Raw genomic sequence first — 72,089 nt, 5'->3', positions numbered from 1 at the left:
TGTATGATCAACTCCCATGAATCCCCTATGAACCCATGACACCCTAGTGCTTTTAATCAATTGTTTACATTTTATTTTAATCACCTTACTTGTTTTTATTACCTTGCTTTTATATTGTTGATTAGTTTAGTTGATCACCTATCTCAACCCAAATTGTGACACCCTAAGACACAACCATTTGCAATTGAAAATCCTACATCAATACCCGTCCCTTGGGATCCGACCTTTACTTGCCTCTTTGCTAAGAGTAGTTTGTGAAGTTATAAATATTGTTTTGGTTAGGTAGCTTTTAACGACGAGTTATAACCGATACCAAAGAGAGAAGAGAGGAATAGGTCAGTTAAGGGCCCGAGAGGTGTGTGAACTGTTAATGTTTGATGAAATGGAGAGATAATTTGAGTTTATTTGTGTTTGTTTCTTTTGAAGAATTAGTGTTTGTTTTTTAAACAAACATTATTAGTGTTTGTTAATGGGTAGGGTTTTTAATTGTGTGATGTTATGGGTCGGGTGTTAAATTTTTTCGAATCATGAAATTTATGTAAGCTCAGCCCATATATTGAGTATTCATGAAAATTTGATGATATAACCCAATTCATATTATTATGAGATATATTTTGAAAATCTAATCCCATATTTTCTTATAATATCGTCTAATATATAAATTTATTACTAAAATTTCACGTCCCTTGACCCTAACACTTTAATGTGTGTATCATAGCTTGAAGACTTGAAGTATATGCTTAACATTATTAATAAAACAACTATATTGTATATAATATGGTATCGATATATAGCTTTTAATTGTACAAATAATAACTATTAATTTGAACGTGAATCTAATACGTACAATACAAGATTCAACATATAACAATTGTCCTCCATTACCCGATCTTACTAACGTTACACTTTCTTACATAATTATGTCGGATGATAGTGACTACTAACTTAAATTATATGTATATCAATTTTTTAATTGTAGACTATATTGGCACGCCATTGAACATGTAATAACGCTCATTGATATGCACCTATATCCATAATATTGCCTGTTATTACACCCCGTGCATTTTTTGCACTGGTTTAAAACTAGTTGTACGTTAAATCAGTGGCATAATCTCTTGCTATACAAACTAAAATTTTTAGGAGGTTGTGATTGGTTCCTTAAATTTAGGAAGTTAAAAGAGTTTTCTTATCACTAGTCGCTGCGCCGCGCCCTCCCGGGCGCGGAGCTTCAATTTGACGAACATCTGACATTATTTTATCGGTAATTGGTTTTAGTTCAAGTGTGCTTAGCTTTAGATTGGCAGGTGAATTAGTTAACGTGGTCAGCCTCCACCATTTCACGGATAGAACGGTTGCGGTACAATATAATCTGATGCGTGTGTTTTATATAAGGTTTTTACCTCATTTTTACACGCATTTCTGTACTATTTTACGTAGCTTCTAGCTACAAATACCCCCGAATAGTCTACTTTGGTTTGTCTTGTGCAAATTGCAGGAACAGACCGAAAAGAAGATAAATCGAGCCCAAACTCGTCCCATTTGCATATATTTATGGAGAACAAGGAATCGGAGCATGGAATCTATCTCTTTGAAGACGAGTGAGCTGATTTCGGAAGGTGTCATAGTGCCTAACGTGCCAAAATAGCTCGATCGACCATCATTCTAGTCAATCGAATGCTTTATATCATGAAGATCACATGATCGAGTATAAATATTACTCGATTGAGAAGGCATTATAAGGAGTTACTCGATCGAGTGGTTTATTTCCACTCGATCGAAGGGTTTTCTGCATAGTTACTCGATCGAGCGGTTTTATTCCACTCAATCGAGTGGTTTGTCCCTATAATTATGATTTTCCGCCTATTTTCGTATGGGCTTTTGTAATTAGGTTTGGATTAGGTTTAGGAAGAGAATTTCGTGTGATATATCACACAGTAGATTGCGTAACTTTTCCTCACCTCTTCTTTACCGACTTCATCTTAGTCACTGCTTCCCTTTTTTCCATTACTCTTTCCCATTTCTATTGCTCGAATGCGGATTTGTAATCGGTACTATTCTTCCTTTTAATTGTTTATCATAATCTTCATTTATCCTATCGCTATTATTTTCTCTCTTCTCTTATTTTGCAATTGCCCTACTCGGATTTCTCTTGTTTATTAATACCATGTTTAATTCGTATTATCTATGCATTGTTGTTGTTGATTCAATGATGGTACGTAGCTAATTTCCCTTTCTAAGACTAGGGAATCCATGATTATGAAGGGATAGTAATTGAATTATTAGGTTAATGCTTGTGTAGTCTTCGATGTTAATCGCTTATATTAATTGTATCTGTCTAATTGAGTCGACGCAATTAGGCATTTATTCGTAGTAAACCTCGACCTGGACCGGAAGGTTGGAAAGGGCGAGACTCATAGCGAACATTAGGGCACTGTAGTGAGGGCGGAAGCTAAGCTATTTGTGCTTTAGGGCGAATTGAGACCGGAAGGAGATATTCGCTGCCCCTTAGACCATACTTGCATTGACCTGAGACCTAGATTGCTTCACTGAATGATCATGGTGAACCGACTGTCTTAGCTGCTTTCAAATTTTTGCTTAATCTTTATTCTCTTGCTTTCCTTCTCTTTCTTAGTCTCTTTAGTTTAAAATAATCAAATTAAACCCCAAATTGGTTACCGTGACGAACTTAGACAAAGCCGACATTTTCCTATCTCCCTGTGGAGATCGACCCGACTTCCTTAGCTATATTAGTTAGAGCCAGTTGGTTATATTTGATAGGTATACGACTGCCCTATCAAATTTTGGCGCCGTTGCCGGGGAGGTATCGCAATTTTGTCACTTTATTTAAGTTTGTCTCTCGTCTCAAGGAATTTATTCCTTGAGACTGATCTCATATTTGCAAAGTTCTTGATTAGTTTTGCAGGTTATCTGTTCTATAAGAGAACATTGTCGCACCTGCTCTGCTTTGTAAAACTCTTTTTGCCAGGATGCCTAATATAGCCAGCCATTCAGAGCCTAACGTGGATTCCCTTTCAAAAGGTTTCTTACTACCCACTACTGAATCGAGAACCTTTGGAATCCACCCATCTTACATACAGCTGGTCGAGAGAAATCTCTTCAGGGGGTACCTGAAGAAGATCCGTGTAGGCATATAGAGCTGTTTACAGAGTACTGCTCTACCATTCCTCTTGCTTGTGGGGTGACACAAGACAGAGTGAAGGGAGTTCTCTTTCCCTTCTCTTTAGCTGATGATGCCCGGGAATGGTTGAGGGATTTAGACAGGGAAGCGTAGGTGTGTAACCGATCGGAATTCCCTTGCCTTGGCCTTTTACATGCGATATTTTCCACCACAACGCACTAATGCGTTGAGAGCTCGGGACATCGCATTTGAGCAACGCCATCAAGACTTAAATGGGGCTCGGACTAGGTTCAAGAAGCTCGTCCGTTCTATGCCTCATCACGGTTTCAAGCGTTGGTTTCTATGCACCCAATTCTACAACGGGTTATATCTAGACCAGAGAGCTATCCTTGATAATGTAGCTAAGGGGAGATTCACGAAGAATGTAGAAGATGATCAAGGGTGGCGTCTTATTGAGGATATGACCATCCATGTTACCGAATATGGAAATCCCCGAGGAAGTAGGCAGGTTACCGAGTTGGTAGTAGCTGAGGTGGAGGGTCCTAGCAAAAGTCTAGGAAATGCAGAGATTACGGAGACTATGGGTGAGCACGCACAAGTTTGTGCTATTACTGAGCATGTGGAGATATGCGGTAGATGCGGCATGGAGGGGCATGATCCCATTAATTGTATGGCGAGAATAGAGCGAGTCCTTGCTTATCATAAATACAAGCAAGGAGTCCCTTTTTCTCAATTATATGAAGAGATGATGAATGTTTCTATTCTCTCTAGGCAAGTGCCGCAGCCAGACCCCCCTTCTACAAATGGGAAAATTGCCGAACTGAAATCCTTGGTTTTGAACTTAACACAAGAGTTTGGGGAGAAATGCAACAAGGATGATACCGCCATTGTGGAGTTAAGAGAACAAGTCGCGCAGTTAACGCTCGCGAAAAACCAAGCTAACCATCCACCGTCGTGCGACCCAATCAATGCAACAAATCTCCGAAGTGGCCTTGCTTATGAGGGGCCAAAAATACCAGAAGACGGGGTTGTGACAACTGATAATACCCCGGAAGATGATTTGGACGAGTTTCTGGACGATATCCTTGCTGCATGTTGTCCAGACACTCGATCGAGTGAAATTTCTACTCGATCGAGTGAAATAATCCATCCAGGTACTTGATCGAGTGATAATCTTACTCGATCGAGAGGTGTGCAATTAGAAATACTTGATCGACCAACATATTCCACTCGATCGAGCGTTTTAGTAGAAGAAATCACTCGATAGAGTGAAAACTGTACTCGATCGAGTGAACCAGAATTAGAAGAGCTCGATCGAACTGTTCATATACCTCGATCGAGTAAATATCAAGAGAAAACCACTCGATCGAGTGAGGAAAGTACTCGATCGAGTGCCAGAACCAGCAGAGACCCTATTTTGACATCTAATTCCGCTACCGTGTCATCTTCCCCTGCTGTGAAGATGTCACGCACTGATAAAGGTAAAGAGAAAGTCGCGGGTCTACTCATTGCTACTAGGGTACCCTTTCCGGGTCGTCTGAAGGACGCAAAGGTTGAGCGACAGTACGGTAAATTTGTGAATGTTGTCAAGAACCTCCAGGTAACTGTCCCTTTTACCGAAATTATTACCCAGGTACCTAATTACGCTAAATCTATGAAAGATATTGTGACGCGTAAGAGAGAGCTAAGTGAATTTGAGACCGTTTCATTTTTGGAAGAGTCTAGTAATTTACTTTTAAATAAGACTCCACCTAAAATGAAGGACCCGGGTAGCTTCTCTATTACCTGTATTATAGGCAATGAGGTAATTGATAAGGCTCTTTGTGATTTAGGAGCGAGCGTCAGTGTCATGCCCCTATCTATCTGCAAGAAATTGAATATGGGTCATCTTAAATTGACTAACATTACCCCACAGATGGCTGATAGATCTGTTAGGCGACCCCTATGTGTCTTAGAGGACGTGCCTGTGAAAATAGGCAAGCTCTTTATACCAGTCGATTTTATTGTCCTAGACATAGCTGAGGACACCCGGACCCCAATTATATTAGGAAGACCGTTCCTTTATATAGCTGGGGCCATTATTGATGTCAAACAAGGGCGTTTGACTCTTGTAGTAGGGGATGACGCGATCATTTTCAGTCTGCCTAGTACTTTGAATCGGCCAATGATAGAGGACACATGTTATTCTGTTGATATTATTGATGAGTCTATTTACGATTTCTGGTCGGGTTCTTTTATGAAGGACCCACTAGAGGCTCTTATGCTTTTCGATGAGTGTGAAGATAACCCAGATGACGATGACGCTGTGTTGGATTTGCTTAAAGCTGATTTAGATGAGCGTGAACTCACCGACGCTGAGGGAGAGCAAGTGGAACAAATGATCAGTACCCTTTGCTCCATTGAGGTAAAGGTACCTGAGCGTAAGCCTCTTCCCTCTCATCTAAAATATGTTTTCTTAGATGATACTGAGCAATATCCAGTCGTTGTTAGCGCTAAGCTTGATAATGATCAGCTGACTTCCTTGTTAGTTGTGCTTAAGAAAAACAGGAAAGCTTTGGGTTATTCCTTGGACGATATCAAGGGGATTAGTCCCGATATTTGTATACACATGATAGAGCTGGAGGAAGATCACAAACCTTGCAGACAGGGTGGCGCCGGCTGAACCAGAAGATGCAAGATGTTGTGATGGCTGAGGTAATGAAGCTGCTTGATGCAGGTAATCTATTCTGTTGGTCTATCTAAGTGGGCGAGTCCAGTGCAGGTGGTCCCTAAGAAAGGAGGGACTACTGTGGTTAGGAATGACAAAAATGAGTTAATACCTGCTAGAGTAGTGACTGGTTGGCGGATGTGTATAGATTACAGACAGCTAAATACCGCCACCAAGAAAGATCACTTTACCCTTTCTTTTATTGATCAGATGGTAGAAAGGTTAGCTTTTCATAAGCTTTTCTGCTATTTAGACGGGTATTCAGGGTTCTTTCAGATCCCTATTCACCCAGACGATCAAGCTAAGACTACTTTTACTTGTCCTTAGGGCGTGTTTGCTTATCGCAGGATGCCTTTTGGTTTATGTAATGGCCCTGCCACCTTCCAAAGGTGCATGATGGGGATATTTTCAGAGTATATTGAGTCTATCATGGAAGTTTTTATGGACGATTTCAGTGTTTATGGAAGTGATTTTTCTAACTATCTGTCTAACCTTGATAAAGTGTTGCAGCGCTGCATTGAGGTTAATCTCGTGCTTAACTGGGAGAAGTGCCATTTCATGGTCAACGAGGGAGTTGTCTTAGGGCAATTAGTTTCTGATAGGGGAATAGAAGTTGATAAAGCAAAAGTGGAAGTGATTCATCAATTACCTCCTCCTGTTAATGTTAAAGGAGTGAGAAGCTTCCTTGGTCACGCCGGCTTTTATCGCCGGTTTATCAAGGATTTTTCAAAAATTGCTAAACCACTTACACAACTGCTACTTAAGGATGCTCCTTTTGTTTTTACTGACGAGTGTCTTTCTGCTTTTAACAGGTTAAAGCAGGCCTTGGTATCTTCGCCGATCATACAGCCTCCCAACTGGGATTTGCCGTTCGAGATAATGTGTGATACCAGTGACTATGCATTAGGAGTGGTGTTAGGCCAAAGAAAAGAAAAAACTTTAAATGCAATCTACTATGCGAGCCGAACTCTGGATGAGGCTCAAGTGAAGTACACCACCACTGAAACAGAGCTGCTAGCTGTAGTTTATGCCTTAGAGAAATTTCGTTCTTATTTGATTGGGTCAGAAGTTACTGTTTTTACTGACCATGAAGCTCTGAGGCATCTCCTTGCTAAGAAGGAAGATAAACCAGGGCTATTGAGATGGATACTCCTTCTTCAGGAGTTTGATTTGCAGATAAAAGATAAGAAAGGAGCCGAGAACGTTGTAGCTGATCATCTGTCGCGACTGTCACGGTAAGAGGGAGAATATTCTTTACCTATTGATGAGTCTTTTCCTGATGATTCTTTATTTGCCATATTGTCTTCTATTGTTAACTAAGAACCTTGGTATGCAGATATAGCTAATTACGTTGTCAGTGGCAAGCTGTCGCCTGACCTTTCTCATCAGCAGAGGAAGCGTTTTCTGTATAACGCTAAGCAATATTTCTTGGATGATCCTTATTTGTTTAAGGAATATGCAGACGTCTCTATAGACGGTGTATTCCGCAGTGGGAGACCAAAGTAGTCCTGGAAGACTGTCACTCCTCTCCCTATGGTGGTCACCACGGTCCTTCGCGCACCGTGGCTAAGGTACTTCAGTCTGGTTTTTACTGGCCTTCTTTGTTTGCTGATGCTAAGTCTTTTGTTTCAGCTTGTGATGCCTACCAACGATCAGGGAATATTTCAAAGAGACATGAGATGCCACAAAATGGTATCTTAGAGGTCGAGGTTTTCGATGTCTGAGGCATTGATTTCCAAGGGCCGTTCCTGTCTAGTAAAGGTAACAAGTATATTCTAGTAGCTGTCGATTATGTGTCGAAGTGGGTTGAGGCAATTGCCTCACCCCATTGCGATGCCAAGACCGTGATTAAGATGTTCAAAAAGGTTATATTTCCCCGATTTGGTGTCCCTAGGGTCGTCATTAGCGATAGGGGAATGCACTTTAAAGAAAAGAAACTAACTTCCATTCTGTCTAAGGTTGGTGTTCAACACCGGCGTGGTTTGGGGTATCATCCCCAAACCAGTGGTCAGATTGAGGTCTCTAATCGCGAGATTAAAGAGATCTTGTCTAAGGTAGTTTCTAAATCACGGAAAGACTGGATTCTTAAATTGGAAGACACATTATGGGCCTACAAAACTGCCTTTAAGACACCGATTGGTGCATCACCTTATCGGTTAGTTTATGGGAAATCATGTCATTTACCTGTTGAATTGGAATGTAAAGCTTAGTGGGCAATCCGTGAGCTTAACTTTGATCCTAAGTTGTGTGGTCAGAATCGTCTTTTGCAGCTAGATGAATTGGAAGAATTCAGGCTTAATGCCTATGATAGCTCGCGCATTTACAAGGAAAAGACGAAGAGATGGTATGACAAAAGAATTCTACCTCAGGAATTTCATGTCGGGCAGAAGGTGCTGCTGTTTAATGCCCGACTACGATTATTTCCTGGCAAGCTGAAGTCCAGGTGGAGTGGTCCGTACACGGTGACAGCTGTTACTAAATTTGGATCTGTCGAGCTAGAAAGTTCCGAAGGAAATCGGTTCAAGGTGAATGGGCAATATGTATGTGAAGCATTATCACGAAGCAAATGAAGCAGACAATCGTGTTGAAGTCTTGTACTTCGACGAGCTTGACGCGCCAGTTAATTGATGCCAGAAAGGTCGTGCGGGACCTCATAAACCTGCGATTTCCGGGAGGCAACCCGAACTGTTTTATTGTATTTTTGTTGAATTATTTCTTTGCTTTTAGCTTTTTGTTGAACTTTAAACGCTAAACTATGCGTCTTTTGTTTTTCCTTTGCTCCTTACTCGTGTTTTGCAGGTGCAGCAGCTCGATCGAGTAGTTTTTCTACTCGATCGAATACATTCCCTTTGATAATCATTCGATCGAGTAACATTTCTACTCGATCGACAAGCTGCAGATTCACAATCACTCGATCGAGTGATACATTTGCTCGATCGATCACTTTTGACACCAAACCATTCGATCGAGTTGTTCTATTTTACTCGATCGAACTGTTTCGTCTTCCAGCTGATAGTTTTCGTCTGTTGAGCTGCTGTGTGACTACCTATGACCTCCCATGTTCATGGTCAGTTTAGGGTGGTCCCTCTTCATGACGTGTTGTAAGTATTCCGACTCCAGTTATCCTTTTCTCCTTAGTTTGCATTTCTTTCCCTATTTTTGGTACAATGAGGGCATTGTACGGTTTGGTTTGGGGAGGTATGCATCCATATCTATGTCTGCATGTTTTCTTGCATTTCTGTTTTCACGTTTAATCATTTTCGCATGCATTGTTGTTCTTAAATTCAAAAAAAAAACCTCATAAAATTCAAATATTTTCACGTTTAATTTGAGTCGGAACGTTTGAACTTTGACGCTACATTGAATCCTTACCTTTGCCTTGCATATTCTTGACAATTAGTTGGCATGATAATGTGCATAATCTACGAGTTTTTGTTTCTCTCTTATCTGAACGAATAGACTTGACTCATATATCGGCAAGCTACTATACATTATGAGGTTAGAGCTTTATAAACTGGTGACATTCCTGACCAGTTTCATTTAGGATGTGAGTAGTACTCTCTGTAAGGCATGTAATATCAATTTGCATAAGCATGAGTCTAGTCTTCTTAATACCTGTATGCATTCGGTCTGTGGATGGTGACACATGTTAGGAGAGGCAGTTCCTTTTATTTCATTCTACCCATGAGCTTCACATAGCCAAATTGCCTTCTTGTCCTATTAGCTAGATCGTATAATTTTGCCTACCCTAGCCGAGCTAGTGATGAGTAGCTGTTTGGAATGCTTTACTGCAGTTTGGTTATATATATCTGATTTCAGAAGTTGGTGGAAGAATCGAAGGGAATGAAAAGAAAGAAAATATTGTAAAAAAGAAAGAAAATGAATGAGAAAAAAAAAAAGAATTGAAGAAGAAAAATGAATGGAAAGAAAGAAAAATCGTATGCGAAAAATTGTATGGATGATTTTCGCTCCCATGTCTTATTTATATTTTAGGGGATTTGACAAGTTTATGGTGTTTTGTGAGTTGAGTGCATCGAGTTTACACCGTTCTGTATTGCTATTTTGAGTACGAAGTTGGGATGCAGTTTCATAATTTGGATCCGTGTTGCTAGTTTGGCTATTAACTCCACATTTCCCAATTCATCTTAGCCCCTTCCTACTCATTACCTCACTTACCCAAATGTAAGTCCTCGGCATGTGTCTTGGTCATTAGTTTGGTTGGAATGCATATGTACGGTTGTAGAGACTTTATTCATGTTAACTGCATGCATGTTCTTATAGGTCGAGTTAGGTGAGTGTCTTTACTTCTTTCTATCCTTCACTTATATACTCACCCTGTGCCTAAGTTTGAGTGATGAGCGACCCGTGAGAGTCCGATATCTTTGAGTCTTGCAAGGTCGACGGTTCAGTAAAGTTTGAGACATTGATTTAATTCGTTTGCACTTATCATTTATGTACTATTTTATGTAGCTTCTAGCTACAAATACCCCCGAATAGTCTACTTTGGTTTGTCTTGTGCAAATTGCAGGAACGGACCGAAAAGAAGATAAATCGAGCCCAAACTCGTCCCATTTGCATACATTTATGGAGAACAAGGAATCGGAGCTTGGAATCTATCACTTTGAAGACGCGTGAGCTGATTTCGGAAGGTGTCTTAGTGCCTAACGTGCCAAAATAGCTCGATCGACCATCATTCTAGTCGATCGAATGCTTTATATCATGAAGATCACACGATCGAGTGTAAATATTACTCGATCGAGAAGGCATTATAAGGAGTTACTCGATCAAGTGGTTTATTTCCACTCGATCGAAGGGTTTTCTGCATAGTTACTCGATCGAGCGGTTTTATTCCACTCGATCGAGTGGTTTGTCCCTGTAATTATGATTTTCCGCCTATTTTCGTATGGGCTTTTTTAATTAGGTTTGGATTAGGTTTAGGAAGAGAATTTTGTGTGATATATCACACAGTAGACTGCGTAACTCTTCCTCACCTCTTCTTTACTGACTTCATCTTACTCACTGCTTCCCTTTTTTCCATTACTCTTTTCCATTTCTATTGCTCGAATGCGGATTTGTAATATGTACTATTCTTCGTTTTAATTGTTTATCATAATCTTCATTTATCTTATTGCTATTATTTTCTCTCTTCTCTTATTTTGCAATTGCCCTACCCGGATTTCTATTGTTTATTAATACCATGTTTAATTCGTATTATCTATGCATTGTTGCTGTTGATTCAATGATGGTACGTAGCTAATTTCCCTTGCTAAGACTAGGGAATCCATGATTATGAAGGGATAGTAATTGAATTATTAGGTTAATGCTTGTGTAGTCTTTGATGTTAATCGCTTCTATTAATTGTATCTATCTAATTGAGTCGACGCAATTAGGCATTTATTCGTAGTAAACCTCGACCTGGACCGGAAGGTTGGAAAAGGTGAGACTCATAGCGAACATTAGGGCACCGTAGTGAGGGTGGAAGCTAAGCTATTTGTGCTTTAGGGCGAATTGAGACTGGAAGCACTACTACAGATACAGGCTATAACAACGGTAAAAAACCGTTGTTATATAAAAAAGCGGACGTTGTTAAAGCGTCCGTTGTAGAAGGTTTTAACAACGGTTGGTTTACTTAAGGAAACCGTTGTTAAAACTATTAACCACGGTTTTATGTATAAAAACCCGTTGTGGAAAGTGTGACTCAATTTTGGGGGGAAAGTTATAACAACGGGTTGTAATATACAAAACCGTTGTTATAACTAAAGACAACGGGTTGTTTTAAAATAACCGTTGTTGTTTGTTCTTAAAAAATAAAAAATAAATAAATTAAATATTACTAGATGCATGCATAATTACGGCCTGTTAGAATTCCAATGCATGCATTATTACTGACATTCACTGTACATATGAACGGATAATATGGAATGAGAAGGGTTAGTAATAGGATTTGAAGCAGCATTATTGAGAGAGATGATGATGATTATGGCACAACTTCCTAACATATATATTAATTAAAAAGCAATTAACTCAACCCACACATTGCTTAGTATAAATACATTGCATATCTCAACTAACATTTCCATTATCTCATATATTCATCTCCAAACTCTAACTGTTAAAACAAACTCTACTTAATCTTTCAAATCAAACTCAAAAAACTCTAAGAAAATGAATGATTTCATCCTAAAGACTCTTACCATGATCGAGACCAACAACAACTTCATCCGCCGGTTCCTCCATATTGAGGAAAGTTTCAGGAGCTACCTTGCGGAAGCTCGATCCGCACCGAAGCACGCCAAAGAAGATGGCTTGACGGAGCAAAGAAAGCGTGCGATTGCGGCTATATGACGATATAGCAATCTGCCGAACGGAACCTCCAAATAGCCAAGGAGGAGAGGATGGATACGATAGAGCACAATAAGATCCTCCATGAAAATATAAGAATTGCATTTTTACATATGTAATTTTTTTTTTAAATTTATGTATTTATAAATATATATATATATATATATATATATATATATATATATTAATTATGTTTATCTTACTTCTTCATCTTGCTTCTTCATTGTTTTAGTAACTAATTATGCGAACAATACTTAAACAAATAACATAATGGTCGATAAAAACACATATATGCAAAAGAAATAAATAGAAAAAGAAAATAATGACGATGACAGTGACGGCGAGATTTACCTGATAAATACAGAACGTAATAGACGATGAAATCACAATGACGACGAGAAGATAAAGCGACGATGAGAAAGAGAGAAATAGAGAAAGAGAGAAAGAGAGTGTGTATGTGTTTTGTGTTTGTTTGTCTGCTGTTTTTGTGTTTGTGTTTGTGTATTAAGGGTTGTGTTTTGTGGCTGCAGCAGACTTACTTTGTATGGTTTATAGTATGGAAGGTATTGACAACGGTTATTAAACAACAACCGTTGTGAAATATGTTTTAACAACGGTTGTAAAAAACACCCGTTGTCAAATATGTTTTAACAACGGGTTTCAAAAGTAACCGTTGTGATTACTTTTCACTAACTTTGCGCCAATTTTGCGCCAAATTATTAACAACGGTTCTGCATGTGTGACCCGTTGTTAAAAATAATAACAACGGTTTTTATAACCATACCCGTTGTAATTGATTTTAGTAAAATTCGCGCCATACATTCTACAACGTCTATTGTGATTTTCGTGAATAATCGTTGTTAAAGGGGCGTTGTAGTTGCCTAAATTTGTAGTAGTGAAGGAGATATTCGTTGCCCCTTATACCGTACTTGCATTGACCGGAGACCTAGATTGCTTCACTGAATGATCATGGTGAACCGACTGTCTTAGCTGCTTTCTCATTTTTGCTTAATCTTTATTCTCTTGCTTTCCTTCTCTTTCTTAGTCTCTTTAGTTTAAAAAAAATCAAATTAAACCCCAAATTGGTTACCGTAACGAACTTAGACAAAGCTGACATTTTCCCATCTCCCTGTGGAGATCGACCCGACTTCCCCAGCTATATTAGTTAGAGCCAGTTGGTTATATTTGATAGGTATACGACTGACCTATCATAATCCTGGCAAAGTAAATGCTATAGTATAGCGTTGGTGGTATTATGTACAAGCACTAAAAAGGTAGGATAAAACGATCTTGGTGGCATTTAGCTAGGACAAGGGCAAGAATATATACAATTAGTACAACATAGGTTTGCTGAAAAAGCTATATGCTTAGAGCATCCGCAAAGGTGGAAATCGAGCTCCCCATATACACTCTCTTTCCTCATATGGGGCTCCTCATTGTTGCACCAACCTCTCCAACATTTGGGGCTCCACTGTTTTTAGGGAAGCTCACCAAAAGAAAAGTAAGGCAATTTGTGTTACTTTTAGGGAGGTTCCCAAATTTTTGTGTGTGAATTGGAGAACCTTATTGTTGCATAGATGTAGTTATGAAATGGGGAGGGTAAATGGAAAAGTTAGTGGAAAATGAGGTAGACAAATAAGAAAAGGAAAGAGAAAATATGGGGAGCCTCACCTTTGCGGATGCTCTAATACACCAAAAAAAAGTAGGGTTTTCTAGTAGTTACATGTTATCTGATCAGTTTGTCCTTCCCGTTTCTGCAGATATTCGTGGAACTATTTCAAGGGTACCTAACCCGAAACTTTTCCTGCTTATACTTTGTAGTGTACACTGGCAACAGATCTGCTTCAAAATTCTTCAAAATCAATCTGATATATTTGTTGCCAGTGATTTTGTGTTATTACCGGCCACGCGCACCGCATAACGGCTAACTACTGCATCATACAACCCAAGATAATTAAGTTCCATCCCAGGAGAAGAATTACACACCGCTTCTGCGCATGTTTGTGGAGTTAAACGCGAAAATAATGAAATCGACATTAGGGGATTGAATAAACGACGAAAACAAAATTCATAATCAGCATTCGAAGCAACTAATTTACCAGGCGTAACAACAAAATGAATAAACAATGAAATCAAACTGGAAAATATCAGTATAATACCCAAACAATAACGATATCAAATTGAATAAACAAGAACAATGGAAATCAGAATCGCTTTTAATAAAAAAAGAGAACTGAATTTTGTGTCAACGCGCAACTTCCTAAAGCATGTCCCCGAATGCCGCAACCTCTTACCATGCGATAATACCTGCGCAACACTGAATGAGCCAACCATATGAACTAAACTTTGAGATTTTCGTAAAACAGGCTAAGGAGAACACCAGAACAATGAAAGGTGAGGACTAACTAACCATGTATGAGTAACCATGACTGATAGCATTCGATGCAGGCTCTTTCAGCAAGTGCGTAGCGCGGCGCGCCGGTCTTAACCTCCTATACCTGAGCACCACAGAACCTATTGTCAGTGTTATCATTTCCCTTTATTTTTTCGGTGCAATATCTAAACCCAAAAAGCTTCGGGAAAGGACGATTTGTCTAAAATAAGGAGACACTCCTTTCATCCCAATCATTTGTTTAGCTTTGATTAAAAAACCTCTCACAAATAATTTTAATAAAAGGTATACAAATGATTGAGAAGGGAGTAACATTAGTTTTAACCACAAGGCTCAGTACACCAAGTTGCCTGCCATATTACTCAAAAAGGTAGTAAGGGGCCTACAACTTAACCACATTCAGATTTAATGTGATATCAAATAGCTATACTCATGAAGTGGAGATGCAAACTAACGAAACATGGTTCTCTTCTGCCAAAGAACGAGCTACCAGCCATATGTATTTAAAACACTTGCTTTAGTGAAATAAAGAGCACTAAATGTCTGGCAAATCTAATTACCAAATCGCTAAAACAAATTGAGGACGAATTACAAAGTCCTCACCTTTGAAGATGCCGCATAATAGCCCAAGACAAAGGTGAGTACTCATTAACAATGCACCAGACTACATGCCTCGTTCACCCAACCTAAAGACCTGATAAATAACAGCTGTCTAAAACCCAATAACACCAAAATAAAAGGTAATTGAAGTATAAGTTTGTTGAAAATAATTAATCCAATAACAAGCAAACATCAAATTAATAATAAATCTAATCACCCGAGTGTAACTAACATTGAGCGCAACGTATTTCACAATAACTAAGACGTCACTACCTATACACACTACAAGATAAACCTGTGCTAAGGTGAGCCATCACCGAAAATTTGCTTTTAAATTTAAATTGCTTTATTTCCCCTGTGCAATTTTCCACGATCTGCTCTCATTCTATATTGACATTTAATGTATATAAGGTAGTTTCTTCCTTATTGTTTAATTTCATTTCGAACAACGAATAAAAACAAAATTACTGAATATAACACCAATTTGATGGTATTTTTCCAAAAGACAATGAACTATCCATAATAGATGATGCGTGTCTAAAATATGATGTTTCACACTTTATTCTACATGCATTTCAGAGCTCAAATCTGCAATATATGCCATTATTTCCCTATTTTCCTCTACTTTTGTGTTTTTGTCTATTGTTGCAGAAATATGAAGAATTGAGCGGAAATCGAGCTGAATCTGTCCCTAAGTAATTAACATTGCATTTGACATGAAGTATTGACTCGAGGAATGAGCTTGGTGCGCGTTTCAATGCCTAAAGATAGCAAAAGCATGGGTGCGTACGAGTTTAACAAGCGAAGAAGTGCTTCTCGACATTGCAGCCTGCTTCAGATGGCTATATCTCGAGTTCTAGACCTGATAATCGAGTGATTCCAGTTGGAGGTGAAAGCTTATCCTCTTAGCTTTCCAACGCCGCGTAGAACGCCTGATTTGACCAAGTAACGAAGAAATGGCAGCTGTTTTAAGATCAGTGCGCGCTGCAGAATCGTCGAAATGCAATGCAATGTACAGTCTGTTGGTCGATCGACTGGTCCAAGTGGTCGATCGACCACCCCACGGGTTCCAGTAGCTACTGTTCGCTGCTACTCAGTCGATCGATTGGGTCTTGTGGTCGATCGACCACCCCTCGACTCTGACGCAAATTAAGAACGAGAATTAGAAGCCCAATTGTAATTAGGTTTTAGGTTTTTGCGTGACATCTCTATAAATAAGACCTCGAACATCAGTTTGAGGGGGCATTCAGTAGGGGTTAATCCCATCTATTGATTTGACTTTACTGCTTAGAATCCAATTATAATTAGTTTAATTTTCAATAAAGTTCTCCTTTTGCAATCTGATTCTTCCTGCCTTTCTTTTATTCGGTATTTCTGCTCTTTATTTCAGTATTATTTCAATTCATTCAGTAGTTAGGTTGTTAGTATAGATCCCAAACCTTTAATTCAATTGTTGCAATTTATAATTCAAGTAGTTTAGTTATGCCTTTGCTATTCGTTTTTATCGCTTTATTGGTTGTAGTTAGAATTGATATGCGTAGCTAGAAACCCCGTGCTAAGATGTGAGGGGAGCTGCGGCGAAGACGATGTAGATTAGTAGACCTGATGTCGGCCTTTGGTCGATCGACTGGATTAGTCAGTCGATCGACTGGACCTGTCGGTCGATCGATTGGATTAGTCAGTCGATCGACTGACGCGCGATAGATTAGCACCGTTTCAATGTTTTAATTGCAATATTTGACAACGAGACCGAGAGGAGACTTGTTAGATGCTTAGTATTTGACCGACCCACAAGATCGAGAGATAGGGGAGGGAAAATAGATTAATAAATTGAGACGACTAAATTGCTAGATCGAAAGATAATGTAATTTAGGCATTAGGAATCACTTTTCAGGGCGAGAGCTAGTATTAGTGAGACCTAGGGACCAAAGAGCATAGGCCGAGAGGCGCTACTAGTTAAGAATGGACCGAGAGGACTTCTTATTTGCCCACCTATCGTGATTTATCAGACTTACTTAGATACCATCGTCGTAGTCATGAGTGAACCGACCGTCTTAGCATTCTTTCTATTATTGTTACATTTCTCTTTATTACTTGCCTTTTATTTATGCATTTAGATATCATCCACTCCAAAACCCCCATAACTGTTACCCTTAGACTAGAATTAATAACAACTATTATCTCCCTACCTCCCTGCGGATCGACCCTTACTACCGCTTGCTAGTTGTAGTTTGGAAATTATAAATTTTATTTTTGATACTCACAACGACGGGTATCAAATTTTGGCGCCGTTGCCGGGGAGGCAGCGCTAGTTTTAGTTGTTTTTAGTTTTAGTCTTTCTTTCTTTAGTCTCAGGGAACTTCGGTTCCTTGAGACCGTTCTCATGTCGTTCCTTCTGAGTTTTCCGCAGGAAGAGAACGAAATCTTTGGTGTTTATTTAGCCGGACTTTAGGAGTTTATTGAGCCCAGGCAGATGCCTTTTCCGATCTCCAAATATGCTGCACCATTTTCCGGCAAATGAATGACCCTACGCGAGCATACCTCGAGTCTATAGGTAAGTGGGATTTCGAAGGGATCCCCGTAATTGAGGTATTAGAATTCTTTAATTGGTTTGCTACTGAATCTCTTAAACCTACTTTTTCTCTTCATGTTGACTCAGATGAGGGGGTGGGTGAGACCTTAGAAACCAATCTAGGAAATCTTGTGAGACATAGAGGAGACCATTAGCGTGGTTGACAATCTTTTTTATGAGGATAGTTTTGAACCCCTTTATGATTCTTGCACTGATAGTGAGGACGATTTGGAGGCTCTCTTTGAGAACCTCCATCTTGACGAGTCTAGCGATGAGGAGAGTGATAGTCTAGAGGTTAAATGGGATACTTATGATGATGAGTCTATTTTCGGAGACCCCATTGACCTATTTGACTTTACCATCCCATGCATTTGGGACGATTATCCACCTTCTCCCTTAGTTGACCAGACTCCTCCACCTCACATGTCATACCCGTCAGAGTATTTTAATTCTACTCGCGTTATTATTGAATCGAATGCACCTAAGTTCGTTAATTCTCCACCTGTGGTTAACTTGAGCTTTTATATTCCGCCCTTAGCTGGAGGGAAGAATTATTTTGTGGATGATTTTAAGAGCTGCCATAGGAAATTTGTTAGGCTTAAATGTTTTTACATTTTGATTTCCTATGCTATTTCTATCTTATGGTGCTACTTACAGTTTTGTGTAGCACATGCGGAGATGTATGATAGGTTCTTTGAGAGCCTTGAGTTGTTTTGATTGGGCTCCATTAGAGTAAGCTGCTGAAGAAAAAAAGGTCGAGCGGGACCTGTCTGAAACCAGCGCTAGCCGGGAGGCAACCCGGATGTGATTTATTTAGTTTTGCGAATAAACTTCATAGTTGTTTAGAAATAAAAACTCTTAGTGTGTGCTTAGTTTAATTTTCGTCTTTAGACTGTTACAATTGGGTTTTGCGCAATTTTGGGCGCGTTATTTTGTGCATTTACAGGTTCATAGACCTCATTAGTTCAATTCATTGAGCTAATTCGAAGAAAACAGAACTTACAAGGCAGTATTTGATCGATCGATCGGCCCTTGTGGTCGATCGACTGAGCTGCGACTTCCAGGAGTTTCTGTTCCTGTTCACCTTGGTCGATCGACTGGGTGATGTGGTCGATCGACCATGTTCGCTGTTGTACCTGTTTTTCGATCATTCCCCTGCTGTGTTTGATCAATTTGCGGAGTTGAGGGAGTCTTTTCTCCACTTTATTTTTCGTTTCATTTCTGTTTTCTTCTGTTTTTCTTAACTTTGCACATAATTGTCGCTTCATTATTGTTTTCTCGGTTTTATGCGTGGTATTTGTTTATCTTTTCAGGTATTTATTGGTAGCATCACTTGCCACTCTTGAAACCTCCTAGCTCACGCTGGTTTGGGGAGGTTTCCTTTTGCTGCGCTTAAAGTCTTGTGAGTTCCCGAGTCCTTTTCATGTCTTATTTGTTTATTTTATCGCAAAATCCCATTTCCTTTGCTATTTTCATTACATGATTTTGCACAATGAGGACATTGTGTGATTTGGTTTGGGGAAGGGTTTTGCGTTGCATTTCATTTGCTTGCATTCACGTTTACATTTCAGTTTGCATTTGTTTATTTCATTTCCCTTATATATATACAAAAATTCAAACAAAAAAAAAAAAAAAAAAAAAAAAAAGCCAAAAAAATTTCAAAAATTTCAAAAAAATGCACGTTTACTTTAGCATATAGGTCGAGTCGGAACGGTAGTATTTCAATGATGACATTGCATTTTCAGCTGTTTATGCCTAAGCCGTGCTTAATTGACATGTTATTAGTAGAATCGCATATGCATATCTACGAGTTTTTGTTAAAATATTTGCTGGACTTGAAATTTGACTTTGAATTTTGGCAAACTACATCATTTTCTGAGGTTTAGAGCTTATAACTGGTGACATTCATGACCAGTTTATCTAGGATGTGAGTAGTTACTCCTTATGAGACATGTTACATCAATATGCATAAATATGAACTTAATCTGCTTAATACCTGTATGCGTTCGGTCTGTGGTTTGTTGACACATGTGGTAGAGGTCCCCTTTTTCTCATTTTACCCATGAGCCTCTCATAGCCAAATTTAGCCTTTTTGTCCCTTAACTACATCCTATATTTAGCCTGCCTTTGTCAAGCTAGTAGTCTTTGTTTTTGGGAAAGTGTTTATTGTGGTTTGGTTATATGCTCATTTTGAGATGATGTTGGGAAGATGAAAAAAGAAAAGAAAGAAAAAAATAGAATTGAAAAAGAAAAAAAAAAGAGAAGAAAAATGATTCGAAAAGAAAGAAAAGAAAAAAAGATCTGTACTGTTTAAGCCGGTCGATCGACTGGCCATTTTGGTCGATCGACTGCAGCCCGAGAAAAGAGAAAACAAAATCACATGGTTGAAGTTTTGATTAGTTGGTGATTTTATTCCCATACTTTATTACTATCATTTGGGGAATTATAATTTTATGGAGATTGCGAGATTTGTGCTAATTATTTGCACCGGTTTTATTGTTGATTATGAGCAAGAAGAAGGATGTTGTCATATAGTTCCGTTTTGGTACTAGCTTGATCACCTGTACCCCCACGTTTCCATAAATGTTTTGCCTCTTTCTGCCCATTACCTCACAAATCCCATATTTACCTCGGCGTGTGTCATGGTCATCTGTTCGGTTGGAATGCATATGTACGGTTGTAGAGATCATTTTCATATTAGACTGCAGGCATGTTCTTATAGGTCGTAGTTAGGTGAGTGTCATTACAAAATTTACTTCTTTCTATCTTTTACATATACTCACCCATATTCATTGCGTGATATGAGCGACCCGTGAGAGTCCATAATGATAAGTCTCTATAGTTGACGGTTCAGCAGTTTTTAACGACTTCATAACTCGTTTGCATGATTCATTTGCTAATTGATTGTTGGTTCTTGCATTAAACTGGTTTAGGCTTTACATGTTGCATTTCGCTCTGAGATTGAACTCGTTCCATTAGGTCATTAGATCGAGTCTAGTTCTTGCTTGGGGACAAGCAAGGTTTGGTTTGGAGAGATTTGATGCGTGTCTAAAATATGATGTTTCACACTTTATTCTACATGCATTTCAGAGCTCAAATCTGCAATATATGCCATTATTTCCCTATTTTCCTCTACTTTTGTGTTTTTGTCTATTATTGCAGAAATATGAAGAATTGAGCGGAAATCGAGCTGAATCTGTCCCTAAGTAATTAACATTGCATTTGACATGAAGTATTGACTCGAGGAATGAGCTTGGTGCGCGTTTCAATGCCTAAAGATAGCAAAAGCATGGGTGCGTACGAGTTTAACAAGCGAAGAAGTGCTTCTCGACATTGCAGCCTGCTTCAGATGGCTATATCTCGAGTTCTAGACCTGATAATCGAGTGATTCCAGTTGGAGGTGAAAGCTTATCCTCTTAGCTTTCCAACGCCGCGTAGAACGCCTGATTTGACCAAGTAACGAAGAAATGGCAGCTGTTTTAAGATCAGTGCGCGCTGCAGGAATCGTCGAATGCAATGCATGCGGCCGTTGGTCGATCGACGGGTCCAAGTGGTCGATCGACCACCCCACGGGTTCCAGTAGCTACTGTTCGCTGCTACTCAGTCGATCGATTGGGTCTTGTGGTCGATCGACCACCCCTCGACTCGACGCAAATTAAATTAACGAGAATTAGAAGCCCAATTGTAATTAGGTTTTAGGTTTTTGCGTGACATCTCTATAAATAAGACCTCGAACATCGGTTTGAGGGGGCATTCATAGGGGTTAATCCCATCTATTGATTTGACTTTCTTGCTTAGAATCCAATTATAATTAGTTTAGTTTTCAATAAAGTTCTCCTTTTGCAATCTGATTCTTCCTGCCTTTCTTTTATTCGGTATTTCCGCTCTTTATTTCAGTATTATTTCAATTCATTCAGTAGTTAGGTTGTTAGTATAGATCCCAAACCTTTAATTCAATTGTTGCAATTTATAATTCAAGTAGTTTAGTTATGCCTTTGCTATTCGTTTTTATCGCTTTATTGGTTGTAGTTAGAATTGATATGCGTAGCTAGAAACCTCGTGCTAAGATGTGAGGGGACTGCGGCGAAGACGATGTAGATTAGTAGACCGATGTCGGCCTTTGGTCGATCGATGATTAGTCGATCGATCGACCGGACTGTCGGTCGATCGATTGGATTAGTCGATCGATCGATCGACGCTGTGCGATAGATTAGCACCGTTTCAATGTTTTAATTGCAATATTTGACAACGAGACCGAGAGGAGACTTGTTAGATGCTTAGTATTTGACCGACCCACAAGATCGAGAGATAGGGGAGGGAAAATAGATTAATAAATTGAGACGACTAAATTGCTAGATCGAAAGATAATGTAATTTAGGCATTAGGAATCACTTTTCAGGGCGAGAGCTAGTATTAGTGAGACCTAGGGACCAAATGCATAGGTGAGAGGCGCTACTAGTTAAGAATGGACCGAGAGGACTTCTTATTTGCCCACCTATCGTGATTTATCAGACTTACTTAGATACCATCGTCGTAGCTGCAGTGAACCGACCGTCTTAGCATTCTTTCTATTATTGTTACATTTCTCTTTATTACTTGCCTTTTATTTATGCATTTAGATATCATCCACTCCAAAACCCCCATAACTGTTACCCTTAGACTAGAATTAATAACAACTATTATCTCCCTACCTCCCTGCGGATCGACCCTTACTACCGCTTGCTAGTTGTAGTTTGGAAATTATAAATTTTATTTTTGATACTCACAACGACGGGTATCAAATTTTGGCGCCGTTGCCGGGGAGGCAGCGCTAGTTTTAGTTGTTTTTAGTTTTAGTCTTTCTTTCTTTAGTCTCAGGGAACTTCGGTTCCTTGAGACCGTTCTCATGTCGTTCCTTCTGAGTTTTCCGCAGGAAGAGAACGAAATCTTTGGTGTTTATTTAGCCAGACTTTAGGAGTTTATTGAGCCCAGACGAGATGCCTTTTCTGATCTCCAAATATGCTGCACCATTTTCCGGCAAATGAATGACCCTACGCGAGCATACCTCGAGTCTATAGGTAAGTGGGATTTCGAAGGGATCCCCGTAATTGAGGTATTAGAATTCTTTAATTGGTTTGCTACTGAATCTCTTAAACCTACTTTTTCTCTTCATGTTGACTCAGATGAGGGGGTGGGTGAGACCTTAGAAACCAATCTAGGAAATGCTGACGGAGACATAGAGGAGACCATTAGCGTGGTTGACAATCTTTTTTATGAGGATAGTTTTGAACCCCTTTATGATTCTTGCACTGATAGTGAGGACGATTTGGAGGCTCTCTTTGAGAACCTCCATCTTGACGAGTCTAGCGATGAGGAGAGTGATAGTCTAGAGGTTAAATGGGATACTTATGATGATGAGTCTATTTTCGGAGACCCCATTGACCTATTTGACTTTACCATCCCATGCATTTGGGACGATTATCCACCTTCTCCCTTAGTTGACCAGACTCCTCCACCTCACATGTCATACCCGTCAGAGTATTTTAATTCTACTCGCGTTATTATTGAATCGAATGCACCTAAGTTCGTTAATTCTCCACCTGTGGTTAACTTGAGCTTTTATATTCCGCCCTTAGCTGGAGGGAAGAATTATTTTGTGGATGATTTTAAGAGCTGCCATAGGAAATTTGTTAGGCTTAAATGTTTTTACATTTTGATTTCCTATGCTATTTCTATCTTATGGTGCTACTTACAGTTTTGTGTAGCACATGCGCAGATGTATGATAGGTTGCTGAGAGCCTTGAGTTGTTTTGATTGGGCTCCATTAGAGTAAGCTGCTCAAGAAAAAAGGTCGAGCGGGACTGTCGAAACCAGCGCTAGCCGGGAGGCAACCCGGATGTGATTTATTTAGTTTTGCGAATAAACTTCATAGTTGTTTAGAAATAAAAACTCTTAGTGTGTGCTTAGTTTAATTTTCGTCTTTAGATCACGTTACAATTGGGTTTTGCGCAATTTTGGGCGCGTTATTTTGTGCATTTACAGGTTCATAGACCTCATTAGTTCAATTCATTGAGCTAATTCAAGAAAAACAGAACTTACGAAAGGGTATTTCGATCGATCGATCGCCCTTGTGGTCGATCGACCGAGTGCGACTTCCGGGAGTTTCTTCTGTTCACCTTGGTCGATCGACGGGTGATGTGGTCGATCGACCATGTTCGCTTGTTGTACTGTTTTTCGATCATTCCCCTGCTGTGTTTGATCAATTTGCGGAGTTGAGGGAGTCTTTTCTCCACTTTATTTTTCGTTTCATTTACTGTTTTCTTCTTTTTCTTAACTTTGCACATAATTGTCGCTTCATTATTGTTTTCTCGGTTTTATGCGTGGTATTTGTTTATCTTTTCAGGTATTTATTGGTAGCATCTGCGCTCTTTGAAACCTCCTAGCTCACGCTGGTTTGGGAGAGGTTTCCTTTTCTTTTTAAAGTCTTGTGAGTTCCCGAGTCCTTTTCATGTCTTATTTGTTTATTTTATCGCAAAATCCCATTTCCTTTGCTATTTTCATTACATGATTTTGCACAATGAGGACATTGTGTGATTTGGTTTGGGGAAGGGTTTTGCGTGGCATTTCATTTGCTTGCATTCACGTTTACATTTCAGTTTGCATTTGTTTATTTCATTTCCCTTATATATATACAAAAATTCAAACAAAAAAAAAAAAAAAGCCAAAAAAATTTCAAAAATTTCAAAAAAATGCACGTTTACTTTAGCATATAGGTCGAGTCGGAACGGTAGTATTTCAATGATGACATTGCATTTTCAGCTGTTTATGCCTAAGCCGTGCTTAATTGACATGTTATTAGTAGAATCGCATATGCATATCTACGAGTTTTTGTTAAAATATTTGCTGGACTTGAAATTTGACTTTGAATTTTGGCAAACTACATCATTTTCTGAGGTTTAGAGCTTATAACTGGTGACATTCATGACCAGTTTATCTAGGATGTGAGTAGTTACTCCTTATGAGACATGTTACATCAATATGCATAAATATGAACTTAATCTGCTTAATACCTGTATGCGTTCGGTCTGTGGTTTGTTGACACATGTGGTAGAGGTCCCCTTTTTCTCATTTTACCCATGAGCCTCTCATAGCCAAATTTAGCCTTTTTGTCCCTTAACTACATCCTATATTTAGCCTGCCTTTGTCAAGCTAGTAGTCTTTGTTTTTGGGAAAGTGTTTATTGTGGTTTGGTTATATGCTCATTTTGAGATGATGTTGGGAAGATGAAAAAAGAAAAGAAAGAAAAAAATAGAATTGAAAAAGAAAAAAAAAGAGAAGAAAAATGATTCGAAAAGAAAGAAAAGAAAAAAGATCATCTTTGTTTAAGTTCTGGTCGATCGATGCCATTTTGGTCGATCGATTGCAGAAAGCCCGAAAAGAGAAAACAAAATCACATGGTTGAAGTTTTGATTAGTTGGTGATTTTATTCCCATACTTTATTACTATCATTTGGGGAATTATAATTTTATGGAGATTGCGAGATTTGTGCTAATTATTTGCACCGGTTTTATTGTTGATTATGAGCAAGAAGAAGGATGTTGTCATATAGTTCCGTTTTGGTACTAGCTTGATCACCTGTACCCCCACGTTTCCATAAATGTTTTGCCTCTTTCTGCCCATTACCTCACAAATCCCATATTTACCTCGGCGTGTGTCATGGTCATCTGTTCGGTTGGAATGCATATGTACGGTTGTAGAGATCATTTTCATATTAGACTGCAGGCATGTTCTTATAGGTCGTAGTTAGGTGAGTGTCATTACAAAATTTACTTCTTTCTATCTTTTACATATACTCACCCATATTCATTGCGTGATATGAGCGACCCGTGAGAGTCCATAATGATAAGTCTCTATAGTTGACGGTTCGTGATTTTTAACGACTTCATAACTCGTTTGCATGATTCATTTGCTAATTGATTGTTGGTTCTTGCATTAAACTGGTTTAGGCTTTACATGTTGCATTTCGCTCTGAGATTGAACTCGTTCCATTAGGTCATTAGATCGAGTCTAGTTCTTGCTTGGGGACAAGCAAGGTTTGGTTTGGGGAGATTTGATGCGTGTCTAAAATATGATGTTTCACACTTTATTCTACATGCATTTCGAGCTCAAATCGCAATATATGCCATTATTTCCCTATTTTCCTCTACTTTTGTGTTTTTGTCTATTGTTGCAGAAATATGAAGAATTGAGCGGAAATCGAGCTGAATCTGTCCCTAAGTAATTAACATTGCATTTGACATGAAGTATTGACTCGAGGAATAAGCTTGGTGCGCGTTTCAATGCCTAAAGATAGCAAAAGCATGGGTGCGTACGAGTTTAACAAGCGAAGAAGTGCTTCTCGACATTGCAGCCTGCTTCAGATGGCTATATCTCGAGTTCTAGACCTGATAATCGAGTGATTCTAGTTGGAGGTGAAAGCTTATCCTCTTAGCTTTCCAACGCCGCGTAGAACGCCTGATTTGACCAAGTAACGAAGAAATGGCAGCTGTTTTAAGATCAGTGCGCGCTGCAGGAATCGTCAGAATGCAATGCAATGCATGCACTGTTGGTCGATCGACGGTCAAGTGGTCGATCGACCACCCCACGGGTTCCAGTAGCTACTGTTCGCTGCTACTCAGTCGATCGATTGGGTCTTGTGGTCGATCGACCACCCCTCGACTCTGACGCAAATTAAGAACGAGAATTAGAAGCCCAATTGTAATTAGGTTTTAGGTTTTTGCGTGACATCTCTATAAATAAGACCTCGAACATCAGTTTGAGGGGGCATTCAGTAGGGGTTAATCCCATCTATTGATTTGACTTTACTGCTTAGAATCCAATTATAATTAGTTTAATTTTCAATAAAGTTCTCCTTTTGCAATCTGATTCTTCCTGCCTTTCTTTTATTCGGTATTTCTGCTCTTTATTTCAGTATTATTTCAATTCATTCAGTAGTTAGGTTGTTAGTATAGATCCCAAACCTTTAATTCAATTGTTGCAATTTATAATTCAAGTAGTTTAGTTATGCCTTTGCTATTCGTTTTTATCGCTTTATTGGTTGTAGTTAGAATTGATATGCGTAGCTAGAAACCTCGTGCTAAGATGTGAGGGGACCTGCGGCGAAGACGATGTAGATTAGTAGACCTGATGTCGGCCTTTGGTCGATCGACTGGATTAGTCAGTCGATCGACTGGACCTGTCGGTCGATCGATTGGATTAGTCAGTCGATCGACTGACGCGCGATAGATTAGCACCGTTTCAATGTTTTAATTGCAATATTTGACAACGAGACCGAGAGGAGACTTGTTAGATGCTTAGTATTTGACCGACCCACAAGATCGAGAGATAGGGGAGGGAAAATAGATTAATAAATTGAGACGACTAAATTGCTAGATCGAAAGATAATGTAATTTAGGCATTAGGAATCACTTTTTCGGGCGAGAGCTAGTATTAGTGAGACCTAGGGACCCGATAGCATAGGTGAGAGGCGCTACTAGTTAAGAATGGACCGAGAGGACTTCTTATTTGCCCACCTATCGTGATTTATCAGACTTACTTAGATACCATCGTCGTAGCTGCAGTGAACCGACCGTCTTAGCATTCTTTCTATTATTGTTACATTTCTCTTTATTACTTGCCTTTTATTTATGCATTTAGATATCATCCACTCCAAAACCCCCATAACGGTTACCCTTAGACTAGAATTAATAACAACTATTATCTCCCTACCTCCCTGCGGATCGACCCTTACTACCGCTTGCTAGTTGTAGTTTGGAAATTATAAATTTTATTTTTGATACTCACAACGACGGGTATCAATAGACCTCCCCGTTGTATCCTTCTAATTAAGGCTTAAGCAATTATAATTCGTTTTTGACAATGGAATCATGCATTAGCCAGACAAAAAATATTAAAATTTGGGCGAAAATAGTGACTTTCAGATCTGGCGAGCCTTTAAAAGTTTTTAAAAAACGGTAAATCTGGAGACGGCTAATACATAAATCGCCAACCTCACTATCATTGTCGATCAACTACGTTTAACATCCCCGCTCCTTCCAAAACATTCACAGAAATAAATTAACTATTGGTAAATATCTCCAAATCTCATACAAATTCAAGCATAGACTTCAAAATAAAAACACTCAATTAAACATATATTTCACTCCATAGATTTCAAAATAAAAACACTCAATTAAACATTAATTTTACTCATTATAGTTTGAAAACATCAAAGATAACTGTCAGTCAAATCCCTCATTAGCATCAGTACCACAAAAGTTTGCCCGAAAATATAAGGTTTTGTTTTTTAGTCGCCTTTCCCTTCCTCCCCCACAATCTTAACAATCTGAAATGACCAGTAGTGGACCCAACGGTGAACTTACCAAAGCCGAAGTGCCTGACAACAAGAAGACTAATGTGAACCTTTTCCTTTTCCAAGATAAATTACTTTAAAAAAACTGAAACTGAAAAAAACACAACCCTTAATCAATGAAGAAGCATAACAATTTAAACATTTAAATGGTCACATGCCAGTGAGCATCAGTAACACAAATCTACAATAAACTGTTAGAAAACTGATCACTAACCATACAAGTAATTCCGCCGAGGATTGTTGGCAATACCATGTCTTAAGAAATGAAACAATCGTGTACCTGAGGAGGAGAAAATAATATCAGTAACAATAACACACCCTCAACAAGTCATCAAAAATAGTTTCAATTAAACTATATACTCGTGACACAATACCTAACCAAATTTACACCTTGAGCATCTAGGTTATGCATTAAAGCTCTGGGTGCAAAGATCATGACACAATACCAAACCAAATTTACACCTTGAGCATTTAGGTTATGCATTAAAGTTTCAGGTGCAAAGATGACGTGGATATATTCATCAACTATTATCATTTATCATGGCAATAGCAGACAGCATCCACAGAACAATGCTTGAAAAAAAATCCATAAAAGGTTACAAAATCAATTATTGAATAAGCAGATAGATATAACAACTCTCAATAGAAAAATTGGATAGATATAACAACACAAGATTTCAAGTCATTTGAGATTTTACTATCAACAGTATTTTCCATCAGCTCGACCATTTCGGAAAAAGAATCTTTTGGCTTGCCAGGATTTAATTTCTGATTCTCTTGAAAAGCTTTATGGTGCTCCTTCCTCATAAGTTCAAATTAAGCTGAATGAAAAGGTAATAAATCAAACTCTAAAAATCTTAGGGCTGATATATATAAGACAAAAAGTAAGGTGGAAGTGTGGAACTACTAACAATCTAAACCTAAAATCCGCGGAACTGGATTGACCACTTTGCTTCTATTCCTCTTCAACTCTATCCTCAGCATTACTATCAGATGAGCCAAACGTCTCATCATTAAACGAGCCCTTAGTTTCCCTCCGGGAATAAGGGGGAATAAGGACCTGCCTGGAGAAGTACGCATATGTTTTATATCAAGTGAAGATAACTAATTAGAAGATTTGCATTGTGAGCTCACAAACTTTGGCGTTGACCCTTTATTAAGATCAACGAACAATGACGACAACAACAACAACATTAAAATAATGCCTAAGGGCTACCTCCTATGTTCTTCGACACTTCATATGGGCTCATGTACCATGGGACATGGTAAGACACTCTGACATTATTTTAGACCCAAAGCTTGACAATTTTTCATGAAATAGCCGAGGCCGACTACCGGGTACGTACCCGTGTCCGAATCTTCTAACCCAGTCTAAGTAACATAGGGCTGACGCAAATGGCAGGCTTAAGGGTTAGATGTAAGCAGTGTTTCCATGTGATAACAACATGATTAGTTTGTATCCGAATGACCCGCAAACGAATTAAATCAAAATTCAAGGTATTTAAAGATTAACGAGATGAATAAAGGCCAAAAATATTACCTTATATGGACAAGGAGGGTTATGTGGCTAGTTGCTCTTGCTAAGCTGAAGGTTCTCAGTAGGACGAAACCTTGGACTGCACTGCCAGCTGCATATCCAGGTGGTCTAGTTAATGAACCACTTCCAAGCAGGCCATCATGTTCAGGGTTCTGTCAGGTTCCCCTTCTTTGGCTTCCATAACGCCTTCCGGACTCTAATTGAATAAGAGTTCGTTAAATTGCATAATCCTAGAACTTACTCCAAATTCAAACAAATAGTCATAACGAGAATTGATCAATGTATCGAAAGATAAAGGCTAAAAGATTAACATCATGGTATCCCTCTTATTGCATAAAGTTCAATGCCCTCTACCTCATCCCACACCAGACAAATCATATCATTCATCATATTCATATGATTCACATTATTCCGATTCCAGTATTCTGCCCAAAATTTTCAGATTTTAACATAAAATCTTTTTCCGACTTCCGAGGCCTTCACAATTTATAATCCCCACTTCATGATGTATATATATGTTTATACCTCATACTCCACATAACTAATTGGTCAACGCAAAAAAAATCATTCTGACTGATTTAAGTACCACAAAAACAAAAGTAGCAAAAGGTAACAAAACAACGGGTGCCAAACAAACCGGAAAGTGCCATTTGCAACTAACAAGAAAAGCACTAATCCCTGGAACAAAAGAACGCATACCTGAATAAGTTGAATCTGAATCACCCTCACTTTTTCCACTCGAAAGACTGTCCTACCTCTGGATCCCTCTAGAATAGGTACCTGAGTCCCCTCTAGCTGGCAGTGATGATCCATAATCAGTCAGTCTGAAACATTGTAAAGGCGAACTTCCTAAATCTCTAGGTCGGTCGAGGGCCACCGTAAGATGTATCACGGAATTCACTGATCCACCATGAATCCCGGATTAATAATGCAGAAAAATAAAATAAAAATCCAAACTAAGGGGATTGTCAGTTGTCAACCAATAGTCTTCACAACTCGAAAAATGAGTCTATTTAAAAGTGACTCATCAAAACCATCGGGTAGTTTTTACAAACATCAAGGTCACCCAACGATAAAAGAAACTCTTTTGTATACGATCTTGAAGGCTTCGTGCAGGAGCAAACCAAGTGACATACCATCTAGATCAACAAACACAAACATCACAAGATGAACTGATAAAGCATCAAGGACAAATAAATGTAACCAATTACTTTGAACGTTCTATGCTTGAAACATCCTCCTGCTGCACCACAATGACCTCCTCTTCAATTTCAGCACTCATGCTCGAGAAAGGAAATGATAAACTTCAATTATATACACAATACCAATCAACCAAATCCTAACCCTCAATCAAATGCACCTCTCGAAACTGAATCCTGCATTCGTAAACACTGGTCTAATCCCAAATTCTCGATTGCACAATACCCTTCCGGTCAGCCTTCCCTTTTGCACAAAATTTCAACCCTTTTTACTCCCAATTCTACTCTGTAAGCATAAAAACGTGGAATTTCAATAGAAACCCCGCAACAAAAACCTACAAAACCATCGTCATAGCACACCCTGATATCAAATTTTGTTTGAAGAATACTCAATTCGATATATTATCAATCAAACTCTAAACACTCAAATTCAATACTTCATGATCTACTTCAATCCCAAACCACACATCAACAAAACCCTAGATTCTCTTTCAATTCAGCTCAACACAATCAATCATACACACACACACACAAAAACTCATTCAAATCCCAACACTTCAACGCACACAATAAACAAAATCAAATCTTTTCACAAACCCACATCAAATTCCACAACTTCAAACCTAAATCTAAACGTAATTGAAAATTAAGCAAAGAAAACACAAATTCTAGGGTTCTGCATAGTGTAAATTATCTCTTTTTTCTTCCCCAAATTTACATTTTTTAAGCAAATATTACAATGATTAGTGCTTCAAATGTTTATAAATTTGGAATTTAGAGTAAAAATCGATTGTAAAAATAATGAAGTACCTCAAGAAATCAAAAGATTTGTTCGATCTTCATAGTTTTTTATGTTGTTCAATTGTTTTTTCTTACCTCACGTATTTTGAGATCGTTTGGGAACAGAAGAAGTCAGGACACCACCACCACCACCAACAACAATACTAATAATTATAATAACTATTCACATCCCCAGTAATAAGCGAGAGTAAAGTCGTAATCAAATGCGCCCAAGCATAACAAACATGGTGAGATAATCAATCTCTACAGCACCAACAACAACCAATATCCAGAAATGAATCATTAAAATAAAAAAGAAATTGATTTGAAATAACTTAAAAAAAAACAGAAATCAGAGAAAATACCTTTGAGAATATTTGCTAGGGTTGGCAGAAGGAGTTGTGTCAAGGAGTGAGGAGAGAGAGCTGGATGAGAATGAACGGATTAGAATGACAGAAAGAAAAGATAAGAGGGTGGCTGTGAGCGAAGTAGAGAAGGAAGGCTTAGATGTAAAAGGGGAATCTTACGGTGGGACGATCACTTGCTTTCGCACATAGATTCAGGCTCCAGGGCTCTCACCCACAGCACCCTCATAGCCCCTGAACACGTATACAAAGAGTAGTCACCCATCAAACTAAAGAAACCACAAGTAAAAGTTCAAGTTTAAAAGTCTACAAGTAAGACAACATACGTAAACTGAGTAAGAATAGCAATAAGAATCGCCAGAAACCTGAATGAGGTACATAAATTTCAGCCCTAGGGCCCTAACCCAAAGTACCCTCACGGCCCCTGAACACGTATCAAATGAGTATAGTCAGCCGCCAAACTAAAGAAACCACAAGTAAGTTCAGGTTTGATTAAATACTACAAGCAAGAAAACATACGTAAACAAATTAAGAATAGCAACGAGAATCGGCAGAAACTTGAACGCGGCACATAAATTCCAAGCCCAGAGCCCTCACCCACAGCATCCCCCATGTCCTCCCCATGTCCCCTGCACACGTATCCAATGACTTCAATCAGTGAGCAAACTAAAGATACCACAAGTAAAAGTTAAGGTTAAAAATACCACAAGTAAGAAAACATACGTAGACAGATTAAGAATAACAACAAGAATAAGCAGGAACCTGAAAGTCTGCAGTGAAATCTACAGCGCTCAGGAGCAGAAAATCCAAACCTAAGAGGTGCATCAAGACACTGGAAGCTGGCTAGAACTCGGCCTAGCAATTTGCAAGGTAACCAAAAAGTGTTAAAAAGAAAGTGTAGAAGGGCTATCAGATAGCCTTTGAGCAGTAGCTTCGAGGAGAAGACATAGCAAAGCAAACTGAAGGGAATTTGAATGCCTAAATGGTGTAGTTGTTCATAAATCGAAAGTAATGAAACGAATAAAATCTCCAACATGATTGACAGCAATAATGAAGATATATGATTAAGAACTCAGAATGCGAAGATCAAAACACGAATCAAGAGAGAACGGTAAACAAAGATGAAAATAATAAACCATGAAGAGAATACAGACGTCAATGAAAATAACAAACCCAAACAAAACCTGCAAAATTAATTAGTAGTAATTAAACCAATGAACAGGCAACACTCAAATAAAAACCCTAAAACTGAATAGAACCACTTTAAATTGAACAAAACCAGGTTGATCATACCTCGGAAATCCAAAATCGATGGACGCGGCTGATTTGATTGAAATTCGGCGGGGCATATTGAAAGACGAAAGCTGAAGAAATAATTAATAGAGAAGGTAAACAAAAAAGAAGAACGGAGAGGAAGAAGGGAGAATGATGTACAATAATAACAAAGAGAGGACCGAAAAGGCGGAATGTGTGAGAATGCACCGCATAATTCTCGCCTGGAGGGCCCTCAACAACGACACCACGCGCCCCGTGACCGCTAATACACAGGATACTGCCAGGAAAAGAGAAGTAAGACGGATTTAATAATACAACACTATCAGCACTCACCAAATTAAACAGTTGAGTTCAGGCCAAAGAAATCAGAACTTGTGCTTTGCCTTTGCCGATTCAATCAGCAACCTCAAAGCGGTGCAAAGAACAGATCATCGTTCCTCTCCAGGTGCTGTAATGCCTAGCACCCATGAATTCAAACCTGGAGAGTTAGATCAAAATAACAATCAACAATAAGAAAGGAAAACATATATAAACAAATTAAGACAATCAACCAACAGCTTCAGGGCACTACAAGCAAGTAAATGTTCGGCTTGAAGGTACCACAAGTAAGTAAACATACGTAAACAAATTAACATTATCAACGAAAAGAACAAAAAATCTTTATGATTGCGCTATGAAGATACCATAGATAAGTAAACATAAGTTAAAGAGAAAGTCAAAACCCATAGATAAGTAAACACAATGAACTACAAGTGACTGTCTCCTTACGAACATTTGCTTTCCTTTAACGATTTCTCCGGGTGTACCAAAGTGATCACGGCTATCAATTACAAACAAAATCTTATATTTTGAGTTCCCTTTGATTATCTCAATACAACAACAATACTTTAATGACTTAGTCCCAACATGGTTTGTAGACAATTTACAGGATTCGTTGTTTGAACTCGTCAATGTGATTTGATATTCTCAATAAATTAGAGCAAAAGATCAAACCAATACAATCATCCAAGGAACTACATGGTCATCTCAAAATCTCAATAAAGAAATGAGAAAAATTAAAGCAACATAAGCTCATACTAAGATAACCAGTAACAACTAACAGCATAATAAAAACAGCCTACTCATACAACCCCATCAAACATAACAGAAACCCAATTCAATTAAACATTAGAGTGATCCGCTCGATAATCTGATAGTCGAAGTTTGAAACTTTCTGAATGATTCTTAAAACAGTAAATGACTAAACTTCAATCAGCAAGCACCAGCACAAATGCACAATACAACAGCTCATATGCTCATACACAACCCTATCGAACAAACTAACAGAAACCCATTGTAATACTACGGTTTTCTATGTCTATGGGTACTCTATCGAGTGGGCCTTACTCTATCGAGTAAGGGTGTTTTGATTTATGAAACAGTAGTCTATCTGTAGGGTACTCGATCGAGTAGCCTTGGTACTCGATCGAGTAAGTGGCACTCGATCGAGTACGTTAGTTACTCGATCGAGTAGGTCGTTTAACGGGCATTATTTTGACGGGTTTTGTTAATAACATGGATTAGTATATAATTCATACCGTCATCTTTGTTAAACACTTTTACAAACCTAATAATCTTAAAAAGGAGATTGAGACTACGTTATTCGCATCATCCGTGTTATTGGCAAATCCCGGAGCTTGAGAGGTCGGATTTCATCATTCTTTGTGTCCTTGTGATCCTTGCGTCGAGGGTAAGATCTACATACCAATTTTATAACGTTTAATGAACTTTGTTTAAACCCTAATTGGGTAATTTGGGGGTTTTGGGTATTTGATTGGCTTAGTAGTAATTGCATGATTGTATATGTGTTTATAGGAGGATATTTCGTAGAAGAGCATTTCGATTAGCTGCTTGTGACGGTCTTGTGATGGCTTATTTCAGATAGGGTTTCCCTACTCAGTATTGGCTACATAATGTGTGGTGATTGTTGTTGTGATTATTGGTTAATTATATTGTTGGTTGATTTTGACGGTTGTTGGCTGTATATTGTTGATTGATTGTGTATCTGTCTGTGTTCTCGAGGTGCGTCCTCGGCTGAGTGGAGTCACTTGCGGGAGTGGCTTCACGCCCATGATTTGCCTTTTGTGGAACCCGCCACAGAAGGGATGTGCACATTAATGGACGTGGGTTTATCGCTCGATGAAGATGAGCGGAGATTTGGTGGGTACGGCTGCGGTCCCCCACTGGCGGTGTGGAGTATCTGTTGCGATGGGTACTCTGGCAGGGCTACACACTTTAGTGTGTATTCAGTTACGTGGAGATTGTTCATGAAGACGGGGTTTGATGTGACGATTGTGCTGTTTGGTAACTGTTGTATTGCATCTTGTTTTGTGTAATCAGTACTGACCCCGTTTAAATGTTTTAAAAACTGTGGTGATCCATTCGAGGGTGGTGAGCAGTTATTGAGCAGGTATGAGCTGATGCGTATAAGATAAATGGGAGGAGTCACCACGATGCAGTTTAGAAGTCTTCCGTTGTGTCTGATAGTTTTATAGTCTTTTGATAGTAGACAGTTTTGGAGAACTTGTATCTCTTTATCAGTTTTGGTTTTTGGCATATAGTCACGTTAAACGTTATTTACTATTTAAGTATGTTTCTTTATTGTCTGATGATTATCATTGCCTCGGGTAACCGAGATGGTGACGTTCCTATACCTGAGTGGTCCTGGTAAGGCCCTTGGAGTATGGGTATCACAAAGTGGTATCAGAGCGACGATCTTGAAACCTGTAACCAATGAATCTAATGAACCTAGGGAGTCTAACTAAAATGAACCCGGGTAGAAGTTGTAGGAGCTAATGCAAAGACTTGGGAGACGTCCTAAAGTCGCAAACTCGCTCTACAATTTTGAACCGGTCACCATGGGATATGAGTCGGGATCACTATGTGTTTATTTTATCAATTGTGTACCTATATAGTGATGTGTGGCATGAATCAGTGTGATTTTGTATGTTGTTGGTTGAAAGCATGCTGAATGATAGTTGGTTTACAATGTTGGTTGGAATTGTTGGAAAAGTATATGAGAATGATGAATGATGTGGTGGAAAAAGGAAGTAGTTCATATATGATAATATGTGATGAATAATGTATTGCAGGATGAATTATTTATAATGTGGCAATCTTAGTAACATGAGATTAGGCGATGTGATATGTTTGTACATGGTTTTGTTCCGTAAAGTTATATAATAAAGTTGTATACTATATGCATGCGTTAGATAAAGTGTATGATGGATGATGGATAATGTTGCCTAAAAATATGATTTCATGATTTAAGCATGTTTATGTGACTAAGTGAATTTTTGTAATGTTGATATGTTAGTAACACATGAATGGGAATTATGTTATATATTGTCATTGTTTTATGTAAGGTTATAGAATTAAAGCATGTGGGCATTACATAAGTGGTAAGTTGAATAATGTATATGCCTGATGGAAGTTGTTGTTTAGCTTTTGTAAATAGTAACACGTGGTTAGGGATACTGGTTTTATGAGTATTGAGTTGTTTTTGTTTACCTTGTTGTTGTTTAAGTTGTCTGGAGGTAAAAATCGAATAGTTATGTCTTATGATTACAACAAAGTTGTCTTTAAACTGTTATAACTTGAGATGTATATATGATTTTGATGTGATTCCAATTGGAGGTGATAGCTTGTTCTGTTACGATTCTAACGATAGGTCACACGCCCAAATCGACCAAGAAACGAGTGAGTTATGACCGTTTTACGAAAATTTGACAGTGCTGAGAAATGCGTAGGGTACTCGATCGAGTGGCCCTTACTTGATTGAGTGCGCCTCTTGTTACTCGATCGAGTAACCCTTACTCGATCGAGTAACCCTGGTAATTTGTTATACGTGTCTCTGACTTTCACCTACTCGATCGAGTAGCCTGTACTCGATCTAGTGACCCCTGTTTTGGGTCATATGCTTATCGTTTGACTTCGTTGCATATTATATTTAATTCAAAGGTGTTCTGTGGCTTCTTCATGCATTGTTTTACGTATGTGTTGGTCCTGATGCGTAAGTTACCCAATCTTATGATGTAAGGAGTGGCACCTGTGGTGAGTATGAGTTCAGTGGGAGGACATGAGTTGTATTTGTTGTGATAGATAGTGGAAAAAGAAAAGGAAGATCGGTATGTCCTATTGAGGCATGGAGCATATTTTCTGAGATGAGATGAGTGATATGATTGTGTGTTGAGTAACGTAAAAGTAAGTGAATATGGGCAAGGGATGTTGTGAGTCTAAGGAACGTGAGAATGAAAAGATTGAAAGTAAGGATGTGGATAGTGGGAACTTGAGATGTGTAAAGAATTATGGAGGGAGATGGTTAGGAGTCGTGTGGGTTAAGAATATATGTAGTGAAAGTTCGTTTTAAAGGGGTTGAGAAGAGTGGTATATAGTGAACTTTATGGAGACATGTTGCGAGGTGGATTTGTAGACAGTGAGTGAGTTTGGGAGATTTGGTTTATTAAGAGGTGAAACTACTGTGTGATTTCCTTGGGCAATTAACGGTATGAAATGAATTTTGATTTCTAGAGATGTACAAAGGAGATGCAATTGTTTGAACAGCGAACATTGATTTTATGGATAGATTAGTGGCAAGTGTGAGTGATAGTATAATAAGAGAAAATCCATGGTAAGAAAGAGTGAGATGATATCGATATGAAATAATGGGATTTGAGTTTTGGAGCGATGAGAAGGTAATTGGAGCACTAAAGGGGTTAGGTAGAAGTAATAAGGAGTTGAGCTATTAAATGGTATTGCTGAGTATAAAGAGAAAAGAAGGATAAAAGTAAGCTGAGAAAAATGTTCACCGGAGTTATGTGATATAAAAGTAAGGAATCGTCGAGATGTATGATACTATCAAGAGTAAGTGAGTTAATGGTTATACAGAAGTTTCAGGACAACATGATTAATCATGAGTTTCGAGGAATTAAGGGAGTATAAAGTTGGTGGAGTATTTGCACGATACGAGATTTTTGGTGGAGAGTTAGATGACGATATAAGTAAGGATAGTATTGGGAATAATGTTGAGGTAATTTTGTTGATAGATTTGATGTTTGTTATTTGGGATGTTAACCAAAGGTAGGAAAGAAACCGTGATGTTTAGAGATGAGTGTAAGAGGCGTGATGTCCGAACAATGATGGTGTTGAGGTGTTATCACTAGTGGTTAAGGGCGATGATGAGCAGGAAAGATAGCCATTCTAAAGAGGTTAATTTTGTAGAGACCAGATTGATAGGTATGGTTGTGAGGAAGTATAAGATGTGGCTATAGGAGGCGGTTGCTAGTAGTTGAGTAGTAATGGTATGGTTATACCTGGCATAAAGTGATGGTTATGCGAATGAGGAAATGTGTTATGAGAGGCATGTGAGTTAAGCTCGGGCGACAGGTGACCTTTATCGAGTGGTAACTTACGTGATCAGGATTGACTAGTTGGATGTGATTATGGGTCTATGATGTGTATAAATGTTTGTGTGAGGTTCTGACCTCACGAGAAGCGGTATGGTATGATAGTTATAAAGTTGTTATATGAATGCTTGTGATATATGTTGGGTACGACAATCTAATGGAATGAGGTTCAAAAGGTAATAATTTGATTGATCTGGCATGGATAGTTAAAATCGTATGTGTATTGATGATACATGTTTATTCCGTGAAAAGGTATGGATGATATGCATGAGATTCTTGTATGTTTATTCCGTATAATATGTTGTATTATGATCTAGTAAAGCCGTTTTGAGTAAATCTTCTTGTCCAGAAAGTTATACCGAGTCAGTGTTTATAGGAATTGTATGTGGTTGTGATGTCTATCGATGTGGTTGTTTTACCTCGGGTGGTGATCCGGGCACGGTACTTCGTGTTGTGATGCGGGTGTTTTCGCGCTGTGGTGCGGCTATTAGTGGCAGTGTTGCGATGACGTCGCCGGTTGTGGTGGACTAGGAAGGATGATTATGATACGAGTTCTCAAAAGTACCTATCAGTCATACATAGATTGTTGTTTTGTTGGCTGCTGCTTCCTGAGAGTTTCAGTTTGTACAGATAGACAGTTGTTTTGTTTATTGATGTTTTACCAGTTTCAGTTTGGGAATGAGGGTACAGTATGATATAAAAGAGAGTTGGGTATGTTTTCATTGTGTCATGGTATAGTGATATTCTGTTGATGGGACACAGTTGTGAGAAGTTGTTATAGTAATTTTGATCTTGTTTTAAGACGAGGTATCGGTAGACATAGTCATGGTAAGTGATTTGTGGAACATGTGTTATACTGATATGGACGTTGCAGGGGGTTCATAATCAGATTTTGGGACAGTGAGTGTAGGGTGTTTGGATTTAGTGTCGTGTTAAGTCATGTATGAGTTTTACAGTGATGAAAGAAAAGAACTTGAGGATCTAGAATGAGTGTACGTAACAAGTGTGAATCGTGAGCTATGCTTTTGACGATAAGAGTTTATATAGTTTATATAGAGAGGTATGTCGTGTTGCGGTAATGTGGAAGAGTTGGAGTATTGGTTATGTTAAAGATTTTGTGGTATAGGTTAGGTGGTGTGCCGAGTGAATTGAGGTGGGAGAACTGTTTAAGTAAGAGAGCTGTGGATATAGGAATGGTGAGTGTCTAGATTATAGGCGGTTATCTACCGGAAGGACCTTTCCCTTGCCCTTCTCACAGTAGATCATCTGGACTGTTTATGACTGAGTTAGTGAACTGCCATGTCGTGGTGATGACGATATGGAGAAAATATAGCTAAGGATTTAGTATTAGTGAGTTATGAGGACGTAACATTTGTTTTAAGAAGCGTAGGATGCGATAAAAGAGAGTTTCATGGTTGTGCATGTGGTAGTATAATTGGAAGTAGAGTGTTGGTGTAGCATAAAGGATGGATATTTGTTGTGATTGATTTTAGTTAAGGGCATGGCCGTGCGTGTAGTAATTCGGTGTTTAGGAATGGAAGAATACTTCGATAGTGTTAACGGTTGGATGATGATGTTTAGGAGTTTGAGAGTGTTGACAGTGGCATGATGATGTTTATGGGTGTAAGTAAACTTCGAGGACGAAGTTCCTTTTAAGGGTGGTAGAATGTAACATTCCGTTTGATGTCTATGAGTGTCTTGATATTGAATTGGCTAGTGGATGATATATTACGGAGCTAGCAGCGTTTGTGGACGGTAGTTGGTAGTGTATGAAGTTAGTGTCGAGAGAGAGATATAATGGAGTTGATACGATATTGTGAGCCATGTTGTGGAGGTAGGAATAGTTGGTGGAGTTGGTGTTACGAGTTCATGTTTGGTAGGTTGGAGTTTTGTTTTGAGTTCTTAGTCGTGTTGTTGTGTCTTGATCGAGTTAGTATGTTTGTTTGTTTTTGAGTATGGGTGAACTTCGGGGACGAAGTTCCTTTTAAGGAGGGAAGACTGTAATACTACGGTTTTCTATGTCTATGGGTACTCTATCGAGTGGGCCTTACTCTGTCGAGTAAGGGTGTTTTGATTTACGAATCAGTAGTCTGTCTGTAGGGTACTCGATCGAGTAAGTGGAACTCGATCGAGTACGTTAGTTACTCGATCGAGTAGGTCGGTTAACGGGCATATAAACATGGTTCCTCGACCGATCGAGTGAAACCATACTCTTTTATCACCTGGTCGAATCGATGATTCCAACTCCGAGAAGCTTGCTTAAGTCCATAAATGGAACGCTTAAGCTTGCACACTTTCTTAGGATTTTTAGGATCTATGAAATCTTCGGGTTGCACCATGTACAACTCTTCCTCCAAATAACCGTTTAAGAAGGCAGTTTTCACATCCATCTGCCAAATTTCATAGTCATGAAAAGCGGCAATCGCTAAGATTATTCGAATGGAACGCAGCATAACTACGGGTGTAAAAATTTCATCATAATGCAATCCGTGCACTTGAGTGAAACCTTTTGCCACTAGTCGTGCTTTATAGGTATCTGGTTGCCCGTCTACAGAATGCTTTATTTTGTAAAGCCATTTGCACTGTAGAGGTCGTACCTTGGTAGGTAAATCAACAAGATCCCATACGTCATTCTCATACATGGAGTCCATCTCGGATTGCATGGCTTCAAGCCATAGCTTTGAGTCGGAACAGGTTATGGCACCTTTATAGGTAGTGGGTTCATTACTCTCTAGGAGCAAAACGTCATTCTCCTCGACCATACCAATGTATCTGTCTGGAGGATTAGAGACTCTACCCGACCTCCTAGGTTCCTGAGGAATATTAACTGTATCATCAGTTGAAGGAACAACTTCCTCCATCTGTTCCTCGGTTGTTGGTTCTGGAATCTCCGACAGCTCGAAGGTTCTATTACTTGACTTGTTCTCGAGAAATTCTTTCTCTAAGAACTTTGCACTAGCCACAACAAAAACTCGATGTTCGGTAGGCGAATAGAAGTAATGACCAAACATTCCTTTTGGATAACCAATAAAGTATGTCTTGACCGATCGCGGGCCGAGCTTATCCTCGTGTCTCCACTTGACATAAGCCTCGCAGCCCCAAACCTGAATAAAGGACAAGTTGGGTACTGTTCCCTTCCACATTTCATATGGAGTCTTGTCGACAGCTTTAGACGGACTTCGGTTAAGTATAAGAGCAGCTGACAAAAGAGCAAAGCCCCATAATGAATCAGGTACTACCGTGTGACTCATCATGGATCGAACCATATCAAGTAGTGTTTGATTTCTCCGTTCGGACACACCATTTAATTGAGGTATTCCAGGTGGAGTTAACTGTAAAACAATTCCACAGTCTTTAAGGTGTTGATCAAACTCATTTGAAAGATATTCGCCACCCCGATCTGAACGGAGTGTGATGTGACCATAATTAGCGCATATTTAGTCCCCGAATTAGCCTTGTTCCCATGCTTTTTAGTGCATATTTGGGTCATTTATTGTCTTTAGTTCTTTGTTTTGCATATTCTTTGAGGTTTTGTGTCCTTGGTAGGAAAGGAGTGCAAACCTTCCATTTTCATGGCAAAATGAGACTAAATTGATTGAATTCAATGACCAAGCATCAAGGAGAGACAAGATTAGAAGGCCTTTGTACATATTATAGTAGTTGGGCAATGATGAGGAAAGATCTTTGCATCCCCAAGGAAATCCCCAAGGATTTTATGAAGAAATGGGAAGAAAAGAAGAAGAAACAAGTCTGAGCAGCAACCCGTACGGATTGTCCTGAAGACGCCCGTCCCCAGGACCACAATCCGTGCGTCTTCCATCAATGACGCCCGGGCAGCAGCACCCAGAAGACGCCCGTCTTCTCCCAAAGACGCCCGGGCAGAGACTCACGAATCCGGCCGTCCCGAGCCTAAGACGCACGGATTCCAAGACAGCTCAAATTCGTTTCTTCAAGCTTCAAGAAAGATGCCCTTCCTTCAGAAAATACCGGCGTTTCCCTAAGTAGGGACTTAATTGTCATTTAAGCCCTTAGTTAACCCTAATGCATCCACCTAATTTCCATTATAAATACCCCATTAATCTAATTAGAAAAGCATGCTCTTCTTATCAATTCTTAGAGTAGTTAATATCAATCAAATCTCTCTTTAGTTTTGTAATCAACAATTAATCAAGTTTTAATACAAATTTTATTTCCTTAATCTCTCTTTTGTTCATCCTTTATTTTGGGTAATTGAAGATTATTTGGGTTATTATTGGGAGATTTACAACCTCTCAATCAAGCATCAAGTACTTCTATTATTCTTTGCTTTATTATTAGAATCATTAGTAGGTATAATTCTCTTAATCCCTTTTTAATTATTGCTAATTACTTTCATTTGTTCATCATGTTTCACTTTGTTGGTATGATTGACAACCTTGCTAGCATGTTCAACATGATAATGAGTGAGTAGTTCCATAGCTAGTGTTAATGGGTAATTAGGGGAAACAAACATGGGGAATGATTCATGCTTAAATTAATATGCTTTCATGGTTTATTTGCTTGCTTGTTTTGATCTCAACTCATGCACATGTTATGTTTGATGAAATGCGAGCCTATGAATCCTTGCATTTTTTACCCATCACCTACTTTTTCAATGAGACTTGTAAGATATAAACCAACTCGAGTCTCATTAGACCATGCATGTTGTTGAGTAGGGAAGACTAAGTCGACTTGTAGGTGTTGTACAATCTAATCGATTCGGCTCCGGGACCCAAACTATCCTAGGATTGTAAGATATAACCCAACTCAATCCATCACAACAATAATTGCTTGCTTATAATTTGAGAACATGTTTGTATGATCAATTCCCATGAATCCCCTATGACCCCATGACACCCTAGTGCTTTTTATCAATTGTTTACAACCCTTTCAATTCATCTTGCTTATTTACTTTCATTGCTATTTAGTTTAGTGACCTTCTACATCAACCCAAATTGTGACACCCCTAAGACACCACTAGTCTCAATAGAAATCTCATTTCAATTCCCGTCCCTTGGGATCCGACCTTTACTTGCCTCTTTACTAATTGTAGAGTTGTTTGTGAAGCTATAAATTGTGTTTTGGTCTAGGTGCTTCCAACGACAATTGTTCCAAAAAATAGAATATAGCTCCGACCGACCAAAAATGGCGCCGTTGCCGGGGACGGTGTTATCTTGATTTAGATTTTCTTATATTGTTATTAGTTGTGTCTTTCTTTGCCTTGGGGAAGTAAAACTCCTCAAGGTTTGTTCTAATTGTTTTCGAGTTGTTTGATATTTTGCATGTCTAGAAGGTCACAAGGTGATTTGTTACCTTTTGATCGTGAAATTGAAAGAACTTTGACAACCAATAGAAGATTTGCTAGGAGAAATTTGAGAGGTATTAGTGAGGTTGTAGATATTCAACCAACTATTGAGTTCATCAACCCTTTTGCAAGAGAAGGTGAGAAGAACCTAACACAAAATATAACTCAAAATCAACCCACAATGCCTAAGTTTTCATCACATTCCGTACCCACTGAGGAGAACCTACCCAATGGTACTCCCACACCACAACATTTGACCGGAAATTTCATTGCTAAATCCGCATTTATCCAATTAGTCGAAAGGAGCCAATTTGGGGGGATGCCTAGTGAAGACCCTCACTCTCATATGGAGACCTTTTGTGACTATTGTGATGCGATTTCTCAAACCGGTGTAACTCAAGACCAAATTCGATGGGTCTTATTTCCTTTTTCTCTAATTGGCACCGCGAAACAATGGTTAAAGGGCCTTGATAAGGCCACTCTCGGAATTAATTCTTGGAAGAAGTTGGCTCTAGCTTTATACAAAAAATTCTACCCACCGGAAAAGACTAACATGCTAAGAGCTCAAATTACGGGTTTTAAGCAAAGGGATGAAGAATCTTTGTATGAAGCTTGGGAGCGGTTCAAAGGAATTTGTCGCTCATGTCCTCACCATGGACTTAGCGAGTGGTTCTTGGTACAACAATTTTGGAACGGTCTATATGAAGATTCAAGGAACATTCTCAACATGGGATCAAATGGAATGTTCACCGAAGTTGATGACAATCAACCTTGGAACAAAATTGAGGAAATGGCGGTCCATAACTCACAATATAGTAGACCTCGCAAGGCTACTAATTGAGGAAAGCATGAAGTGGACTCCGTTACTCAATTGGGTGCTCAACTTAGTGGTCACATTGATACAATCAACTTGAAGTTTGAAAAAGCTATGGCTAGACTTGAAGAAGCCTCAAAATCACCAAAGCATCATGTTAATGCCATGACGGCATCCTCATCAATCCCAAGTGGGATATGTGAGAATTGTGGAACTTTGGGACATGACTCAAGTGAATGTAGGGGAACAAATGAACAAGTGAATGCTTTCCAAGCATACAAGAGTGGTACCCCTTATTCTAACTATTACAATGAAAACACCAAATTCCATCCAAATCTCTCATACAAAAGCCAAAATGTTCAAAACCCTCAAACAACATACACCCCACCTCCCATGAGAAACCAAAATCAAAGACCCTTTTACAACCAAAACCAAGGTTACCAAAATCAAAATCCATACAATCAACAAAATGACCAAGGTTTTGATGTTCAAAAAGTGGTCCTTCAAATGCAAAATAATCAACACGAATTTTTCACTCAAATGCAAAAAGATAGTCAAGCAAAGGAAACCACCATCAACAACATCCTAGCTCACACCAAAATGTTGGAAACCCAATTGACTCAACTAGCATCTTCGAGCTCACAAAGACAAAAGGGGCAATTACCACCTCAAAGTAATCCCCCAAGACATGAAACGGTTAGTGCCATTCACTTGAGAAGTGGTACAAGGTATGAAGCACCGAAGAATCAAGTTGAGGATGAAGTTGTGGAAGCTAGTGAAAAGGAAGAAATTGTGCAAAACTCCAAAGATGGAGAATCATCAAAAGAACAAATTTCAAAGAAAAATGAAGACAAGGTCAAGGAGAAGGAGCCCATTGTGATTAGACTTCCTTTCCAAGTCGTCAAGCCAAGCCCAAATTTGATGACCAACTTGGAAAGTTTATGGAAATTGTGAAGAATTTGGAAGTCTCAATTCCTTTCACGGAATTAATCAATCACGTGCCGGCCTATGCGAAATACATGAAAGACATCCTCACAAAGAAGAAGTCGATTCGGAAGCTTGAGACTATCGCCTTCACTAAGGTGAGTAGTGCAATACTTCAAGGGAGTTCACCTCCAAAACTCAAGGATCCGGGAAGCTTCTCAATACCGTGTACCATTGGCGACACCACGATCAACAAAGCCTTATGTGATCTAGGGGCTAGTGTGAGTGTTATGCCGTACTCGGTGAGTAAAAGGTTGGGGATGGGAGAGCTTAAATGCACCAATATCACACTCCAAATGGCCGATAGATCGACGAAAACACCATTGGGGATATGGGAAGATGTTCCCGTACGAATTGGGAAATTTTTCATCCCGGTGGACTTTGTCATTGTTGACATGGAAGAAGATTCCAACATTCCAATCATCCTAGGAAGACCTTTCTTACACACCGCGGGTGCGGTGATTGATGTGAAACATGGAGAGCTTACTCTAGAAGTGGGAGATGAGAGTATAACTTTTAATCTTGACAAGACTATGAGAGCTCCCCGTTTACATGAACCATGTTTTATGATCGATCATTATAGCCGGAAGGATGATAGGAAGAAGTCGGAACTCCAATGGAAGAAGAAAATTGAAGATGCTCCATTCAAAGAGCAAGTGAATTGTAACAAAGAGAGCTTGCAAAGCTCACCAAAGTCAAGCAATGAAGAAGATGGCCTCATTGGCCAAAACAAGATAATGGGAGAGTTGTCTCTATCAACTCAAGAGATCTTTAGTGATCAAGTAGATGAAGTTTGTGGTCTTTGGGACGATGAGTTTGAAGGGATTTTCAATCCCTACATTGGTAATTCTATCGATCAAGACCGACAACAAGGGCAAAGATCTATTGAAGAACTTTATCACGACAATGAACAAGCTTTTGATTACTTTTTCAAGGTGTTGAGCAACATCAACAACACCTTGGACATGCCCCCTTGATATCTCATCAAGAATGAGAGTTTGGTGGAGTCCTCTCTTGTAATACCCTAAATATTTTTAATATATGTCCTTCTACTATTTTTAATTTCTTTAAATACTTAATTATTTTCTTTATATTATTTAGTAAATATTCGCACTACTCTTTTACTTTGAACCCTATATTTCGTTCCACTGTTAAGCCCATCATATCTTTTACCCAATATTATAATTATCATTATCACTAAACATAAAACCTAATTGTAGCCAAAATTCTACTCTTGTTCCTAAATCCTCTAAGGCTCTTCATATGCTGCGTCTAATAGTCCTCTAACCAAAACATAATCATCTTGGTCAACTCATCATAATCTATGGCCTGTTTCTTTTCATCCTTCTCCTTTATCGGATGTCATACTTATCGTTTTACTGGCAAGTTCCCTCCCAATTTTATTAAACAAGCGGATTGTATTAATTAGGGCATTGACTTCAATTTGCGTTCAAGTAAAGGTAACACGATTCTACCGATTCTAATACTATTATTATTATTCGGGGTTATATGAATTTATGCTTGTTAGATATGTTTTATGTGATAAGTTGATTGTTAAAGGTAGTATGTGATAATTATTATTAATACTAATAATAGTAGTAATTATTCCGTCGTAAATTGTGAGATGGGTTATTCTATGAGGTGTGTAAACATTAGGCTATTGAATGGTCCGAGATACGTACAATGTTACCAAATAGGATTAGTTCGAATAAAGTGCAACAGGTAACTTAAGCGTGAAAATTACGGAGTACTTGTTATGAATGGTGTGATAACTAGATAGCACTAGAGCATTAATATGTTATATGTTCGTGGTACGCTGTTAATTGAATCGGTGAAGTGCAACTTCAGTGGTCTGGAAAGTGATCATAAGGATTGAATTTTTGGCCCTTTTGTCGGTTAGCTTGTGAAGTATAAGTTGATTATTTTGACATTGAGGTTGTAAAGTACTATTGAATTTTTATTGTCGATTTCTTTGACCTTGACTCGTGGGTGAGTAGCTTAAAGTCTTGTACTTTAAGTGTTGTGCAGTTCCTTTAATGGAATATTTGACAATATCGATATTGAAATTGAGATGGAAATTGGTTACTGGTATTGAGTTATAAGTCATGGGGCCTTTGAGCCGAGTTATTTTTATGGTCCAGTGTGACCATGGTTAATGAGTTAGTTATATTGTTTGGAATTGATATTGAGATGGGAATATTGTTTTGCGGCTCTACCCGCCAGTTCACTCACCCCTTGTCACTGGTCTTAGGGTCGACGATGAGAATACGATATCTGGTTACTATGGAGTATTATATTATGAGACGGAGTAATGAGTTAGACGGAGTAGTGAGTTGAGTTGAGCATATGTTAATTATTGGGTCGAACTGGGGAACGGGCCTGGTGGTTGTCGTGGTGGTTCAGGCAGCGCGTGAGGGGTTTGGACGAGTGTGAAGGCACGGGTTGTGGGAGTCGGGTTGTTAGGTTGTTCAATGTTTGATTCGTTTTTCTTAATCGTATAATTCGTTTAATGTTTTATTTATCGTATTAGTTATTTAATTTAGTTCCCGAGTCTTTTAAATAATTAGAGACGGGTTTGGAGTCGGGTTGATTAAAATGGAAAACTGCTATATCGGGGAAGTTTCCATTTAAGGAAACTTTCCATTTTTAAGAAGTTTCTATTTTTAGTAATTTTCTATTTTGGGAACGAGAATAGTTTAAGTAATTGTTTATCATTTATTTATCTTTCAGAGGGCGAATTTGTTGTGGAATATTATTGAGCATCTGTCCATTTGACTACAGTACTGAGGTAGGGGAATACACTGATTGAGTTCTTACGATTATAAAGAGTTGGCATGTTCGGTGATTATATGACGTATCTGATTATCTTATTTATCTTGTTGAGCATTATTGTTTCATACGTTTCATACATTGCATTTGCATCGGAGTTGGAGTTGGAGGAGATGAGATTATCGTGATTAAGGCCCAGGCGGGTTCTGCAGGACTTGCCCTGGTGTCCTCAGCTATGAGCTGGTATATTGACGACGGTCGATTTGTATAGTCTGCCGGGGATCGGTATGGCTGGGCGTTCCGGGGATATGTGTGATGGAGTTGAGATTGGAGGATCATATCATTGCATTCTTTATTATATCGTATTACCTACTCAACCTCGCGGTTGACCCTGTGTATTCGTGTACGCCTGTGATGATCCATTTATGGGAGCAGATTGACAGTTGTTGAGACATATGGAGTCGGCGGGGAGAGAGCATGGATCACCTGACTTAGAGCTAGCTCACTTTTATTTCAGTTTAGCTATCAGACTTTATTTTCAGTTTTGAGACATGTTCCATTTGAGTTGTAAACATTTATAACTTCAATTTAAAGTACTGTTTATTTTTCCTTTGTTATCTACTGCCTCGGGTTTCCGAGATGGTAACACCCTTCTTTATCTGAGGAGTCCTAGTCCAGGCCCTTAAATAAATGGGGGTGTTACATCCCTAAACCACCATTTGTAAATATTTCTAACTCCCTAACTCGCATTTTAATTCTTAATTTTCATTTTTGTCATTTTTGGATTTTTATGCCTTGATCAAGATAATTATCATGTTTGAGAGAAGTGAGGGAGGGACTAATGATTTCAATTGATGTGTAGTACTTTAGCTTAGTGTGGGGATAGCAATTGCCTAGGCTATTCATGCCTTAGTAGTGCCCCCACAATTAAGAACACGAGATTTTGAAGAATGAAAAATGACAAGGGATATGCAAGGTACACGGATGGAACTGAATCCGGGAAAAGGGGTAGAACCCGAGCGGTTTCAAGAGAATCCGCCCGTCTTCAGGCAATCCGGGCATATTGGGCAGAAGACGCCCGTCCTTCTGAGCTGAATTTTTGAAACTTTGTGACTGTTAACGAATCCGGGCGTCCTGCAATAGAATCCGCCCGTCTTCAGAAAGACGCCCGTCCTGCAAGAGAAGACGCCCGTCTTTTTGGTTGAGAAACATAAAAAAAATCCCTGGAAAGGAATCCGCCCGTCTTTGCTGCATTTCGCCCGTCTTTAGGCGAGAATTCCTGAAGCCCATCCAGACAGAATCCGGGCGTCCCGAAGGAAAGCCGCTCGTCTTCCCCCTGCATTTCAAATTTTTCGGGTTTATTATAAACCCCCTCCCACATTCATTTCTTCATTTCTTCATTCAAAACACTACCCATAAACCCCATAACTCCAAAACCCTCATCCTCTCCATCACAAAAACAAGATTTCTCAACAACATTCACCAAAATCAAATCAAAACATCCTTTTAACAACAAATTAATCACTCCTCTTTCAACAAAAATCAAAACCAAGCACAAAATCTTCAACCTTTGAGTCGATTTTTGAATTCATAAAGGCAAAGTCTTTCATCTTTAAATCGATTTGGGTACACTAGAAATTGAAGATTTTCACTCTTTTCTTGGTTTATTCATCAATGGCAAAGACAAAGGGAGCAATGAAAGCAACAAAGGCAAAGGCACTCTCATCAAGACAAAAGAGTCTTCAAGCAAAGAAAGCATTGGCTATGGTGGTAGCTAGTCCAAACTTGGAGGTGCAACAACAACAACCTCCCATGGAAGCAACAACGTCTACTACTCCAGAAATTGCTCAACTTTCGAATTATCCGGAGGTAATTTTCATTTCCAAATCCCATAGGGACACTTTTGCTAAGTTTGCTAGAAAATCATTTCTATCCACCAAGTTTATTTGTGAAGATGCCTTAGATAAGTTGGGTGTCCTTGAGCAAACTAGAGCTTTCTTTAAAGCCATGGGGTTGGAGAAATTGTTTACAACAAAAGAATTGACATACCCCTCTCTTACCTTAGAATTTTTGAGTTCTTTGAAAGTTAACAAGGTTGAGACTATGGAAAACATCGAGTTCCGCCTAGCTAATGTTAGTAGGCGCATCTCCTTTGAGGAAATGGGTAAAGCTTTGGGTCTTAGTGATTCACCGAGTTATTTCAAGAATGTTGGCAAATATGACCCCGGCCCTCTTTGGGAGGCGATTTCCGGAAGGAAATTTGAGAACTTTCATGCTAGTCGCGCTCTATTAGTCCACCATCCGGGCATTAGAGTTTGGCACAAGGTTGTAGGGAACACCATCATTGCAAGAAAAGACACCAACCATTTCACCAAACTCGATTTTGTTCTTCTTGAGTCGGCCTTAAACATTGGAAGGGAATTCACCAAGCCTTTCAACTCTCTAAGGCTTTTGGTGGATAGATGGCTAAATGTTGATTGTGGGAAGCAAGGCACTACCGTTATTGTAAATGGAGGTCTAGTCACTACTTTAGCTAAATACTTTGATCCTAACTTCAACAAGGATAGCAAGTATGAGGCAAAGAAGGGTGGTCACCTCATTGATATTGATACTATGATAAACATGTACAAGTGGGTCTCTCATAACCCTCTTGACACCAAGTATGGATGGCTCACTAGTGAGGCTAGATCTTTTACTTTGCCTTCGAAGATTTGTCGTTTAAGTGTCCACCGGACCAACTATCTCCTTCCCCTTTCAAAAGAGGCTGAGTACATTATCCGACAACAAAAGGGTGAAATTAAAATGCCCTCCTCTTCCATTGTCACACCACCCTATTCTTTCAAGTACCAAGAGTTCAAGCCCGAAGGTGTTGAAGCAAGCAAAGATTATATGACTCTTCTTATGCAAGAGATGCACAAGCAAGCCTTCAAGGATCGGGAAGATGCTTACTTAGCCCAATATCCACCCCTCCTTCACTTAGCTAGGCAAGGACTACTTGACCCTTCATGTCCTTTGCCTAGTTGAGCGGATAGGGAAGTCTTCTTTCCGAGTGCATCTAGGGGTGAGTTTCCGGGTGATAATGAGGTTGTCGGTGATGAAGAGGTTGATGATAACATTGATGAAGAAGCTAATGAAGAAGGAGAAGAGGATGATGAGCAAGGTGAACAACAAAGTGAAGAGGGAAGTGGTGATGAGTCCACTTCTAGTGAGGAAGATGATGATAGTGATGATATGATGGAAGATTAGCAAGCTTTGGAGGCTCCTACCCTCTTGAGGTTTGTCTATTTCTCTCTTTGTTGCATTTTATTAATCTTGATCATTGTTGGAGTAGTCCTAGCACCATAGAGGACTAACACCTTGGCCCCATTGAGGTGTTCTCATTTTATTGTTCCCACTTTTAAAAAATCCAAAATGACAAAATTAGTTTCATGCATTGCATAATGTGTGCATGAACTACACCCAACCTTAGGACATTAGCAATAATGTCTAACTCGATTTGGGAAAGTACATACATTCCCAACGAGAGGTAATCTAAATTATCCTCTCCGTCATAAACAAAAACCATGCATCATGTAGTGTAGATTAGTGTAGCTTGCATTTAGTGTAGAAATCATGCATCATGTTTGCATAATTTCCCATCATTTTGGCCATTGAGGACAATGCCCATATTAGTGTGGGGATGGGGAATTCTAATCTAACTTTTATTCAAAAATCCAAAAAAATTGAAAAATTTCGAAAAACCATAAAAATTTGAAAATTGAAAAACCAAAAACATGTTATTTTCCTTTGTAGTGTAGTCATGTATATATTATTGTATATATTGTATTTGTTCTATCCTTGTTCACATTGATCGACTACGCCACATCCGAGACATGAGGACAATGAAGACCACATGGTATGATCTTTCCAATCTCCTTTTTCCTCTTTATGTTAATGACTATGTGACTTTATTTTGATTGATGCGGTATAACAATGTGAACTTAGGACTTGCATTTAGTTTATATGTCATATTAGTTGGTAGAATCACTTGCATTAGGACGTATATAATAGTTGCATCATGGCATATAGTTGCATTTAGATGAAACATTTTGAAAAGTGCCTAATTGGGAACTTTGACAAGAGCAACTAAGCCATTACAAATACTTTTTCAACTTAAGACTTCGCCTACTAGAATGGTTGTAAAACACCCTAGATTGTGTCATACTAGTGTCTTTCGACCCATGACCCAAAGCCTAGTCAAGGGTTTGCATGTGAGTCACCTATCCAACCCCGTGATGCGATGTGGACTTGGTTAACTTGTCTAGGTGACCTTGATTGACCTTGTGGTATGGCAACCCAAAAATACTTTCTATCAATAAGTTTGAAGTGCTCATTTCAAAGATTTTGTATGTGGAAACGTTTTATTGTCAAGGAAACCTCAAATGTTATGAAATGTTGAAATATTGAGAATTTTAGTTGTTTTGATGGAGGCGTACCACTTCGATGTGCTTTGGAGAGGGATCCATTGAATTGGGACCCCACATGGTTGTGAATTCGACCGCCCAGAGACAGAGTGACTATCACCCCGAAAAGCTATTGTTTAGAGGTTAACCGGTTGCCTAATAAGCGATTGGCGAAAGCAAAGGACATTAGCACGGAAGGGACAACCCCATCTCTAATTTTTGAAATGTGAAAGTTGAATGAGGTCAAATTTTGAATGCTAGTCATATCCACCCTTGTTTATAACGATTTGAGCATTTCATTCCCAAAAAGCCTTTTTGTCAAGCCACTTTGTCGAGCTTGGGACGATCCATGACCTTTACTTTTGTAGAGAACTCGAGACTTGTCATGTCACATGCTACTAGCATCATGGGGATCATCATTCCATAACCATCCGATCGCTCTTGACGAAAGTATTTGGAAATTGAGGACGAAAGTAGTCTAGTTTAACACCATTTGGAGGTGATTTAGTGCCATCCTCTTAGCCTTAGTAATTTGTTGAACTAGTATTTGTGACGGAATATATGCTCTTAAATTTGTTCTCTTTTAGTTGCCTCCGCCACTTGATGAGGAAGTGGCTATTCCTTTTGTACATGCATCCATTATTTGATTTTGTGTGCTTAATGTTTGGATGTGTCGCCATTTTGGTAAGACCCACCTTGCCTTGCAAGAAGGCATCCTACCTTATGGTTGTCTTGTTGTGAGTTGAAGGGGCGGAGTGAGACCCGCTAATTGTCTCATGTCGGCTATGTTATTAGGTTAGTTTAAATAATGGTCTTAGTCTTTGTCACCTCTTTACTCGGGACGAGCAAAGGTTCGGTTTGGGGATATTTGATGTGACCATAATTAGCGCATATTTAGTCCCCGAATTAGCATTGTTCCCATGCTTTTTAGTGCATATTTGGGTCATTTATTGTCTTTAGTTCTTTGTTTTGCATATTCTTTGAGGTTTTGTGTCCTTGGTAGGAGAGGAGTGCAAACCTTGAATTTTCATGGCAAAATGAGACTAAATTGATTGAATTCAATGACCAAGTATCAAGGAGAGACAAGATTATATTAGAAGGCCTTTGTACATATTATAGTAGTTGGGCAATGATGAGGAATGATCCTTGCATCCTCAAGGAAATCCCCAAGGATTTTATGAAGAAATGGGAAGAAAAGAAGAAGAAACAAGTCTGAGCAGCAACCCGTGCGTCTTCCATCAAAGACGCCCGGGCAGCAGCACCCAGAAGAGGCCCGTCTTCTCCCAAAGACGCCCGGGCAGAGACTCACGAATCCGGCCGTCCCGAGCCTAAGACGCACGGATTCCAAGACAGCGCAAATTCGTTTCTTCAAGCTTCAAGAAAGATGCCCTTCCTTCAAAAAATACCGGCGTTTCCCTAAGTAGGGACTTAATCGTCATTTAAGCCCTTAGTTAACCGTAATGCATCCACCTAATTTCCACTATAAATACCCCATTAGTCTAATTAGAAGATCATGTTCTTCTTATCAATTCTTAGAGTAGTTAATATCAATCAAATCTCTCTTTAGTTTTGTAATCAACAATTAATCAAGTTTTAATACAAGTTTCACTTCCTTAATCTCTCTTTTGTTCATCCTTTATTTTGGGTAATTGAAGATTATTTTGGTTATTATTGAGAGATTGACAACCTCTCAATCAAGCATCAAGTACTTCTATTATTCTTTGCTTTATTATTGGAATCATTAGTAGGTATAATTCTCTTAATCCCTTTTTAATTATTGCTAATTACTTTCATTTGTTCATCATGTTTCACTTTGTTGGTATGATTGACAACCTTGCTAACATGTTCAACATGATAATGAGTGAGTAGTTCCATAGCTAGGGTTAATGGGTAATTAGAGGAAACCAACATGGGGAATGATTCGTGCTTAAATTAATATGTTTTCATGGTTTATTTGCTTGCTTGTTTTGATCTCAACTCATGCACATGTTATGTTTGATGAAATGCGAGCCTATGAATCCTTGCATTTTTTACCCATCACCTACCTTTTCAATGAGACTTGTAAGATATAAACCAACTCGAGTCTAATTAGACCATGCATGTTGTTGAGTAGGGAAGACTAAGTCGACTTGTAGGTGTTGTACAATCTAATCGATTCGGCTCCGGGACCCAAACTTTCCTAGGATTGTAAGATATAACCCAACTCAATCCATCACAACAATAATTGCTTGCTTATAATTTGAGTACATGTTTGTATGATCAATTCCCATGAATCCCCTATGACCCCATGACACCCGAGTGCTTTTTATCAATTGTTTACAACCCTTTCGATTCATCTTGCTTATTTACTTTCATTGCTATTTAGTTTAGTGACCTTCTACATCAACCCAAATTGTGACACCCCTAAGACACCACTAGTCTCAATAGAAATCTCATTTCAATTCCCGTCCCTTGGGATCCGACCTTTACTTGCCTCTTTACTAATTGTAGAGTTGTTTGTGAAGCTATAAATTGTGTTTTGGTCTAGGTGCTTCCAACGACAATTGTTCCGAAAAATAGAATATAGCTCCGACCGACCAGAGTGCTTTAACCTTTCTTCCCAGTTGGTTCTCAACCTTATTCTGGTATTTCTTGAATTTTTCAAAGGACTCACTTTTATGCTTCATTAAGTAGACGTATCCGTATCAACTCAAATCGTCCGTGAAAGTGATAAAATATCTATAGCCATCTCTAGCGGTAATTGACATAGGTCCACATACATCAGTATGTATGAGTCCTAATAGGTCACTAGCGCGCATTCCAACACCTTTGAAGGAAATTCAAGTCATTTTGCCGATAAGACATGATTCACACGTGCCAAATGTAGAAAAATCGAATGCGGGCATAGTCCCATTGTCGATGAGTTTCTTTACACGTTTTTCATTTATGTGTCCCATTCGACAATGCCATAGATAAGTTTGATCTTTGTCACCAACCTTTAATTTCTTATTATTCACATGTAATATATCTGTGGTTTGATCTAAGATGTAAATTCCATTTATGGAAACTGCTTTGCCATAAACCATTTCATTAAAAGAGAAAATACAGCTATTATCCTTTATTGAAAATGAAAAACCGTATTTATCAAGTACGGAAAGATAAATAATGTTCTTAGATAAACTAGGTACATAGTAAAAGTTATATAAATATAACTCAAACCCACTAGGGAGCTGGATTACGTATGTTCCTTTTGAGACTGCAGCAACTCGTGCTCCATTCCCGACTCGCAGGTCCACATCACCCTTTGCGAGAGGTGTGATGTTTTTTAGGCTTTGCAAATGATTACACAGATGAGAACCACAACCAGTATCAAGTACCCAAGTTCCGAAACTTCCATGGTTAATCTCAATCATATGAATATAAGATGACATACCAACAGGAGTGATGCAGCCTGCTTTTATGTCCTCACGGTACAAGGGACAGTTCCTCCTCCAATGCCCAGTCTTGTGACAATGGTGGCACTCAACGTTACCGTCCTTGCTCTTTGCCTTGCCTAGTGAGCCGCTAGTCTCACCAGGCCCACTCTTACCATTTCCTGACTTTTTAAACTTCGGCTTTCCTACAGTTAGGTCGTCGTGAGCCTTGCCCTTACCCTTATTCTTGTTGGAAATCATGAGAACATCTTGCTTCATGCTCCCACTCAATTTCATATCCTTCTCGGTCTGTACGAGAAGTGAGTGTAGCTCATGAGGACTTTTCTTCATGTCATTCATGTAGTAATTTGCCCAGAAGAGGGCAAAACCATCATGAAGTGAATGAAGCATACGGTCAATGACTATGCTCTCACTGATTTTGCCATCAAGTGCCTCCAATTTCTCGACATTCTCAATCATGTTAAGAATGTGTGGGCTAACCGGTTGGCCCTTCTGGAGTTTCGCATCAAAGAAGCGACAGGTATGCTAATAAGTAACGATTCTCGGTGCTTTTGAGAACTCATTAGTGAGCGTGGTGAAAATCTTGTTTGCACCTTGGGCAATGAAGCGTCTTTGCAAATTGGTTTCCATTGCAAAAATGAGTACGTTGTTTATCGCACCCGCTTCCATAACGAAGTCACTATAAGCAATTGACTCGTTAGATCTTGCATTGGGACCTGGGTTTGGCGGTATTGGCTCAATTAAGTACTTGAGCTTACCGTCAGCAATGGCGAAAGATTCCGTAATGATGCCTCCCGATCCAAAAGTTGGACCCGTCATTCTTCAGTTGTGTGAACTGATTCATGTGGTCCATGAAAGCTTTTAGCCAGGACTCGCGTCCAAGTGTGGCACTTGGCATAGGGATTTCGTTATTTCCAGCCATTTGTTGTAACAGTATTATCGATATAAAACGAATTCTACACTGTGAAAAGAAGAAAAATATAATAAGCATACTCATCGTTATGATTTAAGTCTAATGCAATACTGTTATAACGCGAAGACTCAAGTATTTATACAATTGACCTCCCTCAAGAATTATATAAATGATCCCAAGACTCAATTATCTGTAAATTGATAAGCCAACCTCTTGGCTAATTCTACTTTTAGAATTCTTGGTTAATAAATTTCTGTAAATTCTATCTATAGTCCATCATAATCACGAGAAACTCTTCGGATTATAATGTTGAGGTAAACTAAGTCAACGCAAACTACTTACCCAACGTAGAAGGGGTCATATGGAGAGTAAGGTCCTATATGCCTACCAACGAAGAAGGGATTCATAGCTGTTTGGCCTATAGATACTAGTCTCAATTTCAGTTTTAGAGGAAGATCCCATCAACTTTATTTTAATTCATTTTAAGTGAACTAATATCTAGCATGCGAGAATGAATAAACTAAGATGATGGCTTATAATTGTGTGACATCTGTATGTCTATGAAAACTAACATCGAAACTATATGAGTCAATTTTTATGCATATAAGTAGTAGGTGGTTTGGTTTAGGCGGAATATGATGCACTAACTATCATGCGAATGAAAAGCAATAAGAATGAAAAAACGTAAAACAAAATAAAGTCTTAGTGTGGCCTATCTACCAAAATGAACATAAATACAACTTTGGAATCCATCCTTGGACCCGAGAAGCTTGTCTTGATGTTCCATCTTGGTCCATGTAGCGGGAGTGAGCAATCCAATCTCCATCTTTAGTCTTCTTTAAAATTACAATTAAAAATTACATAATAAACCTATTTACATTCTAATTTCAAAAACAATACTAAATAAAATTAAAGGAGATTCGAGATCTCAAAATTACATTAAAATTATGTTTACATTATTACGAAAACATAATTAACTAAGGCTACACTAGATATTACAAATTACAACCGATTGCAAAAATACGTAAATAAACCATTCAACAATACATTCAACTTAAATAAAAATGCATCAACTATAAATTAATCATTCAAGACATAATTCCTTAATTATGTAGAGTAATTTATCCAAACCACCTATTTAAATGATCAAATTATGTGACAATTCCTCAATTACTCACAATAATTCTAATCTTAATACATATTAATCTTGTAATATGAATTAATCCAACATTATTTTAAACCTCTTTAAAATAATTGGGTATCTATAATTTGTGAACTTTTTCACAACTAACAATCATACATTATAAATGTAATGTATAATTAATATTGGCCAAAACAAAACAAACAAAACCAAAAAAAAAATCCTTTTTTTGTTTTTTTTTTCTTTCTTTTTGTTCTCGACAAATAAAAAAAAAACAAAAATTTTTTTTTTTCTTTTTCTCTCGGCATTTTGCAAAAAAATAAAAAAACACCTTTTTTTTCCTCACGGTTTTCAGCCAAAAAAAAAAAAAAAAACGTTTTTTTTTTTTTTTTTTTTTTCTCTTGTACTCGGCATTTAGCCCTAAAACCAAAAAAAAAATTCTTTTCAAGAAAAACAACCCTTTTATAATGAACAAATTTGTTTAATGTTGCTACTAGAACAAGATTGGCATAATACTCATTTAAATTAATGAATCATGATCCTAAACAACAATTTAATATCATGTATGCCAAAAACTATATAGCAAAAACAAATTATCATCATAAAACAAAAACAATTCCCATTTACATTTCAATTTAATTCTTATTAAATCAAAACATCTACAAATTTATCATATTATCATCTTAACTATTTAAAACAACAATATGAATAAATCTAAATGGAACAAAAACAACAAAACAAAAAAAAAAAAACCTCGGCAAAAAAAATTTTAATCGGCAATTTTTTTTTTTTAAACAGCCGAACCTTTTTTTTTTCTTTCTCAAAATTTTTGATTAAATTCATTTATGAAAATCATATAAAATAATTTCGTGGCTTATGCTCTGATACCACTTGTGGGAAATATCGGTATACTTTCTATAAAATTATACGGATTATAACGAAATTATGATTATAAAAACGAGTCATAAATGAAATTGCATAAACAAAATAGTAGAGATTAAGAATCAACCTTTGGTCCTAGCAAATTAGGCCTAAGAACAATATCGAATTGATATTCTCCTAATTGTTGCACCCAAGATGCTATGAGAAATGCCCCTCAAATTGCTAGAATGAGATCCCCAAAAATTGATGATTAATTTTAGGGTTTTGTGTTTTGATGAGAGAGTTTTAGGTCAAATTGGAATGAAAGAAAATAATCTCTCTTTTTTCCTCTTTAAAACCGTCAAAATGGAGGAATAAGGGGAAGATTTTTTCTTCCTCTTTTACCTCTTAATTTCGGTTTCACCAACCCAAAAATAAGGAGAGAAAAATCTTCTTATTTTTGGTTATTCTCTAAATGTATATAATGTGTATTTTATTTCAATTGTCATATTTATGTCGACATGTATTAATAAGTCTGCCCACAACAGATTGTAGTCGATTTATTAATACCGGTCTGCCAACATTTTATTATGACAATTCCGCATAATATATACATTAACTATAAATATTACATATTTATAATTCGCTAATTAAATATAACTGGTTACGTTTAATTACGAATTAACATCTTAATTCTTTTAAGCTAACACTATATACATTAATTAAATATAACAGTTTATATTCAATTTACGAATTTAACAGATTAATTAAATCTCAATTTATTATTTAATTGTATTAAATAATTGTCTCATCATCACATTGACTAACTGTTTAGTCAAAAACATGGACTAACCTTTTAGTCAGGCATCAATGTGATTATATTTTCATACAATCACATCTCTCACACACATCCTTTAGGTGTGACTTTTAGGGACCAGTTGATCACCGTCATATGTATGATAATAACGTCAAACTTCTAGCAAGCCAACCGTTATTAAGTAAACGTTAATCAACTGATAAAATACTAAGTATACCCTTGTGAACCTATAAGAGATTTTATATATGTTATCACACTAACTGTGGAGGACACAAGCTCCAACAATATTAAGAGGAGAAATCGGACAAGTAATAATGATAGGGTCACATTACTCACATAGTAAAATAATGCGTATGAGTAAAAATACCCCCAAATAAGATTTACTAAAAAATCGGTCTAAATAGGTTAACATATTAATTATGATGCTAATATGTTAAGGTGATATGTAACGAATAGAACTATCGAATGAAATCAATACCGGGTTAATAAATTTCATTGGTTACTTATTAGCTTATAAGCTAACAAATCTAAATAAAAAAGGGACTACTCTTATTCAAATGCGACAACGTATGGAGGTTTAAATATGAGGGCCTCTTATCGGTCTTACCTTTTAATTTGTGTTGATCTAAAACGAGAATAAAATTCTACATTTAAAAGTGTATGGAATAGGACTATAGGAGATAAAAAAAAAATCTGTACCTTAACGGCTTAACCAACCAACAATGTATATATTTTCATTATAAAAACATCTATAAAGATTTGTTGTTATAAATTATTATTATCGCTAGAGAGAGAAAGAGAAAAAAACCCCAAATCAACAACCCTAAAACCCCGCTATTACAACTGCCGCATCGCCCGTCTGCACACCGTCCCTCTCGAGTCTCACCGTATCGCCGGAGATAGGGCCGTCTTCAAGCTCTATCTCCGGCGATCGTTCACTCATCTCTATTTTAATTAGATAAACCGGTTTTGTCATACACCCATTTTTTTGTCTGCCTTTCATTGTTCGGAGGATATTGCGGTAATAATGCAGGTTTGATCTTTGTGTGGTTTTGAGACAACCAATTAGCCATCCTTCCTTTTCATTGCTGCCAACAACAAAGGTATTTACCCAGTATGAGTATGGTTGCAGCAGCACGTGATCTTTGTCTTATAATTATAACTTCTTGTTTTCACCATTTTTGGAGGGTTTGATTGGGATTCATGTTTCTTATCCCTTTTGTCTTGATTTTTATGTGTATGACCGAGTGATCTTTGGTCGTCGGTTGTGGCTGTCTGGTTTGATGGTATTTTGATCTGTTTTTTTGGATGATCTTGTCTGAGGTTGGTGTTGAGGAGTCAGGGTGTTGCTGCTGGTTTTTGGGTGTTGATAGTCGGTTTTTCTAGTAGAGTGGGTTTTGGGTGGACTCGGGATGGGTGTTTACGGTAGTGAGGGTCGGGTCAGGTGCGGTGGTTTTTCCGATAACGTTTTGTCCGGTACTCCTAATTTATAAGCTTTTCTCTGGTTCTCGTTTTTCCCATAATAATATACTCTTAGAAGAGTATTTAGATTAGTAATCAATTCTGTGCTCTATCTTAGTGTTTTCGAGTTGGGGTTGTTCTGTGAAACATTATGGCTACCATTTCTATTGATAAAATTTTTCTAAGACACTTTGTTATTGCACATGGAAATGGTGAGCTTAAGGATGATGATTGGTCACTGTTTAGTTCTTTCTTACCAATGGAAGAAACCCATTTGAATAAGGTTAAATTCCTTAAGGAGAGGGGTAATGACTTCTTTAAGCAAAATCTTTTGAATCACCAAGTTGTGGGCTGCTATGAAATGGCATGTCGGCTCTTATGTTTAGTTTTGGAATCCATGGAGGGCTACGACGTTGAATCTGTTTTGCAATTAGCAATTTCTTTAAACTTGAATTTAGCGGCTTGCGCTAATAAGCTCCATGAGTATGAGGCGGCCATAAACTTTTGCTCTTTGGTCTTGTCGTCCTACCCTAAAAATGCTAAAGCTCTATTTCGTAGAGCTGTAGCTTGTATGAAGACTAATATGCTCATGGAAGCGCAAACTGATCTTGAAACTGCGTCAATGCTTGAACCTAAGAATAAAGATATCCTTAGAGAACTGAATGTTGTTAAGAGTCTACGGGCTATTAATCATAACGGTAAAAGAAGTTTTGATGACCAGTTGTTATGTGAGGTGACTAGGGAGAGTAAAAGACCTATCCCTGATGATAATACTGGGGACATCTTGGTAAACGATAACGGGGGATCTTCTTGTGACTCTTGCGTTACTCCACTTTCTGACTCCACTGTCATGGATACATGCATTTCGGATGATGGCACTCCTTTATATCTCGAAGAAATTTCTTCTCCTAATTTTGATTTGGCACACAATCAAAAAGACTCTCAAATGGGTGATAATGAGCATTTTCCTAAAAACTCGATTCTCGAGTTCTCAAGAAAAGGTGGAGGAAATTCAAGGCTAAAGATCTCCGGACAAGCTTATCAAAAAATGCTCCAAGGTAGTAAGGTGAGATTTTATAATAAAAGAGACTTGTCTACTATGACAATTCGGATACTTAACATCAAGGTCACCAAGGAGGGAGGAATTACAAGAGATCATTATAAGAGAAAGAAGAGAAGAAGACGTTCTAAAAAGCAAAAAATGAAGACGGTGATGGTAAATGATGACACGGTTTCTGTTCGGGGCCATCGATGGGGTTCATGGTATTATTTCGAGGGAGTCCTCAATTGGTGGCGTTAGCTCGAGTTCTTTCTCTTTTTGTGACAACTTGTCTCTTCTTGGTACTCAAATTCTCCAAGGAGACCCTACGGTTGTCGCCCTAATTTCCTTTTTGTTTCTTGGACGAATGACACGACCAACACTCTTTTGGTTGCTTCCAAGCCCATAATGATTCAACTGATCATCATCAGCCTTTCCTTTTTTCAGCTGGTCCTAAGAAGTACAAGAGTCCTCCTTTTGGTAAAATGTCACGTGCCTCGCCTTCACGTAGGCTTTGCAGGTACCCCTCACGTAGATTTTGCAGGTATCCTCCTAATCGACAAGTGAGTGAGACAAAGAGAATTAATAATTCCAAGAAGAATCAAAGCCAAGGGAAAGAATCTCCAAGACACAATGTATCTACTTGTTCTACAAGTAGGTCTTTCTCCCGTAAATCTCTACGTCCTAGAGGCGTAAGTGTGTCTTGTTGCGAGTCTCCTCCGAAGCCCCAATTGATAAAGAAGAGAAAAGAAACTTTCACTCATTTGCGGACTCGACGCCCCTTCAAGAAGCGATTTCTAGTTGATAACCCCACTCTTAGTTTATTTTCCTTTGCTAATAATGTATTAATAAAGTCCGACTCGGAGAGTCGCTAAAGATGTGTAAACCTTTCTTTACTACTTTGTCAAAAAAAAAAAAAAAAAAAAAAAAAAAAAAAAAAAAAAAAAAGATTTGTTGTTATACACCAATTATTTGTCTAACTTTAAACAAGTGAGGATTTATTAATTTGTTACTACTATATATCGTTCACTTTTGTAGGATTCGATACTTTGAGAATTGGTTACTACACCCTATATATACGCAAGAGTGGTACACTTTCCGTTTCAATCATTTATTTGTTTTGGATTATAATAGCTCTCACAAGTAAGAAAAAAGACAAACAAATGAGTATGACAAAAGGGTTGATATAATTAATCCTTCATAAGTTGGGTCAATGGTGAATTGGTGATGGGTGACGATATTGAGTTCTTTATGTTTTTATTGGAGTAAGTTTGAGAATAAAGCGAATTTCAGATCAATTTTTTTCATTATAGACATTCTGTACTTAGACGTTTTTTCTTCTCTTGGAGTAAATAACTAATGGCCATGTCAAATTCTATTTCGTATTATTTTTCTTTTCAGGTTTTTTTAATCTACTGTATTTGTGAAGAATATAATAAATAGGGCAAGTAATAATGTAGTTTCTCATGTGGAAGACTCGTTTGTACCATGTGAATTGATTTTAATGTTTTTTATTCCCTTTGACTATTTTATTTGCCTTAAATTTTATAATATTAAGGATAATTCATGATTGTGAACACTGTTTAAAATGATTAAAAAGGTCCACAACAATTAAAAGAGAGTCAAATTTAAAACCCGTGCAATGCACGGGCATAAAATCTAGTAGTGAATAGGAGGGAGTATACTCTATAGAAGCTCATTATATTTTTTTTATTTTTAACACAAAAAAAAATTAAATGATGCCTAACGTTGCAATATAATGTTTGAAAATTAAATGATGCCTAACGTTTTAACTCAAAAATTTTAAAAGTTTGAAAAAAATGTACATAAACTGGCTTAGAATTATTATGGTTGTACAATTCTCTCGTACAACCGGTTATATAATCTTATTTACCATCCCGGCCAACCGTGATATGTAACGTTATAATTTAAATGATGCCTAACGTTGTAATATAATTAAATTTGACAGTGGCCAGCAATTGTAGAAAGGAAAATGAATCATGCTCAAAGGCGATTCTTAAGTCATGTTGTGGAAAACTTAAATGCTCAGGTTTTATCAAGGGCACGTGCAAGAAGTAATCAACAAAATCACGACATTTTATGAGCAAAACTTGATGAAGGCTCTTTATTTTTCGCTGGAATGTTTGTATCAAGATGACATGTCAATTAATGGAATAAGTAAGTTCAAAATATAAATATGGCAACAAATTTAAACCTTCCTCTAGTAAAAATGAAATTAAAATAAAATATGATGTATTCCCTATCTTCTTTAAAAATATTTTAGTTGATTTTATAGTTAACTTATGAACAACTATATAGTAATCCAAATATAAATTTTATAGGAGCTTTTTTGAAAATAATTTTTCAAGTACTTTTTTTCCAAATTACACGGTGTAATTATTTCCGAAAGCATATACAGGATAAAGTGGGCTGAACTTATCAACTACGAGTAATTAGTGGAAAATCGAAATCATTCATTTGAATGAACATATAATTGTTTTAAAGGTGTTAATAGCAGTATGGCTCAATACATCTATATAACTAATTTTATCAATCTTGAATATATAATAATATACAGAGACTTAATTTTTGTTATAAAATATTTAATATAAAGTATTTGATCAAAAATAAAATTGATGCTATTATATGCAATGATTACTCCTAACGTTCAAATAGAATATAATTACTAAATATTAATCAAATAAGTTAAAATAATGATACATTTACAAAATATCAAATTTTATATCGGTTACAAACATATTTAAACCTGACTTATCTTCATCACAAAGCAATGAATTATGTTTTTTAGTTATTTGTATGTTTTACATAATTACATATAATTACTAATTGTGAGTTTTCTTATAGCAAACCCGTGAATGAATTTTCACGGGTTTAACCTAGTTTGTTGTAATTTTATTTCACATGTTTAGTTTGTTTTACCGTATGTATTTCTTGTTGTATGTTGCACCATATCAGTAGGTGTTGTTTGCCTCTTGTACTAATTATTTATGTGTTCTCTTATTAACACTGTAATCCATTAATAAAAGATTATTGTTTTTCATTGGGTATATGTATATTTAATGTTTAAATTTCAAGTTAACTTCTAAAAACATTTCTTAATGGCTCATTCATCGTACAAGCATGTGGTTTTATTCTCTAAGGGTCCGTTTGGATACAATTTTAGGAGGGAAAGGGAGGGGAGGGGGAGTGAGGGGAGGTGAAGGGAGGGGAGAGAAGGGGAGGGCAAATGGAATGTGGGTGTTTGGATAACAAAAATTATGAAGGGAAATGGAAGGGGAGGAAGGAGGGAGATGAAGAATGGATGGAGGATTGAAGGATGGTGGTGGTATAATTAGAGTCCAAATAATGTTTTCTTTCCAAATCTTGCCACTCTTGGAAAGATTATAATTTGTTCTAGAGGAGGGAAAATAAGTCCTCTCATTTCTCTCCCCTTCCATTTCCTTTCTCCCATATTTTTTATCCAAACAAAGGAAATTAAATCCCTCCCTTTCCCTCCCCTCCCCTTCTCTCCAATTCCTTCAATCCAAACGGACCCTAAGTAGCGGTTTTACTGCAACTCTTACAAAAACCTAAGAATAATGACTTGGACCTTAAAATGGACGCTAAAGGGATAAATAGTTTGTTAGAAAAAAAAACAAAGTCAGAAAAACTTCTTTATTACAATATATTCTCGTGGAAACATAAGCTCAATGCATAGGCTTATCCATGGGGTGCAGTGGATGCACTTGCAGCCCCTGTTTTTACAAAAATAACTAAAAAGAACAGCGTAGATGTTTTAGTAGTATTTAATTGGTGCAGTGGTTTGAGTCCTAACTTCTTTCCCCTGCCATTCAGGTTCAAATCCAACTACTAGCATTTTATTTTTTTTGCTTTGCTGGCCCATTTCATCAACCAAAAATGCAGCATTATTTCCAACTTCTAGCCCATTTCATATATTCATGGCATTATTACTCTGTATCATACTTAGGTTATACAATATTAATTAGTACTTTTAGCTATTTGGATGTATTCATGTATGAACCTTAAAAACTTTTATTTTCATTTAAGCAACCTTTATTACGATACGAGTATGTCTAACAGTCTAAGTGTTATTCTATAAATGATATAAATTGTTATGTTTTGGTGTTATGGATGACCAAGATAAATATTTTATTATTTTATTATTTATAGTGGTGATAAAATAATATTTTCAATGATAAAAAACTTTCGTAGAAATCCGCACCCCCGTTACTAGAATCCTGGAGACGCCACTGGCTCAATGTCTTTAAGACATCCAGAGTCCGCAAATAACCTTCTATATCTTGTATACTACATGTTTTGATATTTTTTTACCAAAAAATATGAATTAGGGGTAGAGCGGTATAATATGTTAATCGAGTGATATTGTATGAATGAATGACTATGTATGCGTTTGTATGATTGTGATACGAGTATTAAAGAACGTAAATAATGAGAGATTTGACACAAGAGATTTGGTGACGTGGAAAACCTAATGTGGGAAACGACCGCGGGAAGGAGATGACGATATCCTTCCAAGTATTCCACTAGCAAATTGTTAATGTTAGGTCACGAATACAACGAGGAAGACGGCTAATATTGCTAGTGTGGTAGGCGTTAGGGTTGCTGTGTGATTGTGAATGAATTCCTTCCTTGCCTTCCTCCGTCTTAATAGGATTAAACCCTAATAGGATTTAGATTGCTTGTTCTCCAAGGCTGTCGTGCTTCTCCTAATGGGCTTTTATTCAGCTCCCCTTATCCTGCTACCCGTGGGCCACTATCTTCTTCCGCCAAATATATTGATATTTACTCATTGGCCCATGTGTACGAAATTTGGCCCAAATAGTTTGCCCATAATTTCCTGCTAGACACGCTTCAAAGTGACGAGCGGGAAATTAACAGATTGAAATTGCGCAGTCTTTTACTCGGTTTCCCACACACTCATCATTATCGCCCCATTTGCCCAATTAATTGCCCCCACTATCCTTCCCTCTCTCCTACTTATACTCCAACTGCCCAACTCCTTCCTTCTCTCTTCCATTATTCTTAAAACCCCCAAATTTCCAAAAACCCTCCATCTTCATCTTCTCCTTCGTCTTCTTGATTCGCCTTTTCTCACCGGATCTTTGACCTTCAATTCTCAGGTAATCCACTTTCTTTGATCAATTTAGTTAAATTTCAACGCACATTATGGGAAAAACCCGTCAATCCTCTTCCTCTTCTTCCCCGATTAATAACCTTGAACTCGATGAACTCTTTCCGTCCTAAAATCTCCTCGAACACCCACACACTTCCGACTCCACGCTTACTGCTGATGATATTCTGATGATCTAGGAGTATTTTGACCTTGTTGACGGCGTTGAGGTTCACATCCCCACCGCTGGCCAAAAAGCATTCATGAAGGGTTGGGTATGCATGTACTTATACCCGTTCAAATATGGCTTGCGATTCCCTTTTCCATAAATGGTTCAGGAATTCCTGTTCTTGAATCGATTCCCAATGGCTCAGATATCCCCCCATGTTTGGCGGATTCCTTTTACTTCTCTGGCTCTGAATGAGTATATGGACGCTGACATTGGTCTTGAGGACCTAGCATATAGGTTTGAGGCCCGTTCCCTTAGCAAGGGTCAGTATACTTTCAGATCCCGGGATGGCTCTGAAAAATTCCTGAAGCTGAGTCGAAATCGAAGGACGGGGGATGGTATGGGGAGTTCTTCTATGTTAAGGTAGACTCTACCAGCTTCCCCACGGATTATATTTTTGAAACTTGGATCCTAACGAAGAGTAAGCTGCTTTCCTGTTGTCTTTGACCTTCTCGCATTGCTCACCCTCTTACCTTTTATTTTTGTGCAAAGCCCCGCAACCCGGTGAAATCTGACAACAAAGACGCTTCAGCTGCCAAACTCTACTCCATCCCCGCTGAAAGAAGGAAGTTTCCCGACCTGCTCCCCAATTTTACCCTTGCTACCTCTTTAAGTCACCAACAATCCAACAGGTCATCTAGTAAGGTTTCATCTTTTACTTTCCCTTTACGCTGCTGTCAGTTACCCTATGATGGCCCTTGTATGTTGGATATTCTAATGGACTCCTTCACCCGGAATCTGATTTGCAGGCAGTGCTAAGCGCGACGTCTTTGAGGCTTTGGTTGATAGCCCAAAGAAGAGGGCTGATAACAGCTCTTCTGCCCCTACAGCTAAGGAAAAGGCTACTGAACCTACTCCCCAGACTGCTCCCGTTACTTCTACTCTTCGTGCTACTCCCCGTTATGCTCCAAGGCTTGTGGAGGCCACCCTTTATCATGCCTTCCTCCGTCTCCGCCATCCAGCGCTACTGCTGATGAGGGAAGTTTCACCATCCGCATCCCTAATGGGTTTGAAAATCCTGAGCAGGCCCCTTTCTGGTCTACTATGGATCAACTGTTGTTCCCCATATCCTTTCAAGAATATGATGAAATGGACCCTGAGGCCTGAGCATGTGGCTAAGGTTGAAGGTGGTGAATGCTTTCATGGTATGTTCTCTGCTTGACATCTTCACATTTTCATTTATTTCTTCTACCTGCTATAAATAATCCGCATTCTTTTTCTAACCCCGCGTCTTTCTGTCTTCCAGACATTGTAGTCTGCTCTTTATGCCCGGAAGGTGATTAAAAGGGCGCGAACTAAATGCCTATTTACCACTTTCATGAAAAAGGAGCTGACCAGTACCCGTGGTGATCTAAGGGACCACCGAGCTGAATTGAAGAGCCAGATGATTGACTTGAAGGTAGATCTGGCTGATTTCAAGAAGCAGCAACAAGTGGACGCTGATCAGTTGGCTCGCACCCAAAGGGGTTTGCAGGGAGCTCACTGACGGTCTGTCCAGGGCTGAAGCCAAGATCAGGGACCTATCTGAGCTGGCCACCAACATCGCCATCTATGCTACCTAGCAGGGTAAAGTCAATGGCATGCGGGGCAGCTTTTGAGGGGTCACTTACCTCTAAGGATCTGGAGGAAGAGGAAAGGCAACTTAACATAACCTTTCCTACTTCCTCTGATCTCAGCATTCTGATGCCTGAGGCTGGTGAAGTTAACTCCCCTTTGGTGATGACTGCTGCTGAGGATGCATTCATGGAGGAGGTTGTTGCTGAGGAAAATATTATTGAGGAAGCTGTTGCAGCTACTGAATCAGGTCCTGTTCCTACAGAAGAGCGTCAGCCAGAGCATGTGGGGGGATGAAGCAGATTTTGTTGTGAGGATAGTCATGGACTAGGCCTCTTTTAATTGCTTCGCTTTTAAAGTACTTGGTTTTGGGGACTTGGCACTGTGTGGCGCAAGTCTTTTTAAAATTTTCAAACATTTTGTCTGTTGTCTCTGCCCGTGGGGCAGATTAAATTTTCAAACGTTGTTTTTGTATTCTGCTTAAGGGAGCAGAATATATTTTGATTAAGTAACCTTGTTCATGACGCAAGGTGTTTTAATCACGTTAAAGCCATCAGGGGCGTACCTTAGATAATTTTACTGTCGTTCTAGGACTGTTGGAGTGTTGCAGGATGCTAGTTGCCAAGCAATCCATGTACTCCCTTTGTATGCATGCATGCTTAAGGGACCCAACTACATCGAGTACTCAACGTTCAGTAGCTACTTTGGGGGTGCTATCAGGGAAGCTGCTGAGCTTTGAGCTAACTTCTCAGCTCCCTTTCATGTCTTCCCGCCTCTTAAGGGTGTCCTGTAGGAGTTCGATTGGGCATGTTGGCTGCCGTGTGCCTCATCACCCCGCGTTTTGTGAAAATAAAAGTCGTCGAGTTCCGAACTCGTGACCATGAATTATAGGCGATCAAAGTTTTTTGTGGAAAAGGAGGGGTACCCCTTAGAAAACCAAAAATAACATAGGGGTATCATGTAGAATATCCCTAAAATTTTTGAGTTTTAGTTTAAAGATTATGAGTTTTATCATAGAGTTTTTGAGTTTGTTTACTTAAACATTAAGGTAAGAAAAATACAACATTTCCCAAAAACTATATATAAATTCAGTTAAATTTGAATTTTGACAACCAAAAAACTAAAATATAACATTAAAAGCTTAGAAAAATACATGTAAGCCCAGTTATTAAAAGGAGTCTGATTTATTACATCAGATGCATGTTCTTTTTTTCTCTTTCCAAAAATGACCCAGCACGAAAAATCGATCGAAGCATGTCCGAAAATAACTCGCTTTTTTATTTTCAATCTGAACCTGAAAACAACCCGACCCAATGATAACCAACACAATGAGGGTCAAGACTAGCTCGACTTGTGACCCGATCAGAAAATAGGTAAATTTATTAAAATTTTATATTTAATGCTAATAAAAGTAATAATACTCCTATAAAAACAATCTCAATTTTAAAAGTTTTTGGAATAAAATATGGTTATAGGGAGTATTTATGTTAAAGCATAGTATATTAGCTAATGATTACTTACTCGAGTGATTACCTTCTAAATATAGTCATTATTTATTGCGTACGTGTAACAATTAATCAGTTTAAGACTTCGTTTAGCTTTTGATATTGAAATTTTTAACATAAATTGCTTATTCTCACTAATGTCATATACTCCCTCCTATTCATTTTAACTCTCTCCTTTCAAAAGGGCACGCAAATTAAGGGAAGAATTATTTTATTGTAAAGTATTGTGGTGGTGTAAGGTAATTGGAGAGAGGGAAGGTATTATTGTGGGGTAAGATGATTAAAATAAGTATTGTTGTGGGCTAAGGTGATTAAAATAAGATAAAGTATGAGTGTTGTGGGATAAGGTGATTAAAATAAGTATAAAACTTTACTAAATAAGGAAAGGGGGAGAGTTATATGAATAGATGAAAAAGGAAAGGGAAAGAGTTAAAATGAATAAGAGGGAGTATTAAACTAGAATTTAGGTGCGGATTTAGGGGGTGCCCTGGATAGGCAAGTCCCTATCTTGTCAACTTTGAAATTCATTAGAAGTAACACACAATGTAATTAATTAGCATGAATAGTCTTTCAAAATAAAGACAACATACAAAGTTATGTAGGGCATTTAAGACATACAAATATCTAAAAAGCACTCCTCATTTTAACATAAACACAAATACACCCTATAAAAAAAGGCGTGCAACTATGTTAGATCAATTGGTCTCTCTTGTGACGGGTTACCATTTGTGGCGGATATTTTGTGAGATAAAATGGTAACAAAATGGGTTAGTGGAGAAAGGGGACCACATGAATAGTATTGCAGAGAGAGAAAAAGTGGGTACATTGTGAGAGAAAATGATATCCGTCTTAAGCTTGTGACGGATATGTCATATCTTCAATGAGAATTTGTGATGTTAGATATATGTCTTACAAGTTACAACTACT

The 72,089-nt window shown here is 38.2% G+C and overlaps 1 long non-coding RNA gene and 1 other non-coding gene across 14 annotated transcripts; both read right to left on the bottom strand.

The window, feature by feature from the left end:
• Window positions 1-14,285: 14,285 nt before the first annotated feature.
• On the bottom strand, window positions 14,286-32,972 carry LOC141596688 (uncharacterized). 13 transcript variants are annotated; one of them, XR_012522545.1, is made up of 12 exons: window positions 32,789-32,972; window positions 32,585-32,655; window positions 32,392-32,450; window positions 32,189-32,295; window positions 32,027-32,086; window positions 30,382-31,167; window positions 29,686-29,878; window positions 29,057-29,209; window positions 28,844-28,966; window positions 15,187-15,295; window positions 14,602-14,689; window positions 14,286-14,498 (listed from the first exon to the last, which is right to left on the bottom strand). It is a non-coding gene; the product is annotated as an uncharacterized LOC141596688 (long non-coding RNA). The 13 variants fall into 13 exon arrangements; XR_012522548.1 differs by having other exon boundaries at window positions 32,385-32,450; window positions 32,789-32,883; XR_012522552.1 differs by having other exon boundaries at window positions 15,187-15,277; window positions 32,385-32,450; window positions 32,789-32,883.
• Window positions 32,973-44,621: 11,649 nt separating this feature from the next.
• On the bottom strand, window positions 44,622-44,728 carry LOC141597601 (small nucleolar RNA R71). Its single transcript, XR_012522828.1, has one exon. It is a non-coding gene; the product is annotated as a small nucleolar RNA R71 (small nucleolar RNA).
• Window positions 44,729-72,089: the final 27,361 nt, after the last annotated feature.

This window comes from Silene latifolia, chromosome 8, assembly GCF_048544455.1.
Source record: "Silene latifolia isolate original U9 population chromosome 8, ASM4854445v1, whole genome shotgun sequence".
In the NCBI taxonomy this organism is placed as follows: domain Eukaryota; kingdom Viridiplantae; phylum Streptophyta; class Magnoliopsida; order Caryophyllales; family Caryophyllaceae; genus Silene; species Silene latifolia.
This window is presented reverse-complemented; position numbering and strand designations above follow the sequence as displayed.